Source organism: Bidens hawaiensis, unplaced genomic scaffold (genome assembly GCF_021521415.1).
Source record: "Bidens hawaiensis isolate Kalapana, Puna unplaced genomic scaffold, B.hawaiensis_p1.1 tig00024462_1, whole genome shotgun sequence".
NCBI classification, from domain to species: Eukaryota; Viridiplantae; Streptophyta; class Magnoliopsida; order Asterales; family Asteraceae; genus Bidens; species Bidens hawaiensis.
In genome coordinates, this window is record NW_027493865.1 from 1 (window position 1) to 71,826 (window position 71,826).

The 71,826-nt window shown below is 37.7% G+C and overlaps 5 protein-coding genes and 2 pseudogenes across 8 annotated transcripts in view; 2 read left to right on the plus strand and 5 right to left on the minus strand.

Annotated features, from left to right (window-relative positions):
• Positions 1-152: 152 nt before the first annotated feature.
• On the plus strand, positions 153-2,806 carry LOC143569355 (uncharacterized; annotated as a pseudogene). Its single transcript, XR_013141722.1, has 3 exons — positions 153-436; positions 1,424-1,868; positions 2,500-2,806. The product of XR_013141722.1 is annotated as an uncharacterized LOC143569355 (transcript).
• A 7,433-nt stretch (positions 2,807-10,239) lies between these two features.
• On the plus strand, positions 10,240-11,743 carry LOC143569356 (vacuolar protein sorting-associated protein 60.2-like). The gene is made up of 6 exons (XM_077055294.1): positions 10,240-10,386; positions 10,461-10,554; positions 11,016-11,087; positions 11,182-11,293; positions 11,408-11,562; positions 11,665-11,743. The coding sequence occupies exons 1-6, from the start codon at positions 10,361-10,363 to the stop codon at positions 11,716-11,718; spliced, it is 513 nt and encodes a 170-aa protein (XP_076911409.1). The 5' UTR covers positions 10,240-10,360; the 3' UTR covers positions 11,719-11,743.
• A 303-nt stretch (positions 11,744-12,046) lies between these two features.
• On the minus strand, positions 12,047-15,653 carry LOC143569357 (bidirectional sugar transporter SWEET1-like). Its single transcript, XM_077055295.1, has 4 exons — positions 15,574-15,653; positions 14,302-14,677; positions 12,336-12,455; positions 12,047-12,262 (listed from the first exon to the last, which is right to left on the minus strand). Exons 1-4 carry the CDS (start codon positions 15,651-15,653, stop codon positions 12,047-12,049), a joined length of 792 nt encoding a protein of 263 aa, XP_076911410.1.
• Positions 15,654-18,539: 2,886 nt separating this feature from the next.
• LOC143569358 (histidine biosynthesis bifunctional protein hisIE, chloroplastic-like) lies at positions 18,540-20,488 on the minus strand. Its single transcript, XM_077055297.1, has 5 exons — positions 20,339-20,488; positions 20,001-20,246; positions 19,221-19,316; positions 18,990-19,141; positions 18,540-18,901 (listed from the first exon to the last, which is right to left on the minus strand). The coding sequence occupies exons 1-5, from the start codon at positions 20,486-20,488 to the stop codon at positions 18,691-18,693; spliced, it is 855 nt and encodes a 284-aa protein (XP_076911412.1). The 3' UTR covers positions 18,540-18,690.
• Positions 20,489-23,033: 2,545 nt separating this feature from the next.
• On the minus strand, positions 23,034-28,560 carry LOC143569371 (calcium-dependent protein kinase 1-like). Of its 3 annotated transcripts, none has more exons than XM_077055305.1 (8): positions 28,492-28,506; positions 26,667-27,510; positions 26,394-26,537; positions 25,843-25,995; positions 25,407-25,522; positions 24,792-24,959; positions 23,914-24,135; positions 23,034-23,297 (listed from the first exon to the last, which is right to left on the minus strand). In XM_077055305.1, the coding sequence occupies exons 2-8, from the start codon at positions 27,463-27,465 to the stop codon at positions 23,178-23,180; spliced, it is 1,722 nt and encodes a 573-aa protein (XP_076911420.1). In that variant the 5' UTR covers positions 27,466-27,510; positions 28,492-28,506; the 3' UTR covers positions 23,034-23,177. The 3 variants fall into 3 exon arrangements, with proteins under 3 accessions (XP_076911420.1, XP_076911419.1, XP_076911418.1); XM_077055303.1 differs by having other exon boundaries at positions 23,035-23,297; positions 26,667-27,505; positions 28,492-28,560; XM_077055304.1 differs by lacking the exon at positions 28,492-28,506 and having other exon boundaries at positions 26,667-27,756.
• A 27,762-nt stretch (positions 28,561-56,322) lies between these two features.
• Positions 56,323-57,642, minus strand: LOC143569376 (UDP-glucosyltransferase 29 pseudogene; annotated as a pseudogene).
• Positions 57,643-66,143: 8,501 nt separating this feature from the next.
• Positions 66,144-71,826, minus strand: part of LOC143569359 (fasciclin-like arabinogalactan protein 16) — an 8,196-nt gene continuing 2,513 nt past the window's right edge. Inside the window, exon 3 of the mRNA XM_077055298.1 lies at positions 66,144-66,244. Within this exon, the coding sequence (XP_076911413.1) occupies positions 66,171-66,244 (74 nt within the window). The 3' untranslated portion in view covers positions 66,144-66,170. The remainder of the gene's footprint in view (positions 66,245-71,826) is intronic.

The following is a 71,826-nucleotide window of genomic DNA, read 5'->3' on the forward strand; positions in this document are numbered from 1 at the left end:
ACCGGTACTTGTTTTTCATGTTTTCGGTATTTTCAATGGTACCAGTACTGACTCGAACCAGAAATGGTATGGTATTTGGTATAAGGTTTCACTCGTTTTCGGTGTCTGTATATTTTGGTACAGTATCAGTACAGTACTAATCTCATCCCTAAGTATGTATAACTTGTTTGTTTAGGAAAGAGTATCTGGAGATCACATGGGCGAGCTTGAGGTGTTTGGTTGAACCGTCGTTTGCGAAGCGATCGTTGATTAACCACCATGAATATCTTCCTGGAGCAAGTATTATTACATCTGATGCAGTTGGGATTGATAGAGAAGGTCAAGTTACAACCAAAGAAGGCTTCCAGATTGCATATGATTATCTTGTGATTGCCACAGGTCATATGAGTAAAGGGTGTGGTGACTAAAAGTGAGAGGATCAAGCAGTTTGAGGCAGGTAAATTTACCATATTACCCTTGGAAAGCTGGTATAGGTGATTTTGCAGATAGATTAGGGGTGTAAACGAGCCGAGCTTAACCTTGTTTAGGCCCAAGAGCTGGCTCGAGCTCGATAAGTGAAGCCCGTGCCCGTTTAAGTTTGGCTAGCTAGCCGATCTCTGAGTCGAGTAGGTCACAAGTGTCTTGGCTCGTTTATATCCCTGGGTAGAACTAGTTAACCAATATTAAAAGTGAATCATTATTAGTACATTTGTTTCTGAAGTAGAGTTGTAGAGGTGGCATTTTTGACCCGTTTACTTATATATGGGTCGATCATATTTGGGTCAAAAGGTTAAAATAAATAGTTAGCTTAAGAAGAAACGGGTCAAGCAAAGGTTGAACGGATCAAGAGTTCCTCAAAGTGTATTTTAATGCTTAAAAGCCTTCTAGATTATTATATTCAAACCACTATATTTTAATGAGATAATATACTCTTGATTATTATTTTTGACACACTAAGTATTTAGAAAAAAAAAATAAGTTGTTATTGTTGGACAGAAAGTAACCACACACCACTGACATGCCATACATGCCGTATGACAGACAAAAATTGGCCATAGGGGGTCGTCTGACGTGTTATATAGACACATCATACGGGTCATAATGTGTACATGGGTCGTATGAGGTGGTGAACGTTCAAACTTCAAATCATATGGGGTGTATGATGACTTAGACTGACACTCATAAGTGACTGATGCGACAACGCACATCACTGACAATGTGACATGTCATACAGGCCGTATGACAGAAGAAAATTGGGCATTCGGGGTCGTATGATGTTTTATACTGACACATCATACAGGGCATAATGTTTATACGGGCCGTGTTATGTGCTGTTACTTCAAGTCATACAGGTCGTATGATGTGTTAGAATGACACAGAGTAACAGAAGTGACTGATGTGACAGTGCAAACTGCTGACAAAGATTCAATCTTTAACTTTGCAGAATATGAAAAAATCCAATCTGCTAGTTCAATATTAATAGTCGGAGGCGGGCCCACTGGCGTAGAACTCGCAGCTGAAATTGCAGTCGATTTTCCAACTAAAAAAGTAAAGCTGGTTCACCGTAGTGCAAGACTACTTGAGTTCATCAGTGAAGCTGCTGGTAAAAAGGCGCTTGATTGGTTGACCGCTAGAAACGTTGAGGTCATTTTAGGTCAATCCGTTGACTTAAACTCCGGGTCAGATGGTGCTTATTTAACATCCAGTGGTGAAACTATCATTGCTGACTGTCACTTTAAATGCATAAGTGATCCAATCGGTTCATCATGGCTCAACGACACTATTCTCAAGGATTCTTTGGATGCTCGTGGCGGTTAATGGTTGATGCAAATTTACGAGTAAAGGGTTTTGATAATATTTTCGCAATTGGGGATATTACTGATGTTCCTGTAAGTTGGCCCGTTTATACATTGGTACTTTTAGAACATTTTATTACGATGTATTGGTGCGGGTTACATTTCTATCACTGGAGTAATGCGTCAAACTGGTCAGAAATTGCCCAACATGTATTTTTAAAAGAGAATTTTATATATACCCCTACAAACTTATGAAATATCATATATACCCTTAAAAACTAGTTAAAATATCAAATTTAACCGTTTCATTAAAAACCAATCAGGAAACTATTATTTTTCCTATAATTTCTAAAAATTTAAAATTTCATTCATACCCATTAACCAAAAGGGTTAAAAAGAATATATAGAAAAGGGTAGAGTTTTTATAAATTAAAAAAATATTAAAGAATGGTATATATAATATTTTAATTTTTGTTTGGAATAGGGTGTATATGAAATTTTCCGTAGACAGATCATATACTAAATAGGGGTAAGATTGTCATAAACAAAAAATCATTTGAATTGGGTATATATGATATTTTAAGTTTCAGTTACGCGTATATTATGATATTATAAATGGTTTTATGGAAATAATTTGAGTATTACTTAAATAACATAATATTTGTAATCTTATTTATCAAACCATAATTATTTTATGAAATGACACAATGTTTTAAATCTATAGGAACTCAAACAAGGATATTTAGCACAAAGCCATGCAACGGTGGCCGCCAACAATATAAAACTCCTGATAGAAGGAGGTGATGAGGGTAAGTTGGGCAAATACTCGCCGGACACGCTAGGACTTGCAATCGTGTCATTGGGGAGGCGAGATGCGTTGTCACAGATAAAATGTATAACAATGATCGGGCGGATTCCTGGTATGATTAAATCTAAAGACTTGTTTGTTGGGAAAACAAGAAAAGGCTTAGGGCTAAAAGGGTAATTTTGCTTCTTTTGCAAGAAAGCTTTTGTATGCTTTGGTTGTGTTTTTTTTTATGTACTAGTTAACCATATTACCATTATTACTTGTATTGTCTCAACACCCTAGTCACTATATGTACATACGGGCTTGCAGCCTGTTGTGCATGTAGTATGGCAGACAACCTATTGTATTGAATTCGTCTTGTATAGACGAGTATTATTGAAGTCGGGTTTTCATAACGTGTTTTAAACTTTAGTAATGTCACAAAACTTTTGTTTGTTTTGCTTCTCACATTTGTAATAGCATATTATGGATGCTTTTTGTTCATATTAGTATTTCACCTTCTCAACACAAATGACATGAACCTAACATGAAATTCACAGGTTTAGGTTTTGTCTAAATGGTTTCGGTTAGTTTCAGGGCGAACTTGCTACCACTTTCAGCTAAATGATCATGTTCATCTTGACTTGGCCGGTTCGCAGGTTGACCATTTAATTATATGCCAAAATTTGAAAGATAAAAGTGAAACATGTAGCAAATGTAGCTATTTAATATTCATTTGTAATTTTGTAGTAAAATTGCAATTAGAGTATGTCTATGCAAAAGGAAAATTAGTGTTAAACTGGTTGTGTTCATGTCAACCTTTAAACATTGTGTTTGGGTTAATATAATAACATTTTTTTCTGGTTCGTGTCGTAGTTTGGTTTTGATCCCTCGACTTGCAAATCTAACCCGTTTAATGCCCCTACTTTTATGAAAGACATGCTATTGAATTAAATTTCTTAAATTATAATTAATAATAATTAATCTTCTTAAAACCCCATAAACACAATGGGAAATAAGAAATTCTATTGTTTCTAAAACACCAATGACATCTCTTGAAATTAAGATATATTTTAATTTTTTTTTTATCTATTTTTCACCCAAACCATTTAATACTAAGTAAAAAATCCAATCTTTTTTTAAGCCTACGATTTTACAGATCTTTTGAAGAGATCTAATGGTATGATTCGATGTTAATATAACCTGACTAAGCTGCCAAAACCAAACCGTGTTGGTCAGTCATCCTGGCTAAGCCAACTCTTATCAATTTTCTTTAGTTCCTCCAAAGATTACAGTTAACGGTTTGACCAGTAAATTACTTCATTTAATCAGTAAATTCCGTGAAAACCAATCAAACCGGACCGTGAACAACCTTTCACCATTTAATGCTTACTCCATACAAAAAAGTGTATTTAAAAAAAAAAACTTTAAACCATGAAAACATGTGATTTGTCCCAAGTATTTTGATACTTTTTGCTGAGAAACTAGATCAGGGAACCATGATGGCATGGGACGACTCCCTTCCCCCTAAGATCCGTATCCACACCATCATTGAGTCTCAAGTACTCCGCATTCTCCGGATCCGAATAACCAAAAACCCCTAAAAACATTAGAGATTTGAAATTTAAACGAGATGAAGAAAGTATTCGGTATTAACAAGGACAAAGCACCTGCTCCTACACTCAATGAAGCTGAGCTCGAACCTAAACAAGCTCCGGCTCGGCTCGTTTCGTTTACATGATAATACGACAGAAATGCATTGCGTACAATTAACCACAATAAACAGCATATAAAACACTCAAATCAGCACTCGGTAACCTAAACTAATCAAATAATCCGAAACCCTACCCGATCGGAAGCTTCATTGAGTGTAGGACCAGGTGCTTTGCTCGGCTCGTTTGTTATTCAATTGTTTTATAAATTTCTAATGTGATATAATATTTATTACTTATATGTTTTTGTCATAATTTTTTATATAATAGTAGTTGCTATATAGATTTATTTAATACAAATTATATTAGTAAAAAGGTTGATCATATGCATTTCTGTTGTATTATTGTGTAAACGAGCTGAGTCGGGCTGAGTTTGAGCGTGTTAAGGTTTCAAGCTCGGCGAATTTTAGTTTTAGAGGGATTGAGCTTGAGCTCGGCACTTTTATTATTTAGTTGTTTTATTATATGTTTTAATAATTATTTGCATTATGTATTTATAATTGTTGTTTTTTAATATAGTATAGTATGTAAGTCAAACTTGGTAATTGTATATTGTATTTGAATGTCTATGTACAAGATGAATATAGGGATATATAAAGGGATTACAACTGAAACCTATAGACCATCCATATCCCTTGACTCTAAATATTCAGATCCCTTATGACTAAACATATTCTGTCTAATATTCCCCCGCAAGCTAAGGCCGGGAAGCGACCTGTAGCTTGGACCGTAATAGAAGAAATCTTTGTGAAGGCAGCGGCTTTGTGAATACATCAGCGATCTGATCATGTGTAGAAATAAACTGAACTGAGAGTTTCCCTTGTGCTACCTTTTCTCGAACAAAATGGAAATCAACTTCCACATGTTTGGTACGTGCATGAAAAACAGGATTCGCCGATAAGTAAGTAGCACCCAAATTATCACACCACAAAATGGGGGCCAAGGCAATAGGAACACACAATTCCTGCAAGAGGGTTTCAAGCCAAGTGAGCTCAGCAACCGTATCTGCTAGGGCTTTATATTCGGATTCTGTTGATGACCGAGAGACAGTCTTTTGTTTTCTAGCAGACCAGGACACTAGATTGGAGCCAAGATATATTGCAAATCCCCCAGTGGATCGACGGTCATCTGGACAACCTGCCCAATCAGCATCAGAAAAGGCGCTGAGGGAGTTAAAAGTAGCATACGTGTAAGCATGCAAGCGAGAACCAGACTTGTGTTGTAACAGAAGACCATAGTCGGCTGTGCCCTGAAGGTAACGAAGGATTCGTTTAACTGCAGACCAGTGGTTATCAGTAGGCGAGTGCATAAACTGGCAGACTTTGTTGACTGCAAATGTGATATCCGGGCGTGAAAGAGTCACATATTGAAGTGCCCCAACCATCTGCCGGTATTTAACCGGATTATCAAATTGTGGAGTATCACCAAGAGTCAAGTTAGCGGTGGTTGTGATGGGAGAGGGCACAGGTTTGGCATTAGATAGGCCCGCTCGATCGAGGAGTTCCATAATGTACTTCTTTTGGGAAAGAAGCATGTCAGCACCTTTGGGGCTGATTTCAATACCCAAAAAATAGGAAAGAGGGCCCATATCTTGAACAGCAAAAGACTTGCTAAGGCTGTGCACAACATTATCAATGGCTGTGGTGTTGTTACCTGTTAGAATAATGTCATCAACATACACCAGCATATATAAAAGGGTGCCTCGTGCCGAGTAAATAAAAAGAGATGGGTCAGTTTTTGACCCTTTAAAACTGAGGGCATGTAAAGCCGTGGAGAGGCGATGAAACCAATCTCTCGGGGCCTGTTTGAGCCCGTACAAAGATTTATGAAGTAGGCATACATGATCTGGTTTGTGTGGATCAACAAAACCAGGTGGTTGCTGCAAGTAAACCTTTTCTTTGAGATCACCATGAAGAAACGCATTTTGCACATCTAACTGTCGGAGTGGCCATCGTCTGGTGACAGCGAGTGAAAGAACGACACGTATAGTTGTGGATTTCACAACTGGACTAAAGGTCTCGTGATAATCAATACCCGGTTGTTGGTGAAACCCCTTGGCAACAAGACGTGCTTTGTAGCGCTTTATGGCTCCAGTTTGGTAACGTTTTAATTTGTACACCCATTTGCAAGCAACTACATTAACATTGTGACCCCGAGGAACTAAGGTCCAGGTGCCATTCCTGATTAGGGCTGAGTACTCTTCAGCCATAGCATGACGCCATTTAGGATCTTTGTTAGCAATGGTAAATGAGGTGGGTTCGGTAACAGAACCAATAGTGGTATAGGTGTGAAAAGAATGAGCATTATATTTGGTGGTTTGTTTAGGGTTAGACCGAAGGTTTTTAGGACGAACACGAGGTTGAGAGGGCTGGTCAGAAGAGCAAACGGGAGCAGCAGGCTGCTGGTCGGAAGAGGAGACGGGCTGCTGGTTTGGGATGCCTGCTGTATGTGCGAAAGGGCGGAGATTGGGCTGTAAGAGATGGGTTTGCAGCTTCTGGTTGTATTTGGGCTTGAGGAGAGGGTGGTAGTGTGGAAGGGGCTGAAGTAGATTGGGTTGTTGGTGTGTGAGGAGGAGTTGTTTGGGCTGGAATGAATTGATTTGTAGGTATTGCAGCTAATGGAGAAAAATCAGTTGGGTAGGACGAAACATAGGGAGATTGAGTTGGTGTAGTTGGAGTGTCGGTGTGGGTGTGGGAAGTATAGAAAGGAAAGTTTGATTCGTTAAAACGAACGTGGCGAGCGACGTAGATGCGATCAGAAGTAGGATCAAAGCATCTATAGCTATGATGAGAGGTGCTATACCCAAGAAACACACAAGATGTGGAGCGGAAATCCATTTTGTGTTTGTTGTAAGGACGAAGATGAGGGTAACATTGACACCCAAAAACCCGAAGGAAAGAGAAATCAGGTTTATGATTGAACACTTGTTCAAAAGGAGAGGTGTTTGAGTTTGTACGGGATGGCATTCGATTAATTAAGTAAACAACGGTGTTGAAAGCGTAATGCCAAAAACGTTGTGGAACATTTGATTGGGCAAGTAAGGTTAAACCGGTTTCAACCACATGTCGATGACGACGCTCTACAAAACCGTTTTGTTCACTCGTATGTGGACAAGATAATCGATGGATGATACCGAGACAGGAGAAAAACTGTGAAAGATTCCGAAATTCTCCTCCCCAATCGGTTTGAACGGATTTTAACTTAGTGTGGAATTGCCGTTCAACCATCGCTAGAAAACATTTAAAGGTGGCATACACATCAGATTTAAGTTTTAACGGGAAAATCCACATAAACCGGGAAAAATGATCAGCACACAATAAAAAATAACGATACCCATCAGAAGAGGTAACGGGAGCAGGTCCCCACACATCACAAAAAATTAAATCCAAAATACCATTGCTTTTATAAGTAGATGGTGACAGATGAAGTTTGGAAGATTTTCCAACTGGACATGAATTACAAAAAGAAACAGAACTCTTATTAGAAAGAGGTAAACAGTACTTAGAAAGCATAAATTGTAAAAGGTCTTTATGTGGATGACCAAGTCTTTGATGCCATGTGGTGGAGGAAGCACGTGTGGTTGAAAAGGCAACTTTGTGAACATGCTCAACCCTAAGAAGACAAAAGGAGTATAGCCCACCATTACTTGGACCCGTGAGGAGGGTGGTGCGTGTAAATATGTCCTTCACAGCAAAAAAAGTAGAGTGAAATTCAAAAAACACATTATTATCATGGCAGAATTTTTGAACCGAAAGAAGTTTTTGTTTAATTTCGGGAACATGAAGAATATTTGTGAGAGAAAAAGTTTTGGTTGGTGAGTAAAAACGAGAGGAACCAATATGTAGAATGGGTAACCCCTTACCATTGCCAACATGAAGATTGTCTTCGCCATGATACGGTTGTGCACCATCAAAGTCGGAGAGATCTGGTGCAACATGATTGGTGGAACCCGTGTCAGGAAGCCAAGAGGATTATGCTTGTGAGCGGTAAGGTTGTCTTCCCCTTAGTGTGGTAGGGTCACGGTTGGGGCATAGTGAAGGAACATGAGCAATACCACACTTGGTACATGTACCATAAACGGTGTTTTGGTTTGAAGCCCAAGAGAACTGGCTACGATTTCCTCCTCCCTGGTTACGGTTGGTGTTGTAATTACCCCTACCGCGGCGATTGTATTGACCACGACCCCTATTTCCACCAGACCGACTAGAGTAAAAGGCCTGTGGGGATGGTGAAACCTGCTGAGTTGCAGGTTGTAGTGTAAGGCCAAGCTGACCAACTAGTTGTTGTAGTTGTTTAAGTGTTGGTTGAGAGCGAGAGACACTAGTAGTGGAGGAGGCAGCAGATTCATGGCTGTTTGTAACAGCAGTGAACGCCTGAGCAGGAGAGATATCAGGTAGGGATTTCTTGACCATGTCATGGTCAGATAAAAGACCATGAAGTTCGGTAAATGCAGTTGGAAATTGACGAGTCAGAATAGTTGTTTTGAAACTGTTGTATTCTTCTCGAAATCCTGATATCACAAGCAGGACAAGATCTTTTTCTTTCACAGGTTCTCCAATATTGGCCAAAGCATCTGCATATCCCTGGGCTCGGGTGAAATAGGCTGAGGAAGTTTCATCACCTTGCATCTGGATCTTAAGCAGTTGTGTTTTAAGAGTAAATTCTCTTGAGGAAGTATGAGGCGCATACGCACGTTCAAGAGAGAGCCAAAGATCTCGTGAAGTATGTCCCTGAACATGCTGGAAGGACGCCTTAGAGATGGTAGATATGATCAGCGAACATGGGCATCATTGGCAGTCCATGTCGAGAAATTAGGGTTTGGATTGGAAGTTGGTTCATCTTTGTCTTTTCCAGAACTAGTGGCAGAACCTATATTTTCTGGTGGACACGGTATGGTTCCGTCCACATAACCAAACAGATTATTGGTAACCAAAAAGGGTTGGATCATGGTCTTCCAATAGCCATAGTTTGTTGGTGATAAGGTGAAACCAAACTTATGAGAATTATGGGCTGTTTTCTCAGTTGTGGTAAACGCAGCAAGGAGAGCCATTGTTTGGCTGTGTTAGAAAACAAGATGAGCCGGACTGTTGTGTCGGCGGTGGCAGCAGAGAGGCTAGGCTCTGATACCAAGTAAAACTTGGTAATTGTATATTGTATTTGAATGTCTATGTACAAGATGAATATAGGGATATATAAAGGGATTACAACTGAAACCTATAGACCATCCATATCCCTTGACTCTACATATTCAGATCCCTTATGACTAAACATATTCTGTCTAATAATGTATTGCTTGTATGTGTTCATCATAATTTGATGTATAATAAAATTTATTATATAAGTATATTAAATACAAATTATATTAGTAAAAAGGTTGTTTAGGTTTGCAATCCAGCTTGAGCTCGATATGTGAAGCTCAGGCCTGAGCTTGTTGAAGCTCGGCTCGATTCGAGTTTTTAACAAGCTAATCTCGAGTAGCTCACGAGCGGCTTGGCTTGTTTACACCGATAGTGTTATGCGTAAGAGATTCTAGGCTTGCATTTTGGCTTTGAATGATTGAATGATTGTATGAAACGTTGTGTTCTAGAAGGCGTCTAAGGAGTTCCATTACCAAATAGCAGTAGGGTTTGTAGCATCACCATCTAATGTGATTTGGATGAAATTTGCTATTGATGTTTTGATAAAAATTTTAGATTGGATCTGTTGAATGTGCAATGAAAGCCTAAAGGACAGTTAGTTGTAGGTAATTTAACATTGATTAAAATTACCTTCCAAGGTTATGATTGATTGAAATATCATGTGCAGTTGGATAATTGGTTTTCAGTTGTCACTAGCTATTATAGTATTATTTAAGGATGCTATTTTTTGATCTGTGTTTATCTTTTTGGTTTTAAATGTATTTTTTTTTCCTCTTAACTGTGTATAGACCGATGTTTGATTACTTTTTGTTGCTTATTTAGATCAATAAAAGAGGAGAGTCGGTAGATGAAAAAATCAAACGACTTGACGGGGAACTTGCTAAATATAAAGAGCAGATCAAAAGAACCTGTCCTGGTCCAGCTCAAGAAGCTGTGAAAGCTCGGGCAATGAGAATTCTCAAGCAGAAAAGAATGTAAGCTACTTTATGATAATGATAATGATATTTAGAATTTAATGATGACTTCAACCTTTAATCACTCGTGTCAGGTATGAAGGACAACGAGACATGCTGTACAACCAAACTTTCAATCTAGATCAAGTTGCATTTGCTTCTGAGGGCATAAAAGATGCTCAACAAACAGTATGTTTCATGATTATTATGTCGATTGCTTGTAATTCTCCCTAGCATTTATCTTCTAATCTAGCTTCTTAGAATTAGAGTGTGTTTGGATGTGCATATTATTATTATCATACGATTTAAAGTCATCATAATCACTTTAATGTTAATATTATAAGTAGGATTAGCTTAATCAAATTGGTTGTTTTAGGGGTCCCATTTTCACCTTATCGGTTTTGTTGGTAGCGCCATGTAGGCAATAGTTCAAAGCATGCAGGGTGGAGCTTTTTTTGTCCTCTAGGTGGAAGTTGCTGCCTACCTCCATGAAGTAGTGGACCCCACATCTAATTCTAGGGTCCGGTTTTTCTTAAATATGTGTGCGAACCATAAGTTTGCATTTTTTGTTTTGTTTGAGACATATATCCTTTTTTCAGTTATAACCAAACTTCAAACTCATGTCACTAATCGATTTTGTGTTTTTGTAGATGTCAGCTCTGAAAACAGCAAACAAAGAGTTGAAAGGAATGATGAAAACCGTAAAGATTCAAGAAATTGATGTAAGTACATGTTTTTATTTCTCTTTTTTTGTTGTCTATCATTCCGAATCCACTAAGTTTCTAAATTTGAACCCTTTGATTTGTTGATGTGAAGAATTTGCAAGATGACATGATGGATATGATGGAAGTTAGCAATGAAATACAAGAATCTCTCGGTAGAAGCTACAACGTGCCTGATGACATTGACGAAGAAGATCTCATGGGTGGTAAGCGTATAATAATAATGCTGACATGGCGGGCTATATGTTTGCCACATCAGTTGACAACTCACAATCTACCAAGTGCTTATTAATTAATAAATTCTGTGACATGAAATGCAGAACTCGATGCTCTTGAGGCAGATATGGGACTGGAAACCGAAGGCGAAGGGGTACCTTCATATCTTCAACCCGACAACGAGCCTAATTATGAAGAACTCAACTTCCCATCTGCTCCCACTGGGCATGCAATACCAGCACGAAAAGTTAACAATCATGTAAGTTTCATTTCTGACCCGCATATTGTGAACGGCTCAATTTGTGTTGACCCCAACATGTTTTAACTTATCTAAGCCCGGGCTGCTCCTGATCTTTTTCAGGTTGAAGATGAATTTGGCCTACCCCCAGTTCCTCGTGCATCCCTACGCGGTTAGGCCGAGGATTGTACGTTTGCAACTGACAGCTGGCGCAATGCGGTTGGTTAATTTCTTTAAGAACATTGTAAACAGTAAGTAGTATGCAAATTATGAACCATGCAAATTACTATCTTCAGATGATGATGATATATTCAATTAGCCAATTATGAACCATTTTTACTTCCATTTTCTTGCAAATACTATCGCAAACACACCGATCCGCGGTGTCATTAGGGCACTAAAAGCCGCCATTCGAATAAAGCAACAAAAACAAGACTACACATGGTTTTCAAAATGCAAAAACATCTAAGCCGACCGTACAATTTAATTCGTAGATAACATAACCCTACACTTGATCGTTTTCCAATGATGGAACCGCCGCTGCCTCTAATTTACCGACTTCCAGCTGTTGGTCCTCATCAGCCACCCCAGACTCCACAGCCGGCCCAGTCCCACCTTCCTCAACCGCTTGTTTCTCTTTCTTCTCCCCCGCATTGTCCTTATACATCACGTATACAACTAACTGTACCGCACCCAGTAAGCATCCGACCCCGTTGCATACCTTCAATTCGATTTCAAATTAATTAACATGATACAATAGTAAGTTGTGATGAGGTGAAAGATGAAAGGCTTACATAGAGAAAAGGGTCATTTCCAAGGAGGCCAAATATAAACCAAGAAGTCCCACACAAGAAAATACATAGAGATAGAAAAAATGGCATGAATTCCACACTCTTGGTTCTAATCACTGTTCTCTACAAAATGCAAAGTCAACAAAAGTCAAAAGATTCATAAACATTATAAAAATATTTTTTTTTAAAAGTAGAATAATTAATCTTTATATATTAATTTTTATTTTTGTAAACACAAAATACTTGGAATTGTTTCATTTGATTACTTTATAACTAGAGGTGTTCTTTGGGTTTCGGGTTTTTCACGTCGGGTTCAGAGTTTTAATTTTAGACCTAAAATGTTGAACCCAACCCAAATCGCTCATGGTTTTTCGGGTTCTGGTTATTTGGGTTCAGGTTTTTCGGGTATCCAAGAAAATAAAAAAAGTAAAGAAAAACAACGCGAAAACTAAAACAACATATTTTTCTTTACTTGTTACGTAAATAACCAAATAATAAATAAATATAATCTAGTAAAGCAACATATTTTTTTAATTTTGGTTGTGATTAGTCATAAATAGAAAAGATATATAAACAACAAATAGTCGATCAGCCATAATAGGCGGAATATGAACAAGTGGAATGTTTAGAGTGTTCTATATACGATGTAAATATATAATAATAATATCATATTTTTAAATAAATAGTTTATTCGGCTTTCTTGGGTTGACCCAAAACCTAGAAATCAAACCCAAGAACCAACCCGAATGATTTCGGTTCGGGTTTTTCAGATCGGGTTAGTTTGGGTTATCTCGTTTCAGGTTTCGAATAAAAGTGACAGACCTTATTTTGTTATAATCCTGACTTCTTTCGACCCAAACCCATTTTGACCTAAACCAAATTAACCAGTTTTTGAATTGACCCGGACCTGAACCAACCCGACCCGACCCGTTTATGTGTCCTAGTAAATATAAAGTGGACACGTTAAATACATTAAGGGGGTGTTTGGTACAGAGAATGGAAAAGGAGAGAAAATAGAAATGGAAATGGAATTGTAGAGAAAGAGAATTAGTATGGAGAATGAGAATCATTTCTCTTGTTTGATACACGAGAAAATAAACAGAGAACTCTACCATACCCAACCCCACCTCCACCCAACCTGACACCACTCACCACCGCAGCCCCACCACCACAGCCCCACCACCACCAGCACCACCACCACAGCCCCACCACCAGCACCACCACCACAGCCCTTTCTTCAACCACAGCCCACCACCACCGGCTGCCGCCACCAAATCCCCTTCTTCAATCACAGTACACAAGAAATTAAAAAGATTCAAATTTTTGGAACATAAGATATAGAAAAAGGAGACTCAATCTGTCATCACTGCCTCTTTGGAGATTTTGTGGTGGTGGTTGTGGTGGCGATGATGATGATGATAATCAGAAGCCACCTGCGACCACCGCCGATTCCACCACCACTGTCACCCACCTGCGACCACAATCACCCGACCATCTGAAAACCCTAACCTACCACGAACCACCACTTGAAACCCTAATCTCCGTTCACCCGTACCACCTGCAACCTACAACCGGTTACCATCTTTGTGTTCACCACTGCGAACGGCGGAGACGGGGTGGTGGTTGCAGACTTGGAGACGGGGTGGCGGTTGCAGACTTGGAGACGAGGTGGTGGCCGGAGACGAGGTGGTGACATGCTATGAGGAGGCTGCTGAGAAATGGATTTCTCTTTGTTTTAAAGAGAAATGGAATTCTCTAGTCTTAGAGAAATAGAAAGAGAAATAGAAATGAAAAGTGAAAAACAAACAAAAGAAATATTTCTAATTCCATTTCTCCCCAATCAAATCCCTCTACCAAACACCCCCTAACATGCATGGTGACTATAGAACTACAATATAAAATGTAACATTGTAACATTATTATTATTATTATTATTATTATACAAAAGTTATAACTTAAAAATGCTTACCACAACTGAGAGAGGCGAAGCATACATAATAACCGAAAACACCGCCGCGACGCAACCGCAGAACCACCGTCGGGTCTTCCCAGTGACCACGAAAACCGACACAATCGCCACCGTGGCAAATGTTGAAACAACAAACACAACTAACCAAACAACCTTCATTCTCTCCTTCTTTGGTGCATACATTACAAATATTATCACATACACACTCTCTATAACGGCGCCGGCGCCGTTAATAACCATTACAAGTTCGTTATTCTCCGACACGAATGGTAGCCCGTACCATGCGGATAAACTACAGTTGAGCAGTGTCATCGGGTATGGGATTCCGGAGAATTTTTCGGTTGATTTGTTTGCTATGATTCTCTGGAATGTGATCCTGCAAGTGATTAACGAATTTAGGAGCAGTGTAGTTTGTCGTTTAATATAATAAAAAATAATAATGATACTCGGTGAGTTTGATTTGCTAATAAAGGGATGAGCATCTTTTTGCTTTTTACTGAATACTGGTACCGGTACTGGTACTTTTCAGGGATTTCAATGGTACCAATCAGTACCAGAAAAAACTCTATATAGTATTTTTTTTACCTAATACGGGTACCCGTACTTGTTTTAATAATGACAAACATCTTTTTACTAAATATTGGTTTAGTATCGGTACTGACCAAACACAATCGGTACCGGTACTTGTTTTTCAAATTACCCGTACCAACAGTATTGAACCTAAAAAATCTATACTATATTCTTTTAACCGACTTAACACAATCAGTATCGGTACTCGTTTTTCAATTTTTTGGTACCGGTACCATTCAGTTTAGCTTTTTTTTTTTGGTATTTTCAATACTGCCGGTACCGATCAGTAGCGAACTGAAAAAATCCGTACGAAATTTTTTTTACTGAATATAGGTACCGAACGAACACAACCGGTACCAGTACTAGTACTTGTTTTCCATGTTTTTGGTATTTCCAATGTTACCGGTACCAACAGTACCAAACCTAAAAAACCTATACTATATTATTTTAATCAACTTAACACAATCAGCATTGGTACTCGTTTTTCATATTTTCAGTACCGGTACCATTAAGTTTCTTTTTTGTTTTCTAGTATTTTCAATAGTACCGGTACCGATCAGTAACCAACTGAAAAAATCCTTACAATATTTTTTTTTACCAAATACAAGTACCGGTACTCGTTTTTTTATGTTTTCAGTATTTCCAATGGTACCGGTACCAATCAGTACCAAACCGAAAAAACCGATATGGTGAAGTGATTACGTGGGAGCAAGGAAGAGGAAGAGTCCGGTGGCGTTTCCAAGGATGCCGAAGACAGTGTGGAGGATTAAAACTGCTGTCATTGTTGTGTTGATCGGAGAAGAAGATGTTAATGATGTGTTTAGAGGCACAAAGTGAATGTGGTGCTTGAATGAAATGATCAAAAACATATTAATATTAGTAACTGCTTTTTTTAACTGCTGTTGATTTAATAATAATAATAATAATAATAATAATAATAATAATAATAATAATTTTAAGATAAGTGTTCCCGCCATTTTTTAAGATATAAATTTTTTTTAAATCTGTCTGTATAATTCTTTTTAATTAAATAACTTTATGTATTAATCTCGCTTAATCTTCTCTGTTGGATTTACTAAATAGTTTTATCTCGTGATACTATAAGTTAGTGGTGGAGTTAGTACGGAAGAAACTTGGTGTTTAATGTGACTCGGACGAGTGTTCATGGGCGCTGGCCTTAGGTGAGGGATTTTCTCTGATCGAAATACGAGTGTATCCCGATATGGTGAATTTAGCCAGCGGCCCATTTGAAGGATTCGTCGGCTATTCAAAAAATAAGTTTACAGAATTATTGTTATTTTTATTAATTAATTTATTAGTTAACGGTCCAATAGGGTATTCAGCATGGTTATAAAAAACATGAGTAGGAGCCAATTAATCATCGATCAATCCTGATTAATCACCGATTAATCTAGATAATCGCTTCACCGGCCGACTAACAATTACTACAACACTGGTATTTACTATTTAGTAACTGGTCAGCAGATAATAATCATGCTCCTCAGGCTGAGGGGTGTGGAGCGCGAGAAAGGGCGCGTGAGCCCATCCGCTCGCGCCCCGGGGCGCGAGCACCACACCACCGAGGCGCGAGAGGGGCGGAGAGAGGGGCGCGAGCGCGGAAATCCAGGCAGGCGCGGATGGGCTAGCGGCTGGGATAACGCGTAAATGGCCTGGGAATGCGTAAATAGAGCCGTTGGGCTCGTTTTTTATTAAAAAAAAAAAATTTTTGCATCTATAAAACCAATATCAAACCCAAACCAACACCAATATCACATACCAATATCACATACCACACCCAAAACCCAAAATCACCCCATCTTCCAAACCTTTTTTTAAAAACATGGCTGGAAATTGGTACCCAAACCTAGATTCAGATTACAGTTACGACGATTTATGGTCGGCACCGGACCAACCGATGTTTTATTCGGGGTCGCAACAATCATCCGGCTTTCAACCATCCAACATACAACCGTCTCCTAACTTTGTAGTTCCGGAGACACAAGAACCAGAAGGTGAAGCTGCGGGACAAAGAAGACGCGTCCATCGGAAAAAACAAGTTGCAACGGACGGGTCGGGTTCGGCTTCGACTGGAAGGACGAAACGGAAAACCACTCCGTGGTCATCGGATGAGAAGGAAGCCCTGTGTCGGGCTTGGATAGTCATTTCTGAGGATCGGCGTTGCGGTAATTGTTTTAACGTTTTTAAAAATGATTTTTAATAAAAAAGTTAAATAAAAAAGTTAAATGACTTACAAATTTATTTATGCATTTTGCAGCGGACTACCAAAAGAGCAAGGTCTTTTGGACAAAGGTTAGGGAGACGTTCTATTCGCTCGTTGGGAGTACAGAGCGGAACGCCGATATGATTTCGGGTCGGTGGACCGAAATCAGAAAATTTGTCGGCTTGTTTACTAATCTGTTCAACAGGAACGCCGGTCGTATGAGACCAAGTGGCAGTGACGATTTGGCGGTTTATAATTTCACTGTCGAAGAGTGGAAGCAGGAGTGCCTGCGGAGGTATGGGACGGTGAAGACGTGGGACGGTGTAAAGGTGTGGGAGAGGTTGAGAAGGTGTTCTAAGTGGGTTGAGCTGGTGGCGCCGGACCTTGATGCGGAAGTAGGGCCGAAACGGACTAAAACTAGTTCGTCTGGAGCGTATAGCACTTCCGCCGGGTCGGATTGCCGGGTTGGATTCGACCTAAACGTTGCGGGGGAGGAAACGTCTTCACCGCCGAGGAGGCGGCCATTGGGAAGGGACGCCAGGGGGAAAAAACCGGCTGAGGGGGAAGCCGTAAACATCAACGATCTTGTTGAATCCCTCAATAAATTCAACAAAACCATGGAGGTGGTCTCTAATGACAAAAAGGAAAAAAAAAGAATGAGAGATTTGGACTTCCTTACAAGAGACTTCAGTAACCTAAATCCGGTCGACCAAATGCTGATGGAAAAACAAAAGGAACGTATCCGGAAGAGGTTGATCGAAGAAGACCAAGCCGAAGAATAAGAATAATGTTTTTTTTAGTACTTTAAATTTTTTTTTAGATATTAATGTGTTTTTTTAATTAATGTGTGTTTTTTTAAATAATTTATGAGTTTTTTTAATAATACGTTTTTTAAATACATTTATAAAAAAATAAAAAAAAACCGCTCGCGCCCCCTCTCGCGCCCCTCCACACCATGTCCCGGGGCGCGAGCACCACAACCAACACCCATCTTATCAAGTTTCTCTCTCTGCCACACGTCACAATATTATTGGCTGGAGCCCCCACTCGCACCCCCTCTCACGCCCCCCACACCCCTCAGCCTCATATTCATATTTGAGTACTTCTAAGTTCTAATATTATATACAAGGTTATCTTTTTTGCATAGTATACATACAATATTATATGAAAAATTCTCAAAATGATCCTTTTTGAAAAAAGGAATCTTGTCGACAGCAACGTTTCTTTTAGTCAGCATGACATACATCGTCTTCTAGTTGGACCAAAAACTCATCATCCCGCTTAAAAGACGTCACCGGCGACGAGTTTGGAGGTGACACACCTGAAACGCCTTTTTATTGGGAGACGAAACGTTTAAAAGGAGACATTTTGAGAATATTCCCTCTGTATTTTATCTTATCACTAAATGTAACAGAGTAAAATGATAGCTTATCAACTACAAAAATGATCAAAATTCATTTGTTTTTTCCCCCAAAGTAAATGTCACATAACTGAAGATTCATTGATACAAAACATCATAAAAACACAAAGACTGTTTCAACAGAACACAAATTCGTTCGCTTAACTTCCAAATACGCGACGAAAGAAAACAACAATATTCACTTGACACTTTTCGCTTTGCGGCTGTTCTTTTCCTCGACACCCGACTGAGTAAATCTGTGTCTAAGAACCTCGAGAACGTCCTCAAATTTTAATCCTCTGCGGATTAACAAAACCATTTCATGATACAACACATCCGCCATTTCTGATAGCGTTCTTGATTCGTCTTCACCCTCTTCAAGTGTTCTGCAAAACTCATCCGCTTCTTCACTGAAAAATGTCAAAATGTATTGATAAGTGAACGTGCCAAAATTATCATAATAAAATAAAATAATATAAAAAAAAACCATTAGCATACCGGATCTTTGAGCACAATAACTTGTCATCAAGCAGTAAACGTTTTGTCCACGACGGTTTGCCTTGTTCGTTGTTTAACAATTCTTGTTTTCTTTTGGCAAGTGTGGATTCGAGCGAGTATAATGTGGTCAATGCAAGGTTATTTTCTTCAACCTTGAAATTAAGGAAATATTCAAATGGATTAAAAGATGAAAAATAATAATAAATTGGCTTAAGGGTAAGTAATGTGCACCTCGGGCTTGTTTAGAGAATCGAAGATGGACGTGTAGTAGCAGGTCTCGGATCCAGTGTGACATGTAGGACCATCGGGTTTTCCAAGATATATAATCTGGATAAATGTTAAATATTTCAGTGTGACAAGATGGATTCAAATGCATAAAAACTAATACAAGGCCTAGAACAAGGCTTTTCTATGCTCGTTCGTTTAATTTAACAGAACAAATGGTCGAACACGAACAGTACAAAAGGGATTTTCTTGTTCGTGTAATCGTGTTCGTTCATTAAGAAAACGAACGTGCTCATGCTCGTTTTGTTAATAGTATAAAAGAACAGTTCACAAATGTAAACAAACATATATAACTGAACATAGATGAACGAATATAAACGCACATAACTGATCAAATACAAATTATAAGTAAACGTGAATATCTTTCTGTTGGGCCTAAAAATTAGCAAAACTAGACTAAACTGTAACGGGTGATACTTTAATTTAACAAAACTAGACTAAGTTGTAACGGGCCTAACAATTTAAATGAATAATAAAGAAACAAACTTAAACAAACATAAACGAACGAGTCATGTTATCATGTCCGTTCGTTTATGTAAATAAATAAATAGTCATGTTCATGTTTATTCGTTTATTAACTAACCGAAGGCTTCACAAACGGTTCACTAAACGCTCGGTGTGTTTACACGCCTAACTAATACCAGTCACTTATTAAAAAAAAGAACAAATGTTGCGCTTTTCATGGGTTGAAGGTAATAATATAAGCACGAAAGAAGTCAAACTTACGGAATCACGATCACAATCAAGGAAAATATCATGAACATTGATGAAATTAAGAGACGTTTCGCCTTTGGTCCACAATGTTGATCTTGATCTACTATAAAAAGTAGCTTTCTTTGAAGTAATTGTGGTTGCAAGTGCATCTCTATTGGCAAATCCTTGCATTAATATTGCACCCGAGTCCACATTTTGAGCTATCGCCACAGCCAAACCCTTTTCATCCCATTTCACACTGTCCAATACCAAATTTATCTGAAATTTGTTCACACAAAATGATTATGTTTTTATTTGAATTTTTAAAGAAACTAAAGTAATAATGAACTATAAGGTTTAGAATAAGTTACCTTAGAATCAAGATGGGTATCATGATCCGGTTTCTTAGCGCAAGCTTTGACGGAATAGCATCGCTTGTTGGATCCATTGACGGGATTGAAGATGCATTCCCGTGAAGAAATTTTTAGAGATTGAAGTCCATGAAAACTAGCAAACGCCATGTGAAATAAAGAAAATAAACCTGTAACTGTTTTGAAGATATTATAACTTATAAGTAAGCTTCTGCGAATTAGGTTGAAATTAGGGGTGTAAACTAGCCGACACGCCCGTGAGCTACTCGAGATCGTGCTTGTTAAATACTTGAATCAAGCCGAGCTTAAAGAAGCCCAAGCTTGAGTTTTTATTAAGGCTCATTTAGTAAACGAGCCCGAGCATGAGCTTTTATTAATGCTCAATTACGAGCCAAAGCTTGAGCTTTATAAATACAACTCTAAATGAGCCGAGTTCGAGATTGAGCCATCCTAAATTAAAACTAATCAAGCTCGGGCACGACCCAAATAAAAATCTTGATAATAAAGAAACGATATCATCCTGAAAAAAGTCAATATTTTGACTTTTGAGTTCCTATCAAATGCAAAATTGAAATGATTATAATAACTTAATAATTCAATATGTTTCAATTTGATAATCACTTGTTCTGATAATACGTGCAAAATTGATAAAGTACAAGTAAATTGCTGCAAATTAAGTTGAAATTAGGTGTGCAAACCAGTAGAGCCACTCAAGATCGGCTCGTTAAGTACTCGAATCGATCCGAACTTAAACGAGCTCGAGCCAAAGCTTGAGCTTTTATTAAGGCTCATCTAATAAACGAGATCGAACCCGAACACGAGCTTCTATTAAGGCTCATTTAGTAAACAATCTCAAACCCGAGCATGAGCTTTTATTAAAGCTCATTTAGTAAATGAGCTTGAGCCCGAGCATGAGCTTCTGCTAAAGGCTCATTTAGTAAATGAGCTCGAGACCGAGCTTGACAAACACGAGCCAAAGCTCAAGCTTTATAAATACATCTCCAGACAAGCCGAGTTCAAGCTCAAGGCGCCTTAAACTAAAACAAGCTGAGCCCGAGCCTAATCAAGCTCGGGCTCGGCCCAAATAAAAATCTTGACAATAAAGATCCTGAAAAAGTCAATATTTTGACTTTTGAGTTCCTAATGCAAAATGTATGAATTTGATAATACGTGCAAAATACTCAAATCGAGCCGAGCTTAAATGAGCTCAATCTCGAGCCCAATATTGAGCTTCTATTAAGGCTAATTTAGTAAACGAGCTCAAGCCCGAGCCGCGAGCTGGACAAACATGAGCCAAAGCTCAAGCTTTATAAATACAACTCCAAACAATCCGAGTTCAAGCTCGAAGCGCCTTAAACTAAAACAAGCCAAGCCGCGCCTAATCAAGCTCGGGCTCGCCCCAAATAAAAATCATCCTGAAAAAAAGTCAACATTTTGACTTTTGAGTTCCTATCAAATGCAAAAAATTGAAATGATAAATGATTATAATAATAATAACTTAATGTTTCAATTACATAATCACTTGTTCTAATAACACGTGCAAAATTAATTATTAATTAATAACAGCGTAATATTGATTTCAGATTCATGTTAAAAATGAAACCCTAAATCCCTAATTAAAGAAATTGACGTAATAAATGTTTTAGAATAAAGCGATGATTAATAATACCTTGAAAGATAAAGGAGAATGAATCGACGGTTTGACGCCGCCGTCGCCGCCGTGCCGGAGCTACTTTACACTGGTTTGGGGTTTCCGGCGACAATGACTTTGTGTGATTTGTGACTTTTTTTATATTCCTGTTTTTATTTTATACACATTTTAAATAGGATAAAAAAGATTCTATTAATAAAATAATCAACTTTATATTATTATTATTATATGATTAAGTTTTTAAATTTACTTTTTAAGGTAAAGAAATTATTATTATCATTATTATTATTATCTAACCTTGCCATGTTAGTGTTATATTTCAAATCTAAATGTTTTTTCTTAAAGTATCACCTGACACGCTCTCTGATCGGCCTTGTAGTTAATTCAGAATATTGAATGTTAGCAGGGGCATAAACAGCCTTTGAAAAACGGGTATAAAAAACTTTTTTAGTGTTATATATTTATCAATTTCGACATCGTAGAAATTTCGACATCAAACCCGTAGAAACCTTGACAGCGAAATTAACCCATATTTAAATTAAAAATAATTTTATTTTTTCTAATTTTATTGTGTGACCCGACTAGAACCACTTAACCGGACTAGACACAAAAACCCGAGCTTTAGTGATAAACAGTCGGTCATCCGCCCCTCAAATATTTCCAAACCTTGTAAAAATAAAATCCTGACTACGCCACTAAATGTTAGGAAATCAATAAAGTAAAATACTACTGATGGACTCGGCATTTAACTTAATGAGAGCTGATGAGTGCGGTGGCGAAGTATATTGGTGGCCCGTGGTGAAGGTAAAAAAGTTTACCGGTCATCACTATGTCTTGTACAATGTAGTATTTGTTTAGTATTTATTTCGTATTTATTTACCTATCATCACATACAATTGCGATGGCAAACTTAAGCTTCGTGTTCTCATCGATCGTTCTTACGAAATTAAAATTTAGTATTTATTTCGTATTTACGTAAGAATAAAGTATTTCTCCTTAAACAAAGGGTCACAAAGACCCCAAAAAACATATTACTCTCTTCAACATTACAAGATGTATAGAATAATACATAGTAGTGTGTAATACAATTTGCATAATAAGTTCAAACTCAAAACTTGAAACACAAATTCAATAAAAAAAAAAGTATAGTTCTACAACATGAAATTAAAAAAAAAGAAAAAGATATATTCATAGTTTAAATGCTTCTCTAAACTTGATACTGAAACTATTGTCTAGGCTTTTCTTTGCTGCTGAACCGGTGTTTCCTTGCATCATGGCCACAAACTCGTTGTAATCTATGCGTCCGTCCTGTAAGAAAAAATATTAATAAAAATAAAAATCAAGAATATCAATATGATTACAGTCAAAAAGAGCCAAGCCACTCATAAAAGCTTGAGTCAAGCCGAGCTTAAATAAGCCAGAGCCCGAACTCGAACCTAAATTTAGCTTTTTTAATAAACGAGCCCAAGACTTACTATTTATATAAATAAAAATATAAATAAAATAAACCTTATTCAATATAATAAATGTATATTGCATAATAAAAAATATTATTATATATATAATAAAAACAACTAAACAATACATATTATGTTATTTATATTTCAATACCTCTACCATGAGTGGGATTATATTGGGTACGCTTATTTGTTCATATAAATTATAATTACCATTATATACAAGAATATTTATGTACATAAATCAATTAATAAATAATAAACGGCCAGCCAAAGCCGAACTTGAGCTTCAAAATTTTCTCACTAGTCAAGCTCAAGCTTTGTTAAGTTAAACAATCCGAGCCGAGCTTGGATTGTTTACGCCTCTAGTTGGGTCAAACACATATGTTGACCCATAAACATTTTATTTGTCAATCGTTACAATTTATTCATAAATGAAAATATGGAATTATAGAATAATGACTTACATTATCTTGGTCAACGTCTTGAATTAATTCTTCAAACCGAGCCTCTATGCCAAATTCATCGCACGCTTGTTGTAGTTCATCAGCTGTTATATAACCGCTTCCGTCTTTATCAAAGTATGAAAATGCAGCAAATAGATGATCTTGTTTCTCTATTTTATTCAGATGCAATGTTGCAGCAACAAATTCACCATAATCAATTGTTCCACTATTATCAACATCTGCCTGAATTCAGATATTAAGCATTGAATCAGAAGACATGATAGATTACATGTTCGACTTTCAAAGTCAAACAAACTACTTTTCAACTTCAAATTAACACGATTCACTTAACATTTTTACACAAGATTTATAACCATGATAACAAATATAAGAAGTGCCACAGACATCACAGTTTTAAGTGGAAAAGGTTCAAACTTTTGTTAAAAAAAACGAGTCTTGAAAATACAAGGTTTGACTAAAAGCTAGTCAATTCCCAGTATCAGTTGCACTGCTATGCTTTCTATCAATAAAGTCCTTTATTTGTATTTTATTTATTTATTTTGTAACTATTTTTATCATGTTATGCACTGGATTGGAAGACATGATAGATTATATGTCTGACTTTTAAAGTCAAACGGGACTACTTTTTAACTTCATATTAACAGTATTTACTTAACATTTTTGCACAAGATTCATAACCCCATCATAATGAATATAAAAAGCACCACGGACATAATACTTTTAAGTGGAAAAGGTTCAAACTTTTGTTAAAAAAATGGAGTCTTGAAAATACCAAGTTTGACTATAAACTAGTCAATGTCCGTCCTGTATTTAAATTATCAAGTTTAAACCTGTAAGAATAATGAAACCTGAAAACAAGTGTTTGGTTAAGGGCTTACTGCTTGCATGAGATCATATATTTCCGCTTCTTTAAGATTAGCACCGACTCTTTTTAATCCACTTTTAAGTTCCTCAAAAGTAATTTGACCACTGTTGTCGGTATCAATCATTTGAAACATTTGCTTTAGCCCTGCAATTTCTTCTTCGGATAAACTCTCCGCTATAACCTGCAAAAAGAAATTTTCCATGTGATACCCTTTGACTTAAAAAGATTGTCAATTTCAATGTTCAAACTTGGCCGGTGTGACTAGACGTGTAAACGAATCAAGCGTTCGGTGAATCGTGCGGCGGGAAGTTAGTTTATCCTCGTTTATTAATAAACGAGCGAACATGAACACATGCCTCATTCGTTCATTTATGTTCGTGAACGTTAGTTTATATGTTCAGTTATGTTCGTCCCAGAACCGCTCATTTATAGTGTTAACGAACAAACATACACAAACACGAACACATTCATTTTCTTAATATACGAACACGACCAAGAAAAACCCATTTGTTTAAATGTTCATTTTCGATCATTTTGGTTAAAGTTATACAAATAACACAAACATGCTCGATTTGCGTTCGTTACGTTCGTTTATGGTACTACGTTTGACCTCCAAAGTCAAACTTACCCTAAGAGCCATTTTCTTTAACTTGTTCATAGCTGAAAATTGCTTCATTCGACTTAAAACCGCAGAATCAAGAGGCTTGTCTGGGGCCACACCATCAACTTGAACCCATGGATGACCTTTAAAAAAGTTGCAATTGCGTTAATGATATTTAAATAGTAAAAAGTTATTTATAGTGAAAAACAAAAGGAACATGCATATGTAAGCAATAAATAAAATAAAATGAAACTCACATAAAACTATACCATTTACACCAATATGAAAATTATCTTTGTTATAAGTTTTTTTTTTTTTTTTTGGTAATCAAATCGAAGTTTTATATAATTTACTATAAAACGATTACAATAAAGTGGCAGGCAAACGGGCAACAAGCTGCGCCGCAACCCCCTTTCGAACAGCAAAGCCAATCCTGCTAAAAACTTCATAAGTTTAAACTCACATAAAACTTCATAAGCAGTTAATCTTTTTTTTGGGTCCCGCATGAGCATTCTCCTCACAAGATCTTTTGCTCCTCCAGAAATACTTGGCCATGGATCAGATTCGAAATCAAGATCACCTTGCAAGACTTGTTCAAATATTCCTTGCTCCGTTTCTATATACACGCAACAAATATATTATTACGCCTATCCGTTTTCAAATAGTAAATTACGCCTATCCGTTTTCAAAAGTGGATCTTTTATCGGGAAAACTAATATAGTATGTGGACAATAATGATGAGACAGAATAAGTACAAAAGTTTTCCTTTTTGCAATATTTTCAAAGTTAAAATTACCTATTTGTGCATTGTCATAATTAAGATTTGCCAACAATGTTCTCCTTTATGACCGTTCTTGAAGGGTATTTTAGACATTTAATCATCAGACAAACTCGTAAGTTTAACTCTAGAGTCTAACTAGAATCAAAAGTTCAAATTTTCACGGGAATGCAGCGATTATTTACGAGCGAAAATGAGAGGGTATATATGTAAGTTCTCAAAACTAATTAACTAACCGGCCCAAAACGGAGGTACTCCACTTAGTAGGATGTAAACAATAACCCCTGCACTCCAAACATCTGCTTCGGGACCGTAACGTTTTTTCAAGACTTCTGGTGCAACATAATACGGGCTTCCCACCACATCAGTAAACGTTTCACCTAAGGAAACAAAATCGTTAATTCAAAGCCGAAATAACTATGCAAAAAATTAATAGATTACACAATAATTATTGGCATATACGCAAAATTATTATTCTTCAAGTCACAGTAATCAAATAACAAATATACCTGGCTTAAAGAAAATCGATAATCCAAAATCAATAGTTTTTAAAAGTGCATCTTCTTTCTTATCCACAAGCAAGAAATTCTCAGGCTTTAAATCCCTATGAATAACTCCTAACGAATGGCACGTTTCCACCACACCAACAATCGTTCTCGTAAGCTCGGACGCCTTTTTTTCAGTATAATGTCCAACTTGAATAATCCTATCAAAAAGCTCACCGCCCGCGCATAATTCCATAACAACATGAACCGCAACCGCATCTTCATACGCACCTTTTATTGCTATAACGTTCGGGTGGCCCGCCAAATGATGCATTATCTGAATTTCCCGTCTTACATCTTCCACATCCTCTCCGGTTAACAACTTTCGTTTCGCAATCGATTTGCACGCGTAATGTTGGCCCGTTGACTTTTCTATACAAAGATGAGTTGTACCAAATTGCCCTTGGCCTAGTTTCTTCCCCAGAGTGAAATATTCCTTCAAATTACCGGTATTTCTTCGTAAAACCGACTCTCGAAGTCCGGGACTTGATACCCGTCTCATATGCGGACCTTTTTTGGGCTTCACGGGTTGCTGCTGCTGCTGTTGTTGTTCTTGTTCTTGTTTCTTTTCGGGTTTAGGAATTGTTATTTGCTCGGGTGGTTTGTTTTGAACGGGTAACGGTGATTCGGGTGGTTTGCTATGAGTTGAAGATTGTTCTCCGTTAGGAGTAGGCGGCTCGGTTGGGGTCCGCCACATTGCAGCAGAAACCGATTGAATAAATCCATTTTTGGAAATATTTGGTCCAACACAAGTATTTCCCATAGAGCTCCAAATTTCAATCACTTGTCAACGAAACAAAGATCTGAACTTTATAAAACAAAACCCTTAAAAAGAAAGTCAAACGATCAACCAGACTTCAATTAACTCCCATTTTAGCAAAACAAGATCAAAACATTACTTTTCAAGAAACCCCTTTTCTTGTTTTAACAAAAAGATCCAATCTTTCACTAATTTTTTTAGCACAATGACACAAAGATCTAAACTTTACCAACAACCAGCAAAAATAAAGTCAACCCCACTTCAATTGACAACAAAATAGTCAAAATTAGATCAAAAAATTACTTTTCAAGAAACCCTTTTCTTTAACAAATAGATCCAATCTTTCACTAATTTTTTTGCTCAAATGAATTAAAGATCTAAACTTTATCAACAACCAAGATAAATAAAGTCAAGCCCACTTCAATTGACTACAAGATTGGCAAAACAAGATCAATAGATTACTGTTAAAAAAACACCCTTTTCTTGTTTTAACAAAAAGATCCAATCTTTCACCAATTTTTTGCTCAAGTGAAACAAAGATCTAAACGTTACCAACAACCAACACAAATAAAGTCAAACCCACTTCAATTGACTCCAAGATTGACAAAACAAGATCAAAAGATTACTTTTCAAAAAAAAAAAACTTCCTTTTCTTGTTTTAACAAAAAGATCCAATCTTTCACTAATTTTTTGCTCAAATGAAACAAAGATCTAAACTTTACCAACAACCAAGATAAATAAAGTCAACCCCACTTCAATTAACTAGAAAATAGTCAAAATCAGATCAAAATCTCATCTCAAATTACCAAGAATCAAAATCAAGATTCAACTAATTGGCAAGAACAATCTATATAAATTAGGCAACAAAAATCAGATCAAGAACTAAAGAACTAGAAGCATTTTATCCACATAAATTAGGCAACAAAAGGGTAATCAAAAGTCAAAGAAAGTAATGCTAAAAACATGGGAAATGGTCAGAGCGTGTAAAATGGTATGTGACATGATAAGAAGAGACAAATGAATACTAACCAGATAGATTAGATTAGATATGCAGCCGGAAGAAGTGGGCTAAAGGTTGATGAAATTAGTTTAAGGTTTGATTTTCAACCCTATGGATGATGGATTGGATTGATTATACATGAACTTTATTTAATATCTTTCCTTATATATTTGTTTAGTATATCGGTTTTTATTTATCCTATGTCCTGACTATTATTATTTTGTTCCTACCGCTCTCATCTTTTAACGTATTTGTTCTCTAACGATCCATGACAGACAGAATTTTGATGTGTTTACTTGCAGGTCACTAGAAAAACATTTTTGGCCGGAAAATTCAGCTGGAAAACTCAACCTGGACACCGCCACCACCACCACCACTTGAGCATCGCCAACCGATTTCGACGATGGTTCTAGGGTTCCGGTCATCTTAATAATTGGGGCTTTTACTATAAAAAAGTTCCTAAAGGTCCGATCCAAGGTTACAAAGATGTTTGAGACGAAAATGTTGAGTTTTTCCGAAAAAAATGTGTGTTTTCCGGCCAAACACGTTTTTCTAGCGACTGGCAACTAATGGCATTAGGATTCTGGATTCTGTTAGTTGCGGATTGTTCGGAACAAATTCGTTAGTTGGAGTTGGCAGCGACTAAAAGATGATAGTTGGATTAATAAAAACTAATACACCTATTTGTTTCTATTCTGTTAAGACTTGAAAGAGTTTTGCAAATGAGCTTATGGTGGGTTGGTAAAGAAGAGACTTGGGTGTTTCATATGACCCCAGTTTCGATTCCTGCCCCTGGCATTTTGTTTCAGTTCACTAGTTGGATCCTTGAACTGAACGATTTTTATCTCACCACGTTGCCGTGCCTTCGGGTGAGTGTTCATGGGCATTGGCCTTAGGTGAGGGTTTTCCCCAGATCAAAAGGCGGGTGTATCGCGTGTGGTGAATTTAGTCGTTCAAAAAAAAAAGTGGGTGTTTACCTTTGAATCAGTCATATGTTGAGTGTGTTTGGTACACTAAAAAACATCTTTTAATGGTTTAAGTTTTAGAGATATGCTGAATGATTCATAAACTATCTCTTAATCAGTCAGATCTGTTAGTAATTCGAAACAAGACTGTTAAACTGCCGTTAATATTATTATTAGCATTAGTAACACACATGGGGTGGGTTCCTCACAAGATTTATTCATTCACATTTGTTTTTAAAATTGTTATGTTTTATCAAGAGATTACCTTTGTAACTCAATTTTAAAAGGGGCATCCTAGTGGTATGGTATCTTCCATTTATTTAAGATGCTGAGGGTTTAATCTTACAAGATGCATGTAATGTGATTTGTTAGATGTGCAATAGAGGTTTAAAATGTTAGATGTCATAAAGTAATTACCTTATACACGTGTAACTCTTACGAGGCATTAATTGAAGATACGAGGTTGGTCTCTAGAAATAATGTTATTGAAGGCTTGAAGATGATACAATGGAACTTGCCAAATCGGTCTAATGGTTTTATAATTGCTTGTTTGTGTTCATTTAAGTATGTTCATTTATGCTCGTTTATATTTGTTTGTGTTTATTTAGATTTGTTGATATATGTTCATTTATCTTTTTTTCAATGGCCATTTACATATATCCCCTTGCTAAGTTTACTCATTACATATTTACCCATCTCTTAAAAATCAATTACATATTTCCCCTCTTTAAACCACACATATTACATATCTCCTAATTTCATTAAAATTAACTAATTAAATGACTGTTTTACCCATAATGACATAATTAAATAAGTATTTACATATATCCTCTTCCTAAAAAGATCAATTACATATCTCCTCAAGTTCAATCCAATCCGATTCGATGCTAAAACAAACACATCGAACACTAATAAACCAATTGGCATCAAACTTTTTAACCAATAGTCAATCTAAAAAAGTTTTGGATTTCTTTTTTTACCAACAAAAACAACTCAAGTATAATAAAAAGTTATGGTAGTCATGTATGGCGGTGATGAGATGGCCAAAGCTTGCCGGAAAAATCGAGCTTGCCGGAAAAATCGAGCTTGCCGAAAGTAGGTTGGAGAAGATGATTTGATGGTATGGGTTTAACTATATAATTACTAATATAACTTGTGTTTTTTAATTAATTTATTAATGGTAAGGGATATGGGTAACTTAGTAATTTAATATGAAAAGGGGAAATATGTAATTGTTTGTTTAGGTGTGGGAAATATGTAATTAAGGGTGTTAAGTGTGACATCTCTCGATTTCGGGTCAAATTGTATTTATTTTGTATTTGTTTTTATGTTGTAAACCGACCCGATTTATATCCCGAACATTTTGAATATATGAAATATTGGATTTTATGTTACTAAAACATTCCCGCTTGTCTAATTTGAAAAACCCCTTTTACGGATTCGAAAATGGACTTAAAACGCTCAAGATACATAAAAAACGAACTTTCGGACGTGAACCGACGTGCAGACCAGCAGCAGACCAGCAGCCCCATCTTTTTTTTTTGTTGTTTTGTGATTTGTCTTTACCCCTCTTGCATGCAAACCTTGATATCACACCCCATGCTTGACCCTTTCAACCCACCCTATATATACACCCCTATCCCCTTCATTAATCCCTGCTCATTCATCTCTTTCTCTTCCAATTCTCAAGCATTCAAAGGTGTTCTTCATATTTTTTTGGCAAAGTCAAACTGACCATAGTCTTACATTATAATCAACTTGTTAACACTTATTTATACTTGAAGATTGTTATACAACATATATATAATAGCACCATTTGTACCTTCGGTGGGCATTTCTCCGGTCTCGGTCGGTTAAGTGTCCGGCCCATAAGACAAAGCTACATGGAGGACTCGTAGTAGTCCTTAATTATATATATTTTTCGCATCTAACCATCAAACTTGTTATACTTGTTTAACTTCTGCTCATCTTAGTTATATTTTACATTTTGAGTTTCCATGGTTATGGGTTTGTAGAATCTAACCTCGGTCTTATCCTGAAACAAGATCCGAACCGGAAACCGAACTTTCGTTTAAAGACTTTGTTGTTGACTTTTTGTATGTAAGACTTTTGTACTATTATTTATAAATTATTTTACAAGTTCTATGATGTTTGGACATGTGGTAACCATTCTTAGCCTTATTCCAAGATAAAAACCGAACCAAACCGAACTAAACCAAGTCTACTCGCTTAAGACACACAAGTGTGTTTTTAACCATTAAAGCTTATATATTTCTTTAAAAATACTTTATAAACTGATTTTAATTATTTTCACAAAGTACTTGGAATGTTGAAGCCAACTTGATCCTATAACAAAGTTTGGACCGACTAAACCGAACACTCGCTTAACGGACGTTGTTAGTTCTAAAACAATAGAACTACATACTTGGTTAAGTCTCTTTAAGATTTATTGAGTTATCTCATACAATTATTATTTTGGGAAAGTTGACTTTGGGTTTGGTCAAGTCACCAAGACCAAACCGACCACCCGAACACTCGTTAAAACCCGTTTTAGTATCTATATTATAAAGGGACTTGCTTTCTTGCATTTTTACCCACCTTATTACTTAACATAGGTTGAGTAAAATTAAGGGCTAGATACTTTAACCCGGTTTCGAGCAAACTTACATTGTTAAAGGACTATTATTATAATTTCTTAAATATTTACATTTTAAACCTTAAACTTTAAATTGTTTACATTTCTTATCATTTATTTTCGTTTAAAGACTTCCAAGACAACTTTTCTAATACAAGACTTCTTCTCCTTTAGGCTTCGTTCGTTAAACTCATCGTTCCGGTTAATCTCCAAATCATCAAATCTTTCAAGTTTATTACTTGAACGTGAGTACTTTCATCCCCCGTTTTTACTCTTTTATATTTTGGGGGTGACATTGCAAACTTATTCAAATCCAAATGATTTATACTTGAGTCTTAAACCACAAACTTTATTGTATACTTTACTTAAATAAATGCTCGATTTGGTGATTATATGCTTATATGCTTAAGTGCTAACGTGTTTACCGCTTTTAGATGGTTGATTCATAAATCCGAGTATATCTGGCATCCCCTGATAGAAATGTGTCATTAATGTATTCTTATTAACGATTTCATACAAAATCAGAGTATATTTGGCATCCCCTTATAGAAAGGTGTCGTTAATGTATTCTTATTAACGATTTCATTTATCTAAATTGTTGCTATTATTTATTGTTTTGTATACAAGTTGTGGAATTTCATATTATATATCTATTGTTCAAAAACTATGAAATTGCTCACCAACCTTTGTGTTGACAAAATCTATTTATGCAATGTTACAGGTTTGACTTTAGGTTGACTCGAGGACTTGAAGAAAAAACGTTATCGAGACTATTAGGATATTAGCAAAATGAACAATATATTATTTACTATGATTTGAATTCGGTTATTGTATGAACAAGTTATGTGACTCTTTGTGTTTTTATGAATTTAAATGAGTTGATTAAATATTGTCACTTAATAGTGTCGTGTGCGATGAACAATCGGTTGCGCCCCGACATTTCCGTCATGGTCGGGGTGTGACATTAAGTAAGTAAGGAGAAATATGTAAAAATCCCTTATTTTAAAATCAATCAAATTGTTCTTTTCAAAATTTATAATTAATTAAATCGTTTATATAAACTTTGATACTTCGATTAATCATCTCGTTAAAATATATATGGGTTATAGATGTACAAGATAGTAAGATACTGTAGAACAGAGAAATTAGTGGAAATAAATCAATCTATAAACAAAGGACATATACATAATATTTTTCTGATATTTATCTTCTAATAATTCATCGCCCTCTTAGTAGTAGGAGGATAGCAAATGCACCCAATGGATCTGAACTGGTGAATAATCCCTTCGGTCTCCCTTTGTAACAATATGATCATACTGTAGGAATGTGTAATACACAAATGTACCTAACCCGTACCTTTTCACGAACAAAATGCATGTCAATTTCCACGTATTTATTGCCTTGATATTTTACGCGATTGCCCAAATGGTACATAACAAAATAATATCTCAATAGATGATGCTGGTTGATCTCAACGGAAACCCAAGCTCAATAGAACGGGTTGTCATACATGATGTAGAAAAATGTATAAAATAATAACCATATTTGGATTTAAAACATTTTAACTACTGGGCATAAAACAAAAAAAAATCATTAATTACCTAAATATTGAAGACTAAAATAACTGTAGGAACACAAAAACATGGCATTTTGCCACCACGCCTGTCATGACTCTTTTATTAATCACCACGATCAACTGTTTAACTATCTAAGATAACTTTAGTCTAATAGAATTACAATTTGTACATAAGTAACCTAGCCGACAATCCTAAGCCTAAGCATCATTGATTTATGCTTCAAATACAATACTATCTCTATTCTTTATTGTTGAATTATCCTCTTATTTCTCGAACAAATTAACCCAACAAATGTATCTTCAAAAAACTTATAATTATATATAAAAAAACAGATTAAAATAAATAAAGTTGCTAACATGTCAGTAGCTGTAACCTTTATTATGATGTGTAGGGTGTGTGGCAGATCAAGATATTAATGGAAATGGAAACAATTCTCTTGTTTGTTTACGAAAGAAAGAGGTGAGAAATGGAAATAAACCATTTCCATTTTTCTGATTTCTTTTCTCTAAAAAAAGCGGAGAAATCATTTCCATTTCCCTATTCTGCAGCTACGATCAATGAACCCTAATACGGGGTTTTCTTCTCAAGATTAAAAAATTGCAATAGATGAACGGACGTTAATTCTCCGATTCGGTATGTTATTAATCTGCAATTATCATCTCTTTTCGACTCCCATTACATTACTACTTGCCGACGATTTTAATTTTTGGGTTTCGAATCTAGGATAATCGCTTTGTTGTCGATGAGCATAACAAGAAAGAGATATTGTATTCTAATCATGTACTTCTAATTTCTGTTTTTGGGTTTCGAATTTGTGGTAATCAAGAATATGAACAGATTATCAAAAAGGTTTTGTTTCCATTTGGGTTTGAATGTGTGATTTTAAATACTCAAATCATCTGTAGATTTTGTGGGGATACAACTTAGTCTTCTTATGTGCCAGATGCTTATTCTTTTACACAATTTGACTAGGGTTAATTAGCAGGCTCTTCTTGATTCGACTTGCAGGTATTGAAAGCCTAAACTAGCTTCTGTATTATTGTTTTCTATCATACCATATCATTGTTTTCAATCCAGAATTTACAGGGAATAGGAGAGCAGTTGAATTATGAAGTACACATTTTATTCGATAGAAAAGCTTAGCTTTTTTCATAGTCTGATTATCCTTATAAAAATTGAAATAAATCTAATTCCCTTTATGGCAACAAAATGTGATGAATTTGTGGTTTGGCATAAAGGTAATAATGTTATGCATATGGTAACTATGTTATCAATTGAGAAGAATGGTATTAGGGCTCAAAGCATACTCAATTATATGATGAATTTTTAATGTGATTAATACATGTTCACAATATTAAAAAGTCAATTGCAATTTAATGGAAATATATTTTTTTCACACATGTAGTTTGGTGGAATCAACTGATAGTTATTATGAACTAGAAAACATTCCATTTTGACAATTCTTTATTGTTCATTGATAAATATTTGTATGTGTATGCAGGTTCACCGGTTGGCGTGATGTATTGTCACATGTCATCAATGCAAGGATAATGTGTAAAGGACGATAATGACATGGGCAGTCTTTGAATAAAATTATCGACAAGGAAATCAAAGTGTCTTCATACCTAGGAGTTTGTTTGAAGATTAGTAGATCTTTAAAAGCAAGTTAGTTTTTATCTTTACTATGTATTTAACATTTCACACATAAGTGTTGCTTAAAAAGCTCACGTAGGATTTACTATATCATAAAAAACTTGTGTTTTTAGTTTGGGTTAATGCAGAACCTTAATTGTATAATTATGCATTTGTACGTAGACATGGCAGATTCAAATATAGTGAGAGGAGTTACTCGGAGCAAGCATACCTGGACAAATGATGAAGATGCAAAGCTAATTGATGCATTAATGAAGATACATGCATCCGGAAAGTATGCTGGTGCTGACAATGGATTCAAACCAGGTTATTTAAATGGTGTTCAACAATTGCTAGATGTAAGTCTTCCTAACTCTGGCCTCAAAGCAGAACCACATATAAAGTCTAGGATGAAGACATGGAAGACACACTTTAGCATTGTATATGATATGGTGCATACAAGTGGGTTTGGTTGGGATGAACAAAAATGTTGTATTATTGCCGATGATAGTGTTTGGAATGAATACGTGAAGGTATATTCTAAAAAATATGTTTATTAGATTTTAAAATTTTAGTCTAATTTATTTGTAATTGTCTTGTAGTCTCACAAAGGTGCTGTGAATTTTCGTGACAAGTCATTTCCTTTCTATGACAAATTGTGTATCATATTCGGTAAGGATAGAGCTACTGGTAGTAAAGCAGTTGACCTTGGAGAAGAATATGTTGTTCAAGAGACGCAAAAAAGCTCACATGTTGATATTGAAAACTTTGATTTTGTTGATGAAGCCGTTCCAAATGTTGATAGATCTGAAGGACAAACAGGAAGTGTAACAAGCAAGCGCAAAAGAGGTAGAAGCACGGATGCAGATGAGATATATCAAGAGTCTTGCAAAGATATCAAGGAAGTTTTGCTTCGATTTGGGGTGATGGTGGGTGAACAACTTAGCAAAGAAGGTATGGAGGCTCGTGAAATCTATGAAAAGGTTAGTGATGAGTTGAAAGCTTTACCAGGTATCACTACGAAAAAACGGTTCAAAGCAGCTCATTTGATTGGTAAAGATGTGGATCTAGGACGTTCTTTTCTTGCGTTGACAATAGAAGAGAAAATTGAGATGGTCGAGTTGTATACCGATGGTTCAATGGGATAGTTGTGTATGGTTGAAGTATGTTTTGTATGTGAATTGGTTTTAACTATGGTTGATGTTTTTTGCTTAAAAACTATGTTTTGTATGTGAATTGGTTTGATCAATGCATATTTTGGTTGGAATTTATGCATCTTTTTATATGTTTTTTATTTTTTAATAAATATTTGTTACGAAAAAAATACTTGTGCTAATGATAAAGTTGATATAATTCTCTGTTTATTTTCTATGTACCAAACAAGAGAAATGATTCTCAGCTATATTTCTCTACTGAAATCTCTGTACTACCAAACAGAACAGTCAATTCTCATTCTCCAGACAAATTCCCTTTCTCTGCAATTCCATTTCTCTACAATTCCATTCTCTGTACCAAACACCCCCTAAATACTTTTAAGATTGTTTGAAAAAGATGCCATAAACTATTATCACTAGCTAGTAACGACTTATGAGATTTAAATTACCAAATAACATTAAGCAAATGGTATTTTGTGAATGGTAAAATAGAATTACAAGTATATTAGGTAGTAGCGTCGGCTCTCCCCCCATGCAGGGCTCACCATCTGCGTCAGGCCTAGTTCTGAGTGAGGGGAAGGGGCACTAAAATTTTAAAAAATAATGTGTATGTAGAAAAAATAATTTATGTTTATATACGAGTCTGGATTTATATAATAAAGGATTAAAGAGTCTAAAAGCTATTCAAAAGTCCAAATATAAAACAAGACAGAATTACAAATTTTGTCATTTAAAAAAAGTCAAATTACGGTTCGTGTCCTTTTTTAAGTTTCCTTGCAGGCGGTATCCTTTAAACATTTTTTTCCTACACGTTATGTCCTTTACGCTAACTGGGTTAGAAAAACTCAGTTAAATACCCTCACGTGAGGCGCATGTGAGGGCATTTTTGTCTTTTCGCCTGTAATTTGTCTAATATATATTAAAATGATTCTCTCTCTCTCTTCCCATCTTCTCTCTCTCTCTCTCTCTCTCTCTCTCTCTCTCTCTCTCTCCACACCAACACCAACACCACCACTTCTTCTTAAATCCGGCACCATCTCCTGGAAACAAGCCGATGAGGCCATTCCGCTCCGGCGAGGAAGACGACAACACCATCTCTGGTCTTCTTCTCCGGCGAGGAAGACGGCAACACCATCTCCGGTCTTCTTCTCCGGCGAGGAAGACGACAGGATTCTTAACCCTAATTAACAACAACCATCCTTCTTGTTCGCTAGATCTGGGACGTTTTTTCTCTCCACTAGATCTGGGACAAATCGAAACCCTAATTCCTACTGCTTGTTCTTATAATACGTGTGTGGGTGATTATTTGCCATGGCTATTCAAAACAGCGGTGGTGGATGGGTTGGAGGTGGCCGGATCCGGTGGTGGTGGAGGTAGAGGCGAAAGATTCCGGTGGTGGTGGTGGCCGGATCCGATTGGGGGTTTTGGGTATGGGTGTGAAGAAACGTGGATCTACTCACTGGTAGCAGATCTACTTTCCTCGGGTTTTGATTGTACTATTTCACCGATGATTCTTCTGGATCTGTGTTCTTCCACCTACAAAATGAACAACGCCGTTAACTTACCCCTCAGAAAGGGACAGAGGGGTCCTCTTTGGGGTAACCCTCCGGCGTGAGAATAAGTATGTGTAGGAGAAGATAATAATGTGAGAGTAAGGGAATTTGGAGAGTATTGCTTAATAGCTGGATGCTGTATGATTGTGTGACTATGTGTTTCTGTATGTAACTGGCTGTGAGTGAATGTAATTCAATATGATTGAATGTGATATCACTGCCTGTAACTGTCAATGATTGAGTATGAATGTGTCCATCAAAGTGGAGTTGATGCTGTATTTATAGTGCTAGGGTTTCCACTGATTGGGCTCAACCTCGTTGGCCTCCTCCAATCGCATTGCGCCACGTGTCCTCTGGGACACCTGGCGCTTTCTCGTTGGTTGTAATCGCGTGGTAGCACCCATGTCATGCTGAGTTGTCGGCCTTTCATTTGGCAGCTGTCAACATCAGCATATTCTTACTCCTTAAAAAGATGCCTTCTGGAAGGTTGTCTGACATGCACAATCTAGGTTGCCCTAATCCTGATTTGGATAAGGACGAGGTCGATTATGTGCATGTGTGATATGCGCCAATCCTGAGGATGCGCGAGGTCTTCTCTTTATTCTCACGCGCAGATATTTCATGCGCAGATGTGATATGCACGAGCATGTGATATGCGCCGCGCGCTGATGCGCCGCGCGCATATGTGATGCGCGAGCATATGTGTGCCTGATATGCCTGAGCATGTTTTGTATGCGCCATGCGCATAGGTTTTGGCTTTGTGCCTTCATAATGTCTTTATCTTGTGGGTTGACCCGCCTTGCTCGGTGCTGAGGCGGGTACATACCTCTTCAAGCCCCCCCAGTCTAATGTGTGTCTTATCTCGCGCTAGCGCGGTAAGATAGATATTAGACTTACTGATTTGGTCTTTTTAATGGGGTTTTGTCGTTTTCTTGGTTGATTCCATCGTTGCGCGAAGTTCTATCCATTTGGTTGAAACGAAGGGTCCAAACACGTGGTTGGTTGGTGGTGACGTGCGCCGTAAACGTGTCAGACGTTTCGTGTGCTCGAGGTGCTACAGTTGCCTTTCATGTCCCCTCGCACAGCTGTCTGGAACACGTGTCGCGCTCGCATTGGTTTGCACCTGCGAGTGGGGGCGCGTGTCTGATCTGTGGCAGTTCCGTTACGTTTTTATGTCCCCTCAACAGTGTTAGGGACACGTGCCGCGCCCTCGCTGGCTTACACCTGCGAGTGGGGGCGCGTGAAATCCGATCAGTTGCCACTTTTCTCTCTCCTGGGCCTATAAAAGCAGGCCCTTAGGAAAAAAAAAATTTTCTTCATCTTCATTGTTGTGTACTCCAATTATTCCGATTTTCTGGTTATTGCTTCCGAATACCCTGTTATCTGTTGCTGTTATTATTGTATGTCTGATAGCTCAGACTCCTCTAACCCCTCAATCACCTCTATTGCCTCTCGAAGACGTCGTGTGAAATCTGTGGTGATGTCGACATTGAAGCAAAAGGGCAAGGGGAAGAGGGTTGTTGAAACCACATCGGAGGAGGTAGGGAGGACCAAGGCCACCAAAAGGTGGAATGAAATCCCCTGCAAATTGAGGCAGGCCGATCTCGACAGCCTCATCTCGTCACAGGGTTTTCTCCCTGTGTTTGGCTGCATGTTGCCTGTGGCCGGGCAAACGGCGGCGGACCCGCCTCCCGGCTATATTTCACTGTACACCCATTTTTTCACCCACTGCAACCTTCGTCTTCCGATGACAAGGTTTGTAGGCGCGGTGTTACGGTTTTTTGGGATACATATATCCCAAGTCCATCCGTTTGGACTTGTGCGCATGACTCATTTCGAGTTCATGTGCAAATCACAGCGCGAGGAGCCCACCCCTCGTCGCTTTCAATTTTTTTACAAGCCCAAGATCCAAGATTCTTGGATCTCCTTTATTCCTCGCAGTCAGAAGGTTAAGTGCAGCACCGTGTCATTCAAGAGCCTTCATGACTGGTCTGAGAGATTCTTCTACATCAGGGCTGGTGTAATCCCCATCCGCATGACGATGCGCGCGATTGATTCTGCGCCCGCGGATGCGGATGTTATTAAGAACCCAACCGGCGCCTGGGTTAAGAAACTGATCGCCGAACCATCCCCCGCCAAGAAAATTCGCGAGGAGGCGCTGGTGGGGGTCGGCATGAGTAAGCTGTGGGCCGACCGCGCGGCGGAGCCTGTCATCCAAGTGGACGGCTTGCGTAAGTTATCGCATTGCTTTATTTCCGCGCTAATAAAATTTGCCTTTGCTGATATTAGTTGTCTTGTTTTTGCGCAGTAACCAAGGAGTTTGTCCACGCCGCCTACGACGATCAAGTGGAGGGTGGCTCCGTCCCGCTGGGGGCTGGGGAGGTGTGCTTCCCAGATCGCTTCGATGACATGTTCATCCCTGTGGATCTGGAATTTGACTTTGATAGCGACGCGCCTGGTAAGCCTTCGCCCTTATGCTTATTCCTTTAGAATACCAAAGTTTATTAACAGTTCTGTTGCTTGTATTTGCAGATGCGCTCGAAAACTACGAGCTGGAGCTCGCGGAAGAGGAGGAGGAGGAAGAGGAGGCGCCCCTACTAAAGCGCAAAGCTAAGGGGAAATCTGGCGCAGGGGGCAGTAAGAGACAAAAGAAAGATGACACCCCTGTCGCTCATCCCCATGCTCAAACGAAGGGACCTGAGGAAACCCAGGTGTTTACCACCAAGGTTTCTTTAGCTTCCCTTCCTGTGAAAGTGGGCAGACCTCCTGTCCACTTGAGGCATGGTGGCGTGACCTCCTCCCTTCGCGCGGCTGAAGAGAGTAGCAGTGTCGCGCCTGCGAAAGGTATACTCTGCTTACCCCTAATGGTTCAATGAGGGCGATTCTGATTAAATTATAATTAAATCTTTTCGCATTTGAATGTTTGCAGGACCGGCGACGGTAGCAGATCAGCCGCAGGCGCGACAAGGTGCTTTTGCTGCGCCGGGGGCTGCTTCGAAGTCCCCTGTTCTACCCTCAGAAAAGGGTAGAATGAACTTTATGGCGATGTTCGCCGCGCGAACTGAATTGCGCGAAGGTATGTTTTGCGCCATTGTCTTCTGAATTTTTTGTTTTGATCAAATCATAAACCCCTTTTTTGTTGTTGATCTGTTCATAGGAGTTGTAGCTGGCGTAGAAGCTGCTGGTGACACTCCTGGCGCCGTTGCCGGCGCCGCTGGTTCTGCTCCTGCTCCTGCTAATGCTGAGTCTCCCCTTATTGGGATTACAAAGGAGCAGGAAGCCGTGTTGCGCGCCGAACTGGCGGCGTCGAGACCTCCCTCGCCTCCTCCTACACGCAGCCCTCCCCGCGAGACTGGTTTGGAGCCCTCCAGGTCGCAAGAGAAGAGGCCTATTGAAGAAGATGAGGAGGATGAGGGGGCTCAAGCTGAAGACTCCTTGGGAGACCGCGCCAGCCCTGCGATGCCACAAGACTTCGCAGCGCAGACTTCTGGTGGGGCTGGCGCTGATTTTTCTGCTTCATCCCCGCAGGTATGTTTTTATTTGCTGCTCCGCTGCGCGTACCTCCATATAAGTATGTTTTATGACTTAGAACATTTCTTGTGTTTTGCAGGAAGGTGACCACGTTTACCGCCCGAGATGGAATATTAATGAAGACAGTTCCTTCCAATCCATGGGCGTATGCGAGGACTTCTGGGCTCATGCCGTGCCTCCTACTGAAAGGAGGTATCAGGAGGAGCGCACCAGCGCTGACTTGCTCAACGATCACATTTTCGCTGGGTCAGCTTTCTTTGCTGCCTCCCAAGAGCTTCATCGCGATTATATTAAAGTACGCGATGCTCTTGTGGCAGCCCAGCAAGAGGCTAAGGTGGCTGCCTGGAACCTTTTTGATGCTCGCGCAAGAGCTGAGAAACTCCAGGCGGAGCTGAGCGAAAACCGAGCAAGTGCCAACACCGCATTTATTAAGCGCGGGCATGAGCTCCAAGCTGCGCGGGAGAAGCAGCAGGTGGCGGAGGCCGAAGTTGCCAAGTACGCGCGGAGAGTGCGTGTCTTGGAACAGCAGGCGGAGGCGCGTGACCAAGCTATCGTCCAGAGTATCACTGAGAAATCATCTCTGGAAAGTGAGGTTGCGCGCCTTAAGAAGGAGTTGGCGGCCGCGCAGGCCGATAGAGATGAGGCCTTGGCGACGGCAGCGTCTAGCCAGGAAGCACTTGATGCTGCGCGGGCGGAGAAAGGAAAAATTTTGGCGGCAGCAGCGTCTGATAAAGAGGAGCTAAAAAAGACCAAGGAAACTGTTGAGTTATTAAACTCCCAGGTTCCTGCCCTCGAGACGTCTGTTGCTGGCCTCGCGCAGGATCGCCAATGGCTAGTGTCACAGGGCATGACTCGTTGCGCTTTGGCGATGAAATATTCTGCCGAGTTTCAAGCCCTTGTGATGGACTGCAATGCTGCCGCGCGCTTGGTGGGCCGAGCTGAAGGGTTTACGGATGGGTATGAATATGGCATGTTGAAGAAGAACCCATCCGAGTACCCTTACAAGAGCGACGCGGCCTGCGCGGACATGGCCGCGGTGGGGGAGAAGTATATGAATACTCCCATCTCCATCCTTATGCAGGTACGTTGACCTTAATGAGTTTTTCTTGATTAATTTTCCAAGTGTTTTGTACTCAATACTTTTCTAATGATTTGCAGATAGCTGCGCTTGCTGACCAGCCCGACCTCGGCGCGCTAAAGAAGTTGCTCGATGAATGCGAGAGGGCTGGTGGAGATGATGGTGGCGCGGGGGATGTTGCCCCTGCCAGCGGCTCTGGCGCGGCGAAAGAATCTGCTCCTGACACCGTCGTGATAGAAGACTCCATTGAGGAGGAAGAACTTGACTATGGTCAGTTCGGAGATGAGGAGCGGGCCGCGCCAGATGCTGCGGGAGATGATGAGGGTGATGAAGTGGCTGACGTCGACGTGGAGACTTGAGAAGCCCTTCATCTTTCTAAATTTGTTTTTTTTTTTTTTTTTTGTTATACTTGTAATTTGTAACTCATCACACTTGTAAATTTCAATGCTATGGAATGAAATTTGTTTTCCCTTTTTCACATCTTGCGCATTTCCATTCATCTCTTCATGTTTGCTTGTATAGATATAAGATATGCTTGCACGTTAAAATAAGAACAAGGTTGTAAGGAAATTATTTACTTAACCATAGTTCTATTTTGTAAGTGGTTTCGCAGTATCTTGTTTATGCTGACACGCGCGATGACTTTTCACTATTCCTTTTTTGCGCGTCGTTTTCGCGCGTTTTTTACATGGAATTATGAGTTTTAGCCATTACATGTCAGCATGTGTTACTCAGATATCCACTATGATTCCGCGCGCGACCTCGACCTGAGACCTTAACAACTATGATTTGGCATGTACTTTGCCTTAGTTGTGTTTAGGGATTTTTATGATCAGGCTGCGCGGGAAGTAAGATGGATGTTTGTGAGTGTTTTGAGCTAAGGCTCTTTGTTTTGGGCTAAGGCCCTGACGTTTTTAGAGTTAAGACTCGTTAACGTGTTTGAGCTAAGGCTCGTAGGTTTGGGCTAAGGCCCTGACGTTTTAGAGTTAAGACTCGTTAACGCGTTTGAGCTAAGGCTCGCGCATGTATGTTTTACTTCGTTTTATTTTGTTTTGAAGTCAATATAGTGTTGTCATATTGCTCCAAATTAATAAAGGAAGTGTGAAACATGTATGCAAAGGTAATAGAACAATTATTGAAAGATAGCGCGAATCATCATTCATGATGGCTTAAAAGCCTTGATTACATATTTGAATTTTTACATGAAGCATTTTCTAAGCTGTGCTGCGTTCCACGCGCGCGGTATCTGTTTTCCCTTCAAATCTTTTAAAGTGTACGCGCCTTTCCCCAATTCTTCTGAGATTTGATAAGGTCCTTCCCAATTGGGGGACATCTTTCCTGGGGGTATTGCGCGGCTAGCTTCATTGTTTCGATGGACAAAATCATTTTTCTTGAAGTGGCACTCTTTAACGCGCTGATTATAATATTTTTCCAGCTTTTTCTTGTATTTGGCTTCATTGATGATAGCCGCTTCTCTGCGCCCTTCAAGCAAGTTGAGGTCCAATCTTCTTTCGCGCTCGTTATCAGTCTTGCTCATCATGACTACCCTATGGGATGGGCATCCAATTTCTGCTGGGATCATAGCCTCTGTCCCATAGGTTAGGCTGAACGGGGATTCGCCATTGCTAGTTTTGCTTAATGTCCTGTGCGCCCACAGGACATTAGGTAACTCTTCGACCCAAGAATGAGATTCTCCCTCCAACCTTTTCTTCAGCCCATTTAACAAACTTTGATTCGCGCGCTCCACTTGGCCATTCCCCTGAGGGTGGTAGACCGAAGTGAAGATTTGGTTGATGTGCAATTCTTTGAGCCAGCTGGATATCTTCCTGTCAGTGAATTGTTTGCCATTGTCGCTCACAATTTCCATAGGAAGGCCAAAACGGCAAATGATGTGGCTCCAGATAAATTGCTTCATCGCCTCAGCTGTGATTTTTGCTAGTGGCTTGGCCTCAACCCATTTTGTGAAATAGTCTACCGCCACTACCAAAAATTTCACTCGCCCTTGCGCTTGCGGCAGGGGCCCCACAATATCAATGGCCCATTTGTGGAAAGGCCATGCGGAGGTCACTGGAATCAAGTTGTTCTTTGGCCGCATGGTGTTTGGCGCGTAGCTCTGACATGCCTTGCATTTTTGGATTTCTTTTAGCGCATCCTAGTACATGCCTGGCCAATAGTAGCCTGAGCTCATTGCCTTGGCAACCACCATGCGCGGGCCAGCGTGTATTCCGCAGATTCCTTCGTGAATCTCCCTAATCACATAGCTTGCTTCTTCAGCATCCAGGCATTTCATGAGCGGTCCAAGATAAGAGCGTCGATATAATGTACTATCAAGTAGTTCATAGTTCTGCGACTTGTGTCTTATCTTTCTCGCCTGTGCGCGATCGTCCGGTAACTTCCCCTCCTTCAGGAATTCCATTATTGGAGTTATCCAGGATGAAGGGGTTGTATGAATTACAAGGACAGATTGCGTTTGCACTGACGGGTTGCTCATCACTTCCACCCTGACATCTTTGCCAAAGTGATCAAAATTAGTCGATACCATCTTACTCAACGCGTCAGCGGACTTGTTTTCGCTGCGCGAGATGTGTATGATTTTGAAGAAGTCAAACTGCTCAACGAGCTTTTTTGCCTGCTCTAGATATAGAGGCATGGTGTTCTCCTTGGCATCATAAAGGCCATTGACCTGTGCAGCTACCAAGTAAGAATCAACATGTGCCTCTAGCCTTTTAACTCCAAACTTGCGCGCAATGCGCAGACCAGCCAGCAGGGCTTCATACTCAGCCTCATTGTTGGTACTCTTGAAGTCCAACCTAATAGCATAAGTATACTCATGATTATCAGGGTCCACCAGTTTGAGGCCTGCGCCGGACCCTTCGCTGTTGGAGGCTCCATCAGTGAATAGCCTCCAAACATCTTCTTCATCATTTGCTCGCGGAGGGTCTACCTCGCGCTGAGCTTCTTCAATCTTTCCCTCTGGGATTTCCGTGATGAAATCCGCTAAAACTTGACCCTTTATTGCTGGACGGGGCTTATAGGTGATCGTGTGTTCACCTAATTCCAGCGCCCACTTTGTCAGCCTTCCGGAGAGCGCGGGGCGTCGCAAGACTTGCTGGATGTTGTAACCTGTTAGAACTTCAATAGGATGACCATTGAAGTATCTATGAAGCTTGCGCGACGCGTGTGTTAGTGACAAAACTAACTTTTCCATGATGGAATAGCGCGTCTCAGGGTCTGTCAGCACCCGACTCACATAGTATATTGGCGTTTGGATCCCCTTGCGATCCACCAATAATACTGCGCCGATGGCGCGATCCCCAGCTGACAAGTACAATGTAAGGGTTTCGCCAGGAAGTGGAGCTGTGAGCGCGGGCAGCTTTATGAGACATTCTTTTATCTCACTGAAAGCTTGCTCAGCCTCAGGCGTCCACTTGAATTGGCTCTTCTTCAAGCAGTTCCTCAAAGTGTTAACGAATGGAGTAGATTTGCTGGCGTGGTTCGCTAGGAACCTGTTGATTGACACCAATCTACCATTCAGCTTCTGAACTTCCTTCATGGTGGATGGTGAAGGCATGTCAAGGATGGCTTCCACCTTTTCAGGGTTCACCTTGAAACCATCCTTAGTGACCATTACACCAAGAAATTTCCCCTCTTCCGCGCCGAAAGTACATTTGCTCGGGTTGAGCTTCATGTTGACTTCCGTTAAGCGCTGAAGAGTTTCCTCGATGTCTTTGAGCATTTGTCTCTCCTCCCTGCTCTTGATCACCAAATCATCAACGTAGACTTCTAGATTTCTTCCGATTTGTTCACTGAAAACCGAATCCATAAGTCTCTGATAAGTGGCGCCCGCATTCTTTAAACCAAAGGGCATTTTTGTGTAACAAAAAACACCCTTGTCGGTTCTGAAGGCAGTCTTGTCTTCGTCTTGTGGTGCCATTTGAATCTGGTGATAGCCTTTGTAGGCATCCAGGAAACATTTGAGCTTGAATGGCGCCACGGAGTCCACCTTTGCGTCGATGTTTGGGAGGGGGTAACAGTCTTTCGGACATGCTTTGTTGAGGTCCTTGAAGTCAATACACATCCTCCATGACCCGTTGCTTTTCTTTACCATCACAGGATTGGCTACCCACGTCTGGTATCGGATCGGGCGGATGATGTTTGCGCGCAACAGGTCCTCAACTTGCTCATTCATGGCCTTCGCCTTTTCATCCCCCATGATTCTCTTTTTCTGAGCAATTGGCTCCACCGACTTGATCGTGTTAAGAGAATGTTGCGCCAAGTCTCGCGGGACCCCAGTCATATCGGAGTGTTGCCACGCGAAGACCGACGTGTATTTTGTGAGCAACCTTTTCATTCTCAATCTCGTTTCGTCTGAAATGGTAGCGCCAATTGTGACCGTTTGCTCTGGGAATTTTGGGTTTAAAATCCACTTCTCTGGCGCATTGTCCGCCATTGGAAGTTTCATTCTCCCTTCCCGCGGCGTACTTGTCACTGCGCACAAATGATCGCGGTAAACAAATGTTACGCCTGTTGGTGTAGGGAACCCCAATGCGCCGTGCGCTGGCGACGGTATAGCATTAAATTGGGCAATCGTTCCCCTACCCAGGATCATATTGTGGCATGACGTGGTGGGCAAGACCAAGAAATTGACAACTTCGGCTCGTTTGTGCTCATCATCCCCCATAGTTAGTTCAAACTGAATTTGACCTAGGGGATGGATGATTTCATTTGAAACACCACAGATTGGTGCGTTCACAATTTCGAGCCGCGCTTGGTCCGCCGGGTCTAACTTTCTGAAACATTGCTCATACATAATGTCAGATTCGCTTCCAGTGTCCACCAGGACCTTTGACACTTCGTAATGAGCAATGTGTGTGGTGATGACGAGAGGGCTGCTGATTGAAGGGCCTCCCCTGATTCTTGGGAAGATAACTTGCTGCTCGCGCCAATCTCCGTGGATTTGCGCGCTTCTCTTTTTTGACGTCTGCCCTTGTCGTCCCCCCTCAGCCACACAGATTCTTTTGTATTTCTTGCTGGCAGAGGCTCCTTCCGGTTGCTCATCTTCTATTCTTGTGTTTTTCACCAAGTGAGCCAGCCTGCCTGATTTTACATCCTTCTCGATCGCATCCTTTAAATGATGGCATGCGTCGGTGTTGTGGCCCGGGGACCTGTGAAATTCACAATATTTGCCACTGTTTTGCGGTCCCTTGTAGTGTAGTTGCTTGGGGGGCTTGAATTGGACATTCTCAGTACTTAACACCTGTGAAGGTGTTTTAGTGAGGGGTGTCCATATTCTTGGCAGAGGTCTGCTAGGATCTCTGCCGCCCTCCCTCTTGTCACCCTCCCCGCGATTACGAACATCTTTTTGGGGCTGGGGTGAACTTGGTTGCGTTTGCTTTTCTGCGGAAGAAAAACTTGTTGGTTGCAACCTGGACCATACAGAGTTCTGTTTGGCCCTCTTTTCTTTGCTGCGCGGTGATTCAGCCTGATGCGCTCTTTCTCTTGCCCTATCTTGGGCAATCTGTTTTTCATTTCTCGCGAAGACTCGCGATGCTTCCATTAGTTTTGCCCAAGTTGTGGGCATACCATCTCTGCTTACGAGAGCTCGGCGGAGTTGATCACTGCGCGCTGTATAAAAGCCACGCGCAGAAGTTGCTCCGTTATACCCCCGATTGCCAAAGACTCCTGATTGAAACGAGTGATGTAGTCCTCAATCGTTTCATCGTTCCTGCGCACGCAGTGCATGATGTCATCAGGATCACGCGTGTGTCTGCGCTGCTGTACGAAGTGGGCTTGGAACTTTTCCAATAGTTCCTCGAACCCATCAATTTGCCCGGTCGGCAAGCTCTCGAACCAGACCCGCGCCGCGCCCGTAAGGCAGCGGGCAAACATGTGACACCATATTGGCATCGTCCAGCTCTCTAGGTTTCCCGTGTTATAGAAACCTTGCAAAAAGTCATCTAGATCTGTTGTACCATCATATTTGCCCAGACCACTTGGCATCTTGGTCTTGTGCTGGATGGGGGCCTTAGCGATGCGCTCAGTAAATTTTGAGTGCTTCACTAAGATGGCCGGCCTGTACGGCGTGGTTACGTCCACTTGCCCCCTCACTGGCGGGCTGTACGGCATGTGCAGATCCAGATCTGCTCTGGCTCCAGGCGCCATGTTCACAGGCGCGCGGAGTTGTGAGCCTCCTGCATGAGTATCTCGCGTCTTCCTCATGCTATGCACTTCTTCATCACTGAACTCAGTGTGTGCAGTGTGAACAGAATGTCCTTCTTCCGGCGCGCGCGGCCTTTTTGTAGTCTGCTTATCAAACGCTTGCCTTTGTGTCTGGTCGGCTAGCTTTTTCTGTTTGACCATTTCATTGTACTTTTCTATTAAACGCCGCTGCTCGTTTATGAGCCATTCATTCGGATCATTTGTTTCTTCTTCTGGACCCATTGGTCCTTTCAGTTTCGCGCCGGCAAGATTTTGTAACGTTAGATCGTCTAGAGGAGTTTCAGTCTGGCCGTGAGGGGTTATGATGAAGGGACGGTTACTGGTGGTGCGCGTAGAATCACGCGGCACCCTCAGAAACTGTTGTCCCTCATTGACACCCTCACGTTCAATATCCTCCAGAGCTTGATCAGCGTTACGAACGCCAGAAACCATGGTGATTGATTTTTTTTATGTAGATCTGATGAGATCTGATTGCCGTTTGTAACAGTGGATGGCGCCAATGAAGAAACGTGGATCTACTCACTGGTAGCAGATCTACTTTCCTCGGGTTTTGATTGTACTATTTCACCGATGATTCTTCTGGATCTGTGTTCTTCCACCTACAAAATGAACAACGCCGTTAACTTACCCCTCAGAAAGGGACAGAGGGGTCCTCTTTGGGGTAACCCTCCGGCGTGAGAATAAGTATGTGTAGGAGAAGATAATAATGTGAGAGTAAGGGAATTTGGAGAGTATTGCTTAATAGTTGGATGCTGTATGATTGTGTGACTATGTGTTTCTGTATGTAACTGGCTGTGAGTGAATGTAATTCAATATGATTGAATGTGATATCACTGCCTGTAACTTTCAATGATTGAGTATGAATGTGTCCATCAAAGTGGAGTTGATGCCGTATTTATAGTGCTAGGGTTTCCACTGATTGGGCTCAACCTCGTTGGCCTCCTCCAATCGCATTGCGCCACGTGTCCTCTGGGACACCTGGCGCTTTCTCGTTGGTTGTAATCGCGTGGTAGCACCCATGTCATGCTGAGTTGTCGGCCTTTCATTTGGCAGCTGTCAACATCAGCATATTCTTACTCCTTAAAAAGATGCCTTCTGGAAGGTTGTCTGACATGCACAATCTAGGTTGCCCTAATCCTGATTTGGATAAGGACGAGGTCGATTATGTGCATGTGTGATATGCGCCAATCCTGAGGATGCGCGAGGTCTTCTTTTTATTCTCACACGCAGATATTTCATGCGCAGATGTGATATGCACGAGCATGTGATATGCGCCGCGCGCTGATGCGCCGCGCGCATATGTGATGCGCGAGCATATGTGTGCCTGATATGCCTGAGCATGTTTTGTATGCGCCATGCGCATAGGTTTTGGCTTTGTGCCTTCATAATGTCTTTATCTTGTGGGTTGACCCGCCTTGCTCGGTGCTGAGGCGGGTACATACCTCTTCAGGGTGGGTCAGGTGAATTGGGCTAATCTTTGTTTTGTTATTGTTGCAGATAATCTAGACCTGTGACTTCTAAACCATTGTGACCCATGTTACGTGATCGACCGTTAAAAGATGATATACCTTAATGCAGTTCATGTGGCAGTAATCGCTTTATTGGGCTTTTGAAATTCAAGTATTGTAGTTGATTTTCTTTTCTTCATGGTTATTTGTGGTGTGGAAATTTTGACCCATCTTGTAATTTTTGCTGTGCAATTAGCTGAAAGGCGAGCGAGTTGAAAATCATCCCAAAGTAGATTTTCAATGCATACAATCTCTACTAGAAATGTTATCAGTTTCTATTGGTGTTTGACAATTTTGTTGAGAAATTTGAGTTTTTTGTTTGAAATCTTTTATGTAAAATTATGCAGGCATGTAATTGACCTTAAAGTCAAAATCAGGTTAGTCATGATTTTCATGAAAGCTGCCGTCTTCCTCGCCGGAGAAGAAGACCGGAGATGGTGTTGTCGTCTTCCTCGCCGGAGCGGAATGGCCTCATCGGCTTATTTCCAGGAGATGGTGCCGGATTTAAGAAGAAGTGGTGGTGTTGGTGTTGGTGTGGAGAGAGAGAGAGAGAGAGAGAGAGAGAGAGAGAGAGAGAGAGAGAAGATGGGAAGAGAGAGAGAGAATCATTTTAATATATATTAGACAAATTACAGGCGAAAAAACAAAAATGCCCTCACATGCGCCTCACGTGAGGGTATTTAACTGAGTTTTTCTAACCCAGTTAGCGTAAAGGACATAACGTATAGGAAAAAAATGTTTAAAGGATACCGCCTGCAAGGAAACTTAAAAAAGGACACGAACCGTAATTTGGCTTTTTTTAAATGACAAAATTTGTAATTGGGTCTATAAACAAAATAATGGATTTAAGTTCAAATTTCTAATAGGTTGTCACAAACGGCCTAACAGTTCATTTAATTGATAAAATGGGCCTAAGTTCTAATGGTTTTAGACTTTAGTAGTTTAGTTGATTGGGGGAAAGTTAACGTACAAATGAAATTAACGTGCTAAACGTGAGAATTAAATAGAGTAATTATATATATAAGTAGAGTAATTATGTGATTACATCATAGAGTAATTACGTAATTACTCTATGATGTAATCACATAATTACTCTACTTATATATATAATTACTCTATTTAATTCTCACGTTTATCACGTTAATTTCATTTGTATTTGATCCAAACCCTAGTTGATTAATATATAATCTAAGCCCAACAATCGATATAAATAATTTATTTGTGTACATTGTTAACTATAATAACTTTGTTTTGTTTATTGTCATATTACAGTTATTGTTGTTGGTAATTTTAAAAGAAAAGTATATAAGACCTATTTTTCATATTTATTTATGAAAAAAAATTATGAAAAATAGGTTTTGTCCAAATTGATCTCGACCAAATTCATCATAAAAACAAAAGCAGTTATTTTATTTTATAACTAATAATCTCATTATATTTTCAACATTATTTGCCATTTAATTGAAATTTCATATATTTCAACAAAAACCCTAAACTAAATTAAACTGTATCTTTTTCTTAAAAGACTCTATTTGAATATAACCTAAAGTATATGCATTAAATACGTATACAGCCTTGAGGCTAAGTATATCACGCATGAATATCAAGAAAATATTGTAACTAAATCATCAAATTTTAAACGGAGTAGATATTTAAAATATGGGTTTTGATATCGCATTCACTCATTTCCTTCTCAATCGCATCAAGTTGCTTCACCTTCTAAACTTACAAATTTCTGAATTTAAATTATATTTATATAAGCCTCATAAATCATTTGATTTCGATATATTTTGCTCCCTCACCCTTTCGTTCGACCAGATTCAAAATGGTGGATTTTAAGCCTATAAAATTGGCGGGGTTATGTGTACTACCCACGGGTCTCGGTACCCAGATCTGGAAGTTTACAGAAAAAGGCTTCAAGGCTTGTTCTATTAAAGCTCAAAAAGATCCATAGATCTAAAAGAGGCTTCCAGATCTGTGCGAAAGGCTTGTAGGGGTATGGTACTAAACCCGGTTTTACGACCCTAAATTTATTATGTTTGGCTTATTTTATTATATGGACTAATACAATGTTATTGGGCTGAGGGGGTTTTGTGGAGTTAACCCTAACTGGGCTAGGCCCATTAGGGTACCATGATGGTGGCCATGAGACTCTCTATATAAGGAGGTCTCCACCTCCTTATTAAAGGGTCATGCTCAATAAGAGCCACCACCACTTTTTTGTGTCTGTAAACAAGAGATCTTTTAGATCTCTTAGCAGTCACCTCCACACCCCCGAAAAACCATTGCAGGTCTCAAGCCACCGCAGAAGAAGATCAATACGAACCATTGCAGTTTCTTTTCGCACAGATCTGGAAGCCTCTTTTAGATCTATGGATCTTTTTAAGCTTTAATAGAACAAGCCTTGAAGCCTTTTTCTGTAAACTTCCAGATCTGGGTTTTTCCTGGGAGAGATCTGACAGCCGAGATGAAGATCGAAGGGTAGTTCGTTGCCGTCCCACGGATGGCGCCAATGTCGAAGCATGAAATGAATCTGACCTGATCCATGACGATGTTTCCACGGATTTTCGAGATGAACGAACCACGTCTTGATCTTCTTCTGCGGTGGCTTGAGACCTGCAATGGTTTTTCGGGGGTGTGGAGGTGACTGCTAAGAGATCTAAAAGATCTCTTGTTTACAGACACAAAAAAGTGGTGGTGGCTCTTATTGAGCATGACCCTTTAATAAGGAGGTGGAGACCTCCTTATATAGAGAGTCTCATGGCCACCATCATGGTACCCTAATGGGCCTAGCCCAGTTAGGGTTACCTCCACAAAACCCCATCAGCCCAATAACATTGTATTAGTCCATATAATAAAATAAGCCAAACATAATAAATTTAGGGTCGTAAAACCGGGTTTAGTACCATACCCCTACAAGCCCCCCAAGTCCAGCGTTGCTCCTGGACGCGCAAGCGTCTAGGTGGAGCGCTGGACTTTATGAGGTGTGTTAGGTCATGGGGCAGAGCCGCGTTCGGTCTTGTATTCGGCGCGAAGCCGTATGGGTTTATGAGGATTCCCAACCTTTAAGTTTGGCGCTTGGCCTGATGGGTTTATGAGGATTCCCAACCTTTAAGTATGGCGCGTAGCCATACGGGATATTATGAGGATTCCCAACCTTTAAGTATGGCGCGTAGCCATACGGGATATTATGAGGATTCCCAACCTTTAAGTATGGCGCGTAGCCATATGGGATATTATGAGGATTCCCAACCTTTAAGTTTGGCGCGTAGCCATATGGGATATTATGAGGATAAGTTTGGCGCGTAGCCATATGGGATATTATGAGGATTCCCAACCTTTAAGTTTGGCGCGTAGCCATATGGGATATTATGAGGATTCCCGACCTCTAAGTTTGGCGCGTAGCCATATGGGATATTATGAGGATTCCCGACCTTTAAGTTTGGCGCGTAGCCATGTGGGATATTATGAGGATTCCCATCCTTTAAGTTTGGCGCGTAGCCATATGGGATATTATGAGGATTCCCAACCTTTAAGTTTGGCGCGTAGCCATATGGGATATTATGAGGATTCCCAACCTTTAAGTTTGGCGCGAGGCCTGATGCGCGCATGCACGGCGATGGAGTGGTGACTCGCGAGTGCGCGTGCATGGCGGAGGTCTCTTGCGCAAAACCCACATGGTGGTTTCCGCGGTGGTTTCCACGGGCGCTCACGCATGTCGGCGGAATGGTGACCCGCTGGCGAGCATGCGTGATGGCAGTCTTCTGCGCAACACCCACATGGTGGAGGTCTTTTGCGCGAAACCCACGTGGTGGTTCCCGCGGCGGCACATGCACGGCTGCGGAATGAGAATCCGCGGGCGCGCGTACATGGCGGCGGAAGTCTGGTAATTTTTGGATCTGCAATTTAAGAGTTAGACCTGCAATTTTAAACCTAAAATCCAGGTCTGTAATCTAGATCTAGATCTGTAAATCAGATCTGGATAGATCTGAAGCTCGGAGCAGATTTAAAACCATCACAGATCCGGAGACTTGATCATTCGAGTCCGGCAGTTTCTTTTCGCACAGATCTGGAAGCCTCTTTTAGATCTATGGATCTTTTTGAGCTTTAATAGAACAAGCCTTGAAGCCTTTTTCTGTAAACTTCCAGATCTGGGTTTTTCCTGGGAGAGATCTGACAGCCGAGATGAAGATCGAAGGGTAGTTCGTTGCCGTCCCATGGATGGCGCCAATGTCGAAGCATGAAATGAATCTGACCTGATCCATGACGATGTTTCCACGGATTTTCGAGATGAACGAACCACGTTTTGATCTTCTTCTGCGGTGGCTTGAGACCTGCAATGGTTTTTCGGGGGTGTGGAGGTGACTGCTAAGAGATCTAAAAGATCTCTTGTTTACAGACACAAAAAAGTGGTGGTGGCTCTTATTGAGCATGACCCTTTAATAAGGAGGTGGAGACCTCCTTATATAGAGAGTCTCATGGCCACCATCATGGTACCCTAATAGGCCTAGCCCAGTTAGAGTTACCTCCACAAAACTCCCTCAGCCCAATAACATTGTATTAGTCCATATAATAAAATAAGCCAAACATAATAAATTTAGGGTCGTAAAACCGGGTTTAGTACCATACCCCTACAACCAGATTCAAAATGGTGGATTTTAAGCCTATAAAATTGGCGGGGTTATGTGTACTACCCAGGGGTCTCGGTACCCATATCAGAAAACGGGTTAAAACCTTTTGTATGTGATTATCACCTCCTAACTTTCTCCATCCACCCAACCGGCAGATTCCATTGATGACACCCAGCATTATGGATTTTAAAGATTCTCAAAAGTCAACCAACAAATATTTATCATAAATTTATGATTTCCTTTTGTGAAAAACGTTAACGTTTGCTATGTTTTGGCATACCTGCAATTATGCAACCTCAACACTTTTAACAGTTTCAAACAAAGGTATGATGTTTGATAAATGTAATTTGATAGTGGTTTATCTAATTTAATTATTATTTTTTTTTATTTCATACATCCTAACCAACATTATACTATTCTAATTATATTTATAAATAAATATTTCTCTTTCAGTTTAATTTTAATTGTTTAATTTCAAAAAAATTAGTTCTTCAATGCTTGAAGCTGGAACCTGTGTATGCTATTCAGTTCAAACTCAGGTAAACTAATCTTTATGTGGATTTTGCCATTATTAACTTAATAGATTTTGCCATTAACTTAATGTGGATTTTGTCATTATTGGTTGGTATTCCATTTTGCTTTAATACTAGTTTTTATGTTTAACTGGGTTCGCCTAAGTCGGGTTTCGTTTAATGCTATCAAAAACATACCGATACGCTTTAGTCCGTGGGAATTTGAATCTAAATTGATTTTAAGATGATAATCTACATTTTGTTTCTTTGCAATTTCCTAATTATTTAACTTTTGCCCTGTGTTTTTTTAACCATGAACAATGACTAAGGCCGACCAGCAACAACTTGACACGCACTTATATCTTATACCTTAGTTAACAGTGCTGACTTATATGAACCAGATATATTGATGCTTGGGTGTTTTATTGTCATCATTATTATTATTATTCTCATTTGATAGTTTAGCAAGATCGGTTTTCTGAACATAATTTATTGTGTTAGGGGTTGCAGTATACAAAGAGATTCTCTACTGTTAGTAACTTGCGACAATAAAAAGCAACTCTTGATCCGAAGTATACAACCAACACATCGAGTAAAATAGCTACGTTGACTCACAAGGTACTTAGTATTTGTCGTACTTTAGTGGAGCTACGAGCAGCAATTGACAAGTTTTACGCACGTCATGAAGCAAAACAAGAACTCGAAAAACTTCATTAGCTCTAATGTAAAATCAAATTACCTCCACAACACCAAAAAAAAAAGTTCTTGTGAAATTCTAAATAAAACTTGTAAATAAATAGTAATATATTATCATATATGTAAATTAATAAAGATGATGCCTCCTATCCTTGCCTTCTCATCTCTTTCAAAGTCTTTTTGATAGCGGTTTCATCAATTGAATCTTCTTCAACTTGGCCATCCCGCCAGTTTTGCATAACTCTAGCAGCTCCTCCACTGCAGCCTCAATCTCCATCTCTCCTTTAACTCTCAATGTAGCACTCATTTTCTTGGTTTTTACCCTCACAGCTTCCCCTAACTTACTCACCATCACATTCTGCACAGCCGCCGCCACGTTCTTGCGCCCGACCCTCCCATTCCCATCCCTCACCACCTCCACACCGACCCCAACTTCGACAACTAACCGTGCATTGACCGGCTGGTCAAACTGCATGGGCATGGCTATTATAGGAACACCTAACTTCATAGCTTCCATGACTGAACTCCAACCACAATGACTCGCAAAACCACCAACATTGTCGTGTCCTAAAATTCTTGTTTGTGGGGCCCACCCTTCAACTAATAAACCCCTGTCTTTTACCCTTTCAAGAAACCCTAATGGCAAAGCTTCAGAAAGCTTTATTTCTTTTTTCCCTTTTGGGAACCTTAAAACCCATATGAAATTCATGTCACTCATTTCCAACCCATGTGCTATATCCTCCAAATCACCACTAGAAAGAAAATATTCACTCCCAAAAGAAACAAAAACAATGGTTTTTGTGTCAAGCCACTCGATCACACTGTTTTTTTTTCATGCTCACGTGACGCGGGTCCACCGTGAGTGGACCTAAATGCACGATCTTTTTACTGGTCAACACAGAAAGATAATCAGTATTCTTACCTTCAATCTCGTTAAACGATTTAACAAGAATAATACTTTTCGAATTGTTATAACACCCGATGATACTCGCTAAATCTTTGCGGTTTTCTTCCGTGCACTCGACACGATAGGTATTATTAGCAGCAGCAACACTAGTGGTGATAAACACACCGCAGGGATTCCAAGGGCGGCAGCCGCCTTTGGAGCCCACGGTTGTAGAATATCATAAACGAGCAAATCAGGCTTTAAGTTTTTCAAGATTTTCGAAAAGCCAGGGCTTGACATATCAAAAGCTTGCTTGAGAACTGGCATAAGATGGATAGGGAGGCCATTGGTGGTGTGAAGTTGTGGTGGAAGTTCAGGTAATGTGGGAAGTTTCAGTTGTACGAAACGAATCGATGCTAAACTTGGCTTGTTTTTCAATGTTTTGGTGACCGAATCGAGGTTAGCAGGAGTCGAGCAAAGGTAGATCTTGTCGAATAGGTTTGTGTTACTTAGTTTTTTGGCTAGTTCTAGGAAGGGTGAGATGTGACCATGACCTAACCATGGGAACATCAAAACAGTAAGCTTTTGGTTCTTCTTTGTCATTCTGAAAATCAAAAGACAAATTAAGGCTATGCAATTTGATAATTTGAAGGTGGTTGTTTAATTGAGGTGATCAACGTTGGTGGTGTATATATATTAATTTTGCTAATATGGAAAGTTGTTTTACACATGGAAGAAATTGCATCAAAATCTTTTATTTTCCACATATGATTACATGCGTCTTTTATTTACACGCGTGGAACACAAGACAAATATATGTCTTGAAATTGTTTAATTTATAGTTAGATGTTTCGAATCTACAATCAATATAACTTTATTTTTGCCATAAAGGAAAAAATTAACATGTTAATATATGAATTTACTAAATTGGACATCTAAATGTTTGCCTTATTGCTTTAACCGGGCAATACATTATTTTGGATGAAAAAAAAAATCTAAATAGCGGGTCTGCTTGGGCACTCTAAAACCGTCTTCGTTTAGGTTGATCTGACCAGAAACGTGCCTAACCTGATGAAGGGTTTGGTTTGGCTGTTTTTAAAACCTACCCTTCTTTATTTTCAAAATCAAATTTGCTTAACTATGTGTTTTATTTATTTTGGAAAATATATTTTATTATTATTGCAAATCATGGCTTACTTAAAAAAAGTAGTTAGTTTTATATTTTTGTTTCTATGTATAAAAGATACGGTTGTAAAAACGATCCAAGGGCAATCTCACGATCTTTCAATTTGTGATTGGAAAGTTATTGTAATTAATTTGGACTTATCAATAAGATGGAGTGTTTATTATATTCATTATCATTATTTGTTTCTATGTTTATTATATTTGGACTTATCAATATATGTCTTGAAATTGTTTAGTTAAGAGTTGATATTATCGTGAACTGTTCGTTCATATTTTAAACAAACAAACATAAACGAACATGTACACAAATATTTGTTTGATTAAGTGTTTGTGTTCATGTTCACGTTCGTTTAAAGTTAAATGAACGAACACGGACATACCCTTGTAGTTTAACAGAATTATGAAACTCTTGTCTATGTTTGTATAAAACTCTACTAAATTCAAGACTACCTTTTATAAAACTTATGATTGTATTAGTTGTTCGATAACAAAATGTATAGTTTTAACTTCGCATTTGCCTTTTGCTTTCAACTTTGTGATTGTTAAATGCCCATACTTAGTATGTTTGCTAGCGTGTAAATAACTAAAACATTTTGCATACGTTCATCAAGCGTACTCTTAAGTATATAATTGAAACTTGCAACACCCTGGTAAAAAAATAATGTTCTAGTAATGAATTAATGTTGAATTCAATTATTGTAAAACTTATATTCAAAGTACTATCTGTATTGTAATGAATTGAGGGGTGAAATTTCAAGTGCTATTTGTTTTGTTATTCAAAAGGGTGTTGTGACGCAGCTTGTTGCCCGTTTGTCTATTAGGATAGTGGCCTGTGTTACATACGGGTAGAAAAAATTTCAAACGTCATATATATATATATATAGAGAATTTGGTTCATTTCAGAAGTGTTTTTAGTGTGAGAAGTGCGAGAAGAGATTCTGACCAATCATAAGTTTTCTTTTTAATTTGGGATTATTTAATTGTAGAAACATATTAGTTAAAAATTTAGGAGTTTCTTTTAGTAATTAATACTAATTAATGTTAAGTTACAAATGATTTTACATTTATTTTTATCTTTTAATTCGATTTAATCTTTAAACAATTCATAAAACAAAATCATCATACTCATACTATATAAAAGATAAATATATTAACCATCATAATAACAAACACCTACACAAATCATAATATTAACTTACACATACAAAAACTAGTTCATGTTATCACCTACACAGATCACAATATGTATATACGTGCACATAACTAGTTCATGTTAACCTACACAAATCACAATAATAACCTACATATATAAATTTACTTCATGTTATAGCCTACCAATTTGTATTTACCTACACATATCAGAATATTAACCTGCACAAACAAACTTTGTTCATGATATCACATACAATTAATAGTATTAACATAAACTTGTAAAATATTCATAATGTAAGAACACATCATCTTTTTTTATAATTTTAATTATTTTGTAATCTATCTTTTATGTGTAGGCAAATACGAGTTATGTGTAGATGAATATTATTTAATGTAGGTAAAAACAAAATGAACTAACAAGCTGTGTATGTGAATACGATATATGTGTAGGTAAATAGTTATGTGTTGGTGAAAAATAAAAGAAATAAAATTAGTGTAGAAGAAAATAAGTTGTGTTGGTAAATACGAGTTACATTTTGATAAAAATAAAAATAACTAACAATTTGTATAATTGAATATGAGTTATGTGTAGATTATTTTGTTACTTATGTAGGTGATCAATTTAATACAATTCACCTACATATACATTTTTTTATTTATATGTAGGAAATAGATAATTCAAATTTATAAATTTCTACTAGAATTAATGTGGAGAATATTTTAGGAGTAATTAAAGGAATTAATGCATTGAACAAATAAGAGATAATCAGTGGTTAAGATCGACTTCTTCACTTCTCGCTATAATATCACTTCTCGCACGATCCATCCCCTATATATATATATATAGGAAGAGGATCAAGAGAAAACTCACATTTAGAGAGAAAACTAAAAAACTCCTAAAGAATTATTTTTAATTAAAAATAAAAAATATCTTCAAAATTCTGTTTTAGCCATTATTCTTATATTTTCTTATATTTCACTCGAAAAATATAAAAAAAAACCCGCTGTAATGCACATACGTATTACTGTGCGATACCGTTGTATTACACATGTGTATTACTATGTATTTTTTAGTTTAATAGTGTTTTATTGCATATATTCAATATTTGTGTTTGTATATGTGTAGTAGTGTTGTATTATATGGAAAAAAATAATAATAAAATAAAAGTCGATGTGGTGCACATGTGCGTTAATGTTGTATTACACATTCGTACTAATGTGTATTCGATATGTGTATTAGTCTTATATTGCATATATACAATAGCGTGTATCAAATATGTGCAATACAAACACTTTTGCATATATGCAATGCACACTATTACACATGCGCACTATACCGACGAAGTTACTGACAAGAATTATTTTTTTTTTGAACCAATAACAACATATAAGAATAATGGGAAAAAAAGAAACTTCAAAAAAAATTTTAAAAAAGTTAAAAATAGTTTTTTAGAAGTTTTTAGGAGTTTTTAAGTTTTCTCTTTAAGAGCAGTTTTCACTAGAACCCACCCCTATACATATATATATATATATATATATATATATATATATGTATAGCTATTATAAAAATTCTTTACATTGTTTTCTTCAAAACCACAAGATGTAAGAAAAATATATATAAATGGTGTGAATGAGAAACTGTATAAATATACAAATCATTGAATTACTAAATTAATATTCATACTAAAAAAGGTAGCAAAAATTAGTTATAAATAATTAATTGTAGTCAAAATCATTTTTTAAATTATTTGAAATGAAATAGTTGGTTATGATTCTATAAAACATTAATTAGTGAAGTTAAGATTCTAGAAAATATTAATTAGTGAATTATGTGGCAATTCTAGAGATGGAAACCTTGTAAGCTTATGTGGACATCCTATTTGAAAGCCATGTGAATATCTTGTTTTGCTTTAATAGTATAGTAAGAAGATTAGCATTAGGATTAAAATTAATTGATTAATTATGTGAAATTATAAGCATGGAGAGTGGATGACATGGAACATTAGGTGGACACCATAGGAGAAGGACAAGTGGACAAATTGGTTTTCCTTTAATATATTAATTAGATGTAATAAAGTCAAAGTAAATGTTAAGGCGTGTCTTGACAACCAACATTTATTTCTTCCTTTTGCCTTTAACACTTTTGCTTTCCTCGCTCCCGAAGCTGTGGAGTTACTTACCCGTGTTCAGCGGGTTAATAATAATGTTATGACTCGAAGATCAGCAATTGCAGTTTTTAAAAGATTGAGTTTTGCAATTCAAAAATGGGTTGCCCGCTTGCCTTCTGTATCGATGTAATCTAAACATTGAAATTTTTTATATTTAGGTTGGTTAAAAAAAATGTTAAGTTATGAATTCAAAACTTTAAATGTTAAGTTTGACCAATACTTGTGTTATATATTGGTTTAAATGTTAATTAGCATTAGGATAAAATTAATTGATTAATTATGTGGAAATTTTAAGTATGGAAAGTGGATGATATGGAACACTAGGTGGACACCCTAGGAAAAGGACAAGTGGACAAATTGATTTTGTTTTAATATATTTGTTAGATTTTGAGGTTCATGAGAAATATAAATAGTTTAAAAAAAGTTAATAGCTGAATTATGGTTTAAATGAAACAAACACTATAAGTGGGATGAAAATGTTAACGAAAGAAACTAAAGGGGTCACAAAGGTGGTTTATCTAAAGAGGTGGGAGTCTTAGAGGCGATATGAGAGCATTCAAACAGCGAACGCCCCCCCCCCCCCCCCCCCACCCCACCATAACTCACATGCACTTATTTTTCAAAGTTTGTAGAGTTGTCAGCTGTCAAGTACCACGAGAAAACGTGCTATTTGTTTTACTCATAAGAAGCACCCAACACAATTGATGAGTGGAAACGCCATATAAACTTGTAGTCTAACACATATAAGTGTTTGAGGTGCACTTCACTTGCCACCCTAAAGCAGGTAAACTATATAGCCTTCATTTGTGTTGTGTCCGTGCAATACATGGATTTCTAACACAACTAGTGCTTTTTAATGTTGCGTAAGTCAAAACACTTCCAAAGCTTAGAAATAATGTTATGAATTTAGAATTTGAGAATCTAGCAAAAAAAAATGGTGATGTGTGTTGGAGAAATTTCATAAAAAAGTTATGACTGACTGAGATTAGTAACAATTGAAATTGAGTAATGACAGATTAAAAGTGGTTTGGGATCTTTCTTAATTTAAGTATTTGGAAAGCTTAATTTTTTTAAAAAGAAATTGGTGATTTTAGTCATGTAGGCCCAAAATGAAATTTAGTTAGGTGGTTAACCAAAATGATTTAAATACTTGCAAAAGTGTTTGAAAGTTAGATGTGGCTACTCCCTCCAATGGTTTTCACCTGCACTGTCATCCACCAACATATTCGTTGTTCATGTTGTAATCAGGTATTTTTACTCACATTTTACCATCGACTGCCATTCACATTACTCTTTTCGTTTCCAATTTTACCAGACCGAATTTCATGTTTTGGGACACCGGGTACCAATAATGATAATTTTAGTTTCAACCTTCTTTTTTTAGAGCCATCTAATCCCACAATTGAACGAAAATATTACTTATTTTTTGGTTATGCTAGCTAGGGACAAAAGTGCAGAGTAATATTTTAGTATTCACATGATGGTCTTCCTTTTAAGTTGACAAACCAAATTCAAGTGCATGTTAGCATCATACTATTGAAACATACAATCAACATATGTTTAAATTAATACTTTCCTTTGCAGCAGGTACTCACCGATAGACGATACAACTGATGTGGTTTGCTTTAAGGAATAAATGACACAGATGGTCGGTATAAACTGCAAGTTCAGAAGGCGTACCAATCAAACAAACAATACCCCCCCCCCCCCTTGCGGGGGCCTCAAACCTAGTTGGTAACATTTTGGGTTGGAACATTGGTCTTGTGAAATTGGGTAACAAACATTTTGATGATTTGTATCCTGTAATACCCGAAAACCGGACTCAGCTCCATGCTCAAAACCGGATTTTTCAAATACCCGAGCTATAGTCGAAAAATACCTCAAAAAAGTGCAGCCCCTTAAAAACCCAATCTATATCCGAGAAATGCCCAAAAAAAACCAAAAATATGATTTTTTTTTTCAATATCCGGAAATATGGTATTCAAATACTCGGTTTCAAAGTACCTGGTTCTGTACCCGACCCGAACATGGTGCATAGGATATCGTTTTTAGAGACAATACCCGAACCCGACTCAAGTATGACCAATACCAGTCATACCCGAATCCGATTTCATACCCAAAACCGAGTAATAGAAAAACCCGATTTGTGCACCTCTACTTGCACCTCTATTTGATTTAAGATTTTAAGGCACGCTTCTTTATTGGACATGCATCACAGGCTAAGTTATTTTGTTGAGCAGGCCAGGCCCAAATAGTAGGTCATACATACCAGTGGGCTTAATGGTCATGAACCCCAAACCCAAAATAACTATGATTATTTACAACTCAAAAGAAGTTAATGTGTATTTCACACATCTTTATAGAAGTGACTTCACACTTTAACACACCTAAAGTTAATAAAGCACTTCGAGCTTGCCCGAGACAAGCTTTTATCAAGTTTATAACTGAACTTGAACTTAAAACTTGAGCTCGAACTTGAACTTATAATTTGAATATACATACGCGCATATAAACTGGAATTTGTCAATTATGTTTTGTTGGATTATATTATTATTAGATTTATCTAAGGGGGTTTTCCCTTATAATCAATTTTTGTTATATTTATATTGATTTGAAATGAATGTTAATATTGATTCTAACGATCAGTTGTAATAATTTTGTTTATAAATAAAACTGAGTTTGTTTTAAGCCAAACTCGAGCTCACACCCGCTATCAAGCCGAGTTGAAGTTTAGCCTAAAATTGTTAAGAATTAGTTTAACTATCAATTATGATTCCCATAACGGATCATCTAACGACTTGACCTGAAAACGACTCAGGATTTGACCCGACACCCTCCTAAACTAGTTTTTTTACTTAATGTTTCATCACCCTATTTATACAATTTATAAAATTTATTTTTTCTAAGTATAATATGATTAAGCAACAAACAAGACAATTGACATTACCACCACCCAAACCATTATTTGTTTGACTATACACAAAATAATAATACAAAAAAATATTCTTGTTGCATGTACCAAAGTCACCCTCTACGGAAATGACTATTCTACCCTTTTATTTTTATTTTCAGATTAAAAGAACTTACACAATAAGCAAACATAAAACAACACCTAAAAGTGCACCCATTAACATCCTCTAAAGGAAACCCTTGGGTTGTGACATTCATACCATTTTTTTTACTTTGGAAGAAGTGCTCCTTCACATATCCTTTCAAGTCTTTATACAATCCCTATAATTAAAATAAAATAAATATATATATCAATTAAAGGCTAACCCATATATGTAACACAAAGATATGACGATGACATGAAAATTATAAAAAAGTAATTAAGTTGATCTAATAAAACAAATGACTTTTAAAAGTATTATTATGGGTTAATCATACTAAAATGTAGCTTCTTTTATCTTCCTATTATTATATGTAAGAAAAATATATTTATTTCATTATATGGATTATGTAACACCCTTTCATCTTTACTAGGCCCAGCAAACTGGATGACTTGGGCGTATTCTGAATTACGGGTTGAAACAGTCTGGTCAGATTGGGTTTTAAGCAAAATGAGTTCAGGTCAAAACGTGTTCTAAGCATAATGAATGGGTTGCCAATATGGGATCGCGTTAGAGAAAAAAAAAACTACTAACCACGCCTCACCCGACACCTCACCGTGCCCCACCCACACCTTTGGGTTAAAATGAGTCATATAAGAAAAAAAAACCCCCACCTCCCGTTTAGTGGCGAAGTAGCGGCAGTGGTGGAGTGTCGATGGTCGAGGCGACATGGGCGGTGGTGGACTGGTGGTGGAGTGTCAGTATCGGCAGTGGAGGAGTAGTATCGGCAGTGGAGGAGTGTCACGACGGTGATGGGTAGCAACAAAAAATAAGTGAAGCCAAATAATGGTAATGGTCCGTTGACTAATTTAAGGTAATTCAATTTGAGCCACTGGCTACTTTAAAGCGATCCATTTTTTGTATTTAAAAAAATTAGGTTTTGTAATTCAAGGGGTAGCGGCGTAACTTGTTGCCCGCTTGCATTCTGTTTCGATGTAATAAAAAACTTTGATAGATGTTATATATTTTTTTCAAAAAAAAAAAACCATTTTGACCTGCTGACGAATTTAAGGTGACCCAAATGTACTCATATATACAATTTAGTTTTTCCCAAATCAACTCATTATTTAAACAACGGGTCATGATTGCCACCTATAAGAGCATTCTCAGCCCGTTCCCTACCCTATATCCATATATATCATATAATTACATTAAAAAACACTGTATTTTCTTTCTCTTGTTTAATTAAATAATATTTTTTATACCTTTATCATCATATTTTCTCTCTCTTTCACTCACTACTACTTTATAAATATATTAAAAAATTATACAATATCTATAGTGAATCCTCAAATTTAACTTTCCCATATAAATTTTCTCTCTCCTATACTCACAACCATTCATAACCATACCATATAATTTGCAAATCCCCTCACATAATTTTAGGGAACGGATTGAGAATGCTCTAATATTTTATCTTTGTATAATTTAAAAGAAAATTGAGATGAGAGATTTAAAGTTTAAACCTTTTGATTGGGATATGAAGTGATTATTTTGGTAGAGAGAAGACATAATTCTATTGGCATGTGTTGAACCGGGAATCTTGGCCAAATGTTCCAAGCACTTGGCATGCTACTTCAAGCAATTTCCCTGCAAATAGTAACATTTTTTAATTGATTTATTACTTAAATAAGTATAAGATATTAGTTAATATGAGTCCATCATTAGTTATATACTTTAAGTTGTTCCAAAAATTAAATATGTCCATGAAAGCAGCTTCATAACTTCCATAACGACTACTGACAACAATTCATTGGTAGTTAACTTTTTAATGGGTATACATGAGGTGCACAAATTGGGTTTTTCTAATGCTCGGTTCCAGGTATGACCGGGGGCATTAGAAAATCGGGTATTGATAATACCCGAGTCGGGTTCGGACCAGGGTATTGTCTCTAAAACTATACCCTATGCATTGGGTTCGGGTCGGACATAGAACCATAATTCTAAAACCGGGTATTTGAATACCCTATTTTCGGGTACTGAAAAAACTTTATTTTTGGTTTTTTTTTTTGTTTTTTTCGGGGTATTTTTCAGGTATAGATTGCATTTTTAAGATGCTGCACTTTTTGGGGTATTTTTAGGTTTTTTTTTTGGTAATTTTGGGTATAGATTGAGAATTTGAAAACCCCAGTTACAGACTTACAGGTATTGGAAATACCCTGTTCCGGGTATGGAACTGGTTCCAGTTTTCAGGTATTTCCAGGTATAAAGCGGGTCCAGTTCCGGGTACGGGTTTTGGTACTGAAATACATACCCTATTCGTACCCTATGGGTAGGGTCGGATACGGTTCTGGTTTTTTAGCACCTCTAGGTATACATACCCTCGAATCCTACTCCAAAATCTATACATTTGTCCACCATGAGAATTGAACTATCAATCACATGCAGTGTTACACTTCCATGGTGGTGGTAATTGACTTATAGGGTTCTCTTTAATAACTATAATTCAAGGTCCAATTTCACGTTTTCTTAGAAAACTCGCTTTTACAAGAAACTTTTGACGAATTTTGGTTGTTGAAAGGACAATCGGCCCCTTCACACCCCTGGTTCAGCCAGGAGTGTGAATGAGCTACGTCCATACTCATTTAAGCTCGATCTAGGTCCGGTTAACTTAAGAGAGCTCGAGCTCGACTTATAAGTTTTTGAAGCTTGAGCTTAGCTTATAGATTGTTTAATAGTTACAAACAAACAGATGTTCCTAGTGGAATCCCAGTCATAGCACAAAGTTACTGGTAATGTATGAGAATCAATATTTATTAGCTAACTACTCAATTATTTTATTTATGTACATACATTAAGGTATACAGGGTTAGGTTAGAATAAAAACTCACTTGAGTTGTGAAAACTCTAGAAATCCATTTTCAACCACATGTTTTTAATTAAAGGTTAAATCTTGTGGTTCACAATTAAAGTTAATAAAAAATGTAAAAGTTTATTTACATTTTCTCTCTCCTGAAAACATATATAAAAATTATTAAAAAATGTAAAAAAAATAGCAAAACATTTTTTTTTATGTTTTCGATGTTTTGTATTAAATGTAACAACATATATTACATGTAACAAAAAAAAGAACGATGTTACGTAGGGTTTTCACAGGTTTTCTCAACTCAAGAGGGTTTTCAAACTATACTTCTCCCATACATTAATACTTATATATATATATTTATAATTGCAACATTATACATAACATGATGCATGCTATTTAATTATTTTTATCATAATTTTATATATAATAGATATTACTATTTAAATGCATAACTTAATATTTTAATATATCCAAATAAAAATTATATGAATAATATGCTTATTTAGGCTCACTGGTCTATTCAAGCTCAGGTTCAAACACACTTATTAAACGAGCTCAAATATAACCCATGAGCAGCTCGGCTCATTTACAATCCATTGTTCTACCAATAAAATAAGTGCATTTTTCTACCATATGCATGATAGAAAGAAAGGAAAAATATTTGTGCATATTGCATAATATCTCCACAACTAAATGGATCTAAATCAATGTGACTTAATGCTTTCTAATGACAGCAAGGATTCTAAAATGTCAACAAACAAAGAAGATCTCATCATATGGCTTAACTACATGCACATATAAATAACTAAAATATCCTATAATGTACGTATATTACAGTTTGGATTCTATAAGTTTTAATTGCATATGAAAATACCATTAAAATATATACAAAACACCAATGTAATATAACCCATAAAAATGTTTGATGTTATATGGAACATGCAACATGCTTATGAGAATTGCAAGTACAACTGTACAAGAAAAATATGGAAAAAACACACACACATACATACATATATATTATATAGGGGAAGTTTCATGTGCATTTTAGTTAGGGGTGTTCAGAAAAATCCGAATCCCAAACCGAATCCAAAATATAGGAAAATCCGTATCCGAAATATCCGAAAATTCGGATATCCAAAATCCGGATATCAGAAAATTCGGATTCGGATAGCAATTCTGAGATATTTCGGATAGTTCGGATATCCGAACTATCCGATATATTAAATTTAATATATATTTTTTATTTTTTTATGTACAATTATAACACCTACAACCCTCATCAGTCGTGTTTATTTTGAACAATTGATTGTATGTTATTTGATTTTTTGTTTGTATTTGAACAACTTGTGCCTGTTTGTTGGATTGGAAACCTTAAATTCTTGAGATGTGTAAGTTTAAAATAGGTTTCTTTTTTTTTTTTAATTTTCGAATATCCGATTCACTATCTGATCGGATATCCGAAATTTCGGATTCGGATAGTGAAATCCACTATCCGAAAGGTCCGGATATCCGAAACTTCGGATATCCGGTTTTGAACACCCCTAATTTTAGTATTAACATGAGAACGTAGGAAATAATACCAATTTATAAAAAAAACGAGAACGTATGAAACAATATCAACTACAATATCAATCTACATAAACAATTATTTATAATAACAAAGAAAAAACCCTAAAAATTACAACAAAAGAATCAAAATCAAGAACAAAATAATAACAGCAAATACCAACAAATACTTATATCAGCAAAAGAAGAAATCTAAATAACAACAAAATATAAATAAACAAATACTGATAACGTCTCATAATCGAAAATTAGCAACTACGAACAAAAAATAACAGCAAACACTTGTAAAAATAAACCTAATAATAACAGCAAATTGGTTCTCACTGTTTTCATGTTAAGAATAAAATGTATTTGATCCTGTTTCATATATATATATATGGGTTTGGATCAAATACAAATGAAATTAACGTGCTAATTGTGATAATCAAATAGAACAATTATATATATAAGTAGAGTAATTATGTAATTGCATGGTAATTACATAATTACTCTATGATGTAATTGTATAATTGCTCTACTTTTATATATATATATATATATAATTACTCTACTTGATTTTCACAATTAGCACGTTAATTTCATTTGTATTTAATTCAAACCTATAAAGTAGTTACATAATTACTCTACTTGATTCTCACAATTAACATGTTAATTTATTTTGTACGCTAACTTTTCCCGATATCTATCTATCTATCTATCTATATTGTGTGTACGTGTCACTATTCATAGAGTATGAGTGGGTCGAAGAAACGGGTCGGGTGAAAGAAAACAGCTTGTCATAATAAAAGTACCAGAATAGTTTAGTCAAGTGCTTTGGATTTATATGCTTTTTTGATATGAAGTTTCATGATGTTTGTTAGTGGAAGTGAAGTCTTTTTATGTTTATTCCAAAATAAACCATCAATTTTGTAATATAGATCCAAAGACACTACAGCTCACACACAAATATATATAGAGAGAGGTGTGTGTATGTATATATATAACCCCACCCCACCCCACCCCACCCCACCTGCCTACTTGATATCATAATTCAATGATGGGCCTCACAAAGGAAATATTATTTACGGATTTGTGATCTTCACTAATTTGGTAGCTAAAGTTCACAAATATGGAAACCTAATTGGTAAGCTTTTTAATTAAGACTAAAGGATACTTTGTTGTACGGTACAAGTACAACAAGCACAAGCTAGGTTGTCGACATTCCACGTGTCACTGTGATACGATCCTATTAGTTTTCTTATTATTTCTTTTAAACAAAGATTAAATATATAGAAAACTAAAAACGTAAAAATAGAAAAACTAAACAATAAGGAAACATAATTTGACAATAATAAAGAAACTAAATAAAAGATAAACTTAAATAATAATAATAAACTTGTTAATATAATAGGATCGTATCGCATTGTCACGTGTATAATACTTTTGAGGGAAAAATGATCCAAAACATTCATTTAATTGGTGAAAATAAACAAATGTCCACTTAATTAGTTTTTTCTCATAATGTTCACCATCAATCCTATTGATCCGCACACTTTCTAATTTTTAATGATGTCCATTTAATCAGTTTTTCCCCATAATTTTCACTATCAATCTGGTTGACCTGCACACTTTTTAATCGAGATCTTTAAACTACCAAATTTTGTCCAAAAAATATCATCGGGAGCCAAAAAAATATTGTCGGAATACATAAATGAAATCTTGCCGGAAGCCAAAAAAATCCCGTTGGAAGATGAGATAAATCTCATCCGAAGCCAAAAAAATCCCATTAGAAGCCAAAAAAATCTCATCATAAGAACTATCGACAATTTTTTTAATAAGAACTATCGACCCGGCAGTTTTTATCACTTGTGTCAGAATATTGTTGGATAAAAATCTTGTTGGCTGATGATTGAAAAATGTACAAGTCAACAAGATTGAAAACGGATATCCTGAGAAAAAATCTGGTCAAATAGTTCATTTTCCCTACTTTTAAATGTGTTCAAAATAAAAATATTTGTATAACATTAAGAAACTTATGGGACAAGAAATGAGAATATAATTTTAATACAATAGAATTAATATAATTTAAAGCATTTAATATGTAAAATAAAGAACTTATACAATATGAAATCTAACTTTATACTTTCCATTTAATAATAATCCTAACAAAGGTGACATTCATAATTCATCACGGGCAATTAGTACATGTCAATAAAATGTCCATTTTGCCCTTGACCCACCGACAGCTTAAAAATTCACTAGTTCTGCCACCCCACATAATATCAAGGCTATTTAGTAACCACAAATATATGCCAATTTATTTATTATTTTTTAATATATTTAAACATCAAAATGATTTTTATGTGTCGAATCATAAATGATATAAATCCAATTTTTTAATTTATTTATCTATTTCATGACCGAAATTGGGAAGTTACACGCAATTTAGTAAGATTTATAATATCATGAAACAGTAAAGTTCATGATCGGAATAGGGAGGCTACACGCGAAGTTTATAAAATAATGAACAGTAAACAAATTTGTAATAAATAAGTGATTTATACAAATTATTAAAATTTATTTACTGTTTTATTGTTTTATAAACCAGTCTCTTTATTCTTACAAGGTAGATAAATGCGAAGTTGGGACATCTTAACCCCACACTATAATATTCTTGCTATTAGTGAGATTTACCGCATACGATGATAATTTTTTTTTATTAAGTTCAATACTAATAAATGGTTACAAATGTTTAGATTACAATAAGTAATTATGTAATAAATTACTTCACTTTTTTAAAATAAAAAACCAATCACGA

What these genes read in the sequence shown, in the direction of transcription:
- LOC143569357 (XM_077055295.1), bottom strand. Translation starts at nt 15,653, where the DNA reads ATGACAGCAGTTTTAATCCTCCACACTGTCTTCGGCATCCTTGGAAAC. An exon ending in CTTCGCCTCTCTCAGTTGTG is followed by an intron (nt 12,456 to 14,301) that starts GTAAGCATTTTT and finishes TGCATTTTGTAG; the next exon opens with AGAACAGTGATTAGAACCAA. An exon ending in GAAATGACCCTTTTCTCTAT is followed by an intron (nt 12,263 to 12,335) that starts GTAAGCCTTTCA and finishes ATCGAATTGAAG; the next exon opens with GTATGCAACGGGGTCGGATG.
- LOC143569358 (XM_077055297.1), bottom strand. Translation starts at nt 20,488, where the DNA reads ATGGCGTTTGCTAGTTTTCATGGACTTCAATCTCTAAAAATTTCTTCA. An exon ending in ATACCCATCTTGATTCTAAG is followed by an intron (nt 20,247 to 20,338) that starts GTAACTTATTCT and finishes AACAAATTTCAG; the next exon opens with ATAAATTTGGTATTGGACAG. An exon ending in ATTCTCTAAACAAGCCCGAG is followed by an intron (nt 19,142 to 19,220) that starts GTGCACATTACT and finishes CTTAATTTCAAG; the next exon opens with GTTGAAGAAAATAACCTTGC.
- LOC143569356 (XM_077055294.1), top strand. Translation starts at nt 10,361, where the DNA reads ATGAGAATTCTCAAGCAGAAAAGAAT. An exon ending in ATTCTCAAGCAGAAAAGAAT is followed by an intron (nt 10,387 to 10,460) that starts GTAAGCTACTTT and finishes CACTCGTGTCAG; the next exon opens with GTATGAAGGACAACGAGACA. An exon ending in TAAAGATTCAAGAAATTGAT is followed by an intron (nt 11,088 to 11,181) that starts GTAAGTACATGT and finishes GTTGATGTGAAG; the next exon opens with AATTTGCAAGATGACATGAT.
- LOC143569371 (XM_077055305.1), bottom strand. Translation starts at nt 27,465, where the DNA reads ATGGGAAATACTTGTGTTGGACCAAATATTTCCAAAAATGGATTTATT. An exon ending in AACTGCTTATGAAGTTTTAT is followed by an intron (nt 25,523 to 25,842) that starts GTGAGTTTAAAC and finishes ACTTTTTTAAAG; the next exon opens with GTCATCCATGGGTTCAAGTT. An exon ending in TAAAGAAAATGGCTCTTAGG is followed by an intron (nt 24,960 to 25,406) that starts GTAAGTTTGACT and finishes TTCTTTTTGCAG; the next exon opens with GTTATAGCGGAGAGTTTATC.